General features: G+C 43.0%; 1 protein-coding gene across 1 annotated transcript; it reads right to left on the bottom strand.

Annotated features, from left to right (window-relative positions):
- Nucleotides 1–65,457: 65,457 nt before the first annotated feature.
- On the bottom strand, nt 65,458–70,176 carry LOC142658848 (uncharacterized). Its single transcript, XM_075834456.1, has 2 exons — nt 69,254–70,176; nt 65,458–66,011 (listed from the first exon to the last, which is right to left on the bottom strand). The coding sequence occupies exons 1-2, from the start codon at nt 70,071–70,073 to the stop codon at nt 65,548–65,550; spliced, it is 1,284 nt and encodes a 427-aa protein (XP_075690571.1). The 5' UTR covers nt 70,074–70,176; the 3' UTR covers nt 65,458–65,547.
- Nucleotides 70,177–72,089: the final 1,913 nt, after the last annotated feature.

The following is a 72,089-nucleotide window of genomic DNA, read 5'->3' as shown; positions in this document are numbered from 1 at the left end:
CTTAAGGGGGATTTACACTGGGCGATTATTGTGCAGACGAGCGTTCATAGAACACTTGTTGCCCATAATTGCCCTATGTAAACAGGACAGCGATCAGCAGATGAATGAGTAGACGCTCGATCATCTGCTGGTCGTATTGCATTAAAAACTTAAAATATTATCGTTGTCGGCAGCACATCTCCCGGTGTAAACAGGGAGACGCGCTGCCGACATAATAATAATGTATGGGGACGAGCGATCGGAGTAACGACCGCTCATCCCCATCCATAGCTCCATGTGACAGGAGCAAACGAGCGCTGATCAACGATGTCTCATTGATCGGCGCTCGCTGCACCGGCCAATTATCGGCCGGTGTAGAAGGGCCTTTAACCACTGCTAATAATATGAAATTTCTAAGCCTTTTCCCCTTCAACAAATCCCAAAACCTTTTTGGGAATTTGGAACCACTGTGGAGCAACAAGTTTCTCCACTATTTCTTCTAGGAACCATGGACCTATTCTGATCACCATCATGGTCATTACTCTCCATGCCCAACCTATCCTCCTTATTTGCAGTACATAAAACATGGTGTACTATCAAAAAACATACTGTATATTTGTACCTCTACTGTTCCTGCATCTAATAGTCTAAGTAAGGGTTCCTTCTATCTAAATGGGTGCATCATATTATTTAATGCACTCTAAAGTCCAAAAATATAGCAATAAGCACATGGCAACGGATTAAATTTGCTAAATGGATGGGATGGTGGAAGGCAACAAAATGTTGCTCAATGTTTTTGAGATCCACTTCTCCAAATCTTGGATAAGTTTCAATTCAGAATAATCCACAATGCTATACTCAATAGAACAAATAATTTCAAACCAACATGCAATGGAAAATGAGATTGCTACTTCCATATATAAGTTAGATAAATTTGGAACCATTAGAACTTCTTAATTCTGCTCAAAGAATCCCTAAAAGGACCCCATCCTTGTCAATTTGTCCAGCTCATAAATGAGCGGAAATATGAAATACATTTCCTAGTTTTTGGTTGGGGTCCCAGAATAGACGGATAGACTTCCTTATTATAAATAAGAGCTGCAATATCTGACAACTAATGGCGGAATCCTTGGTGCATTTAGAAGGTGCTGAGGCTGCAGTCGAATTCGGACCTTGGTATTTCGGTTTGGCGCAAAATCTAACAGTACTATAAATTTCATGCGATAATTGAGGACTCTAGATTTTAATGACGGGGAAGGGAGACAGACAGGTAAGCCCTAATCTACCCGCCACTCAGTCCCTGCCTACTTGCAACGGCGTACAACTGGGCGACGGTCCCAACGCTCAATAAGTGCATGACAGACAAACAGACAAGGGTACACAGAAGCTAAGGGAAATGGGGCAGTTGCCCACGGCAACACAGTGAGCAACAAGAGTAGTGAACAAGCCGAGTCAAACCAGGAGTGTACGAGGTACAAATCGCAGAGCAGGAGCGTAGTCAGTAAAGCCAGGGTCAAAAATGAAGCAAGGTCAATGATCATAGCAGGAGCAGCAGAGCCAGGAAACAGGAAAGAGTCACAGGCACTGGAGGAGCAGTAAATGCAGGTATAAATAGACAGAGGGCGGGAGCTAGCTCCATCTGGCCAGGCTGTGATAGGCTCTCCCACTCCTCAGCCTCCCAGCCTGACTGGTAGAAGATCGTGTCACTCTCTCAGACTTAGGAGCAGGTGCAGACTGATTACCCACGGGCGTCGACACAGAAGCTGTGTCTGGCAGATCCTTTACAGTACCCCCCCTTTTAAGAGGGGCCACTGGACCCTTTCTAGGTGGACCTGGCTTATTGGGGAAGCGAAGATGGAACCTCCTGAGCAATACCCCAGCGTGAACATCCCGGGCGGGTACCCAAGTCCTCTCCTCTGGCCCGTATCCTCTCCAATGGACCAGGTACTGGAGGGAGCCTTGGACCATCCTGCTGTCCACAATCTTGGCCACCTCGAATTCTACCCCTTCAGGGGTGAGAACAGGGACCGGAGGTCTCCTCGAGGGAGCCAAGGACGGGGAGCAGCGTTTAAGGAGGGAGGCATGAAACACGTCGTGTACTCGAAAAGATGGGGGTAACTCCAGTCGGAAGGAGACAGGGTTAAGGACTTCAATGGCCTTGTACAGCCCTATATATCGGAGAGAATTTTTTTGGGACGGGACTTTAAGGCGCAAATTTTTAGAAGATAACCACACCAGATCCCCGACCACAAACAAGGGGTTAGCAGAACGTCTTCTATCTGCCTGAGTCTTTTGTATGCTCTGGGACACCTCTAGGTTCTTCTGAACCTGGGCCCAGACTGTGCACAGTTCCTGATGAACGACATCTACCTCGGGATTGTTGGAACTACCAGGTGAAACGGAGGAGAACCGTGGATTAAACCCAAAATTACAGAAAAAGGGGGAGACCCCTGACGAGTTACTGACCCGGTTATTAAGGGAAAATTCGGTGAGGGGAATGAAGGAGACCCAATCATATTGACAGTCGGAGATAAAACACCTTAAATATTGTTCTATCGACTGATTAGTCCTCTCAGTTTGGCCATTAGTTTCAGGATGGAAGGCCGAGGAGAAGGACAGATCAATCTTCAACTTTTTACAGAAAGCTCTGCAAAACAATGAAACAAATTGTACCCCTCTGTCAGAAACAATATTGACAGGAACCCCATGGAGACGCAGGATGTGTTTGACAAACAAGGTAGCTAACGTCTTGGCATTGGGTTTCTTGAGGGGCACAAAGTGGCACATCTTACTGAAGCGGTCTACTACAACCCACACCGCCGACTTGCCTTGAGATGGAGGCAGATCGGTGATAAAATCCATGGAGATATGGGTCCAAGGTCTCTCGGGAATGGGCAAAGAACATAGTAAGCCCACTGGTTGGGACCTGGGAGTCTTGGACCTAGCCCAAATTTCACAAGCGGCGACGTAGGCCTTAACGTCTTTAGGCAACCCAGGCCACCAATAGTTTCTAGCAATGAGGTGCTTGGTACCCAGAATGCCTGGGTGGTGCAGAGTCATGATTTTCCCTGAGTACCCTTAGCCGGAATTGCAGGGGAACAAACAGCTTGTTCTCAGGAAGGTTCCCGGGAGCTGAACCTTGATGAGCCGCAATTTTGGAGACTAAGTCAGAATCAACAGAGGATATTATTATACCTGGGGCAAAACATAAGCAGGATCTTCCTCCGAAGGAGGGCTGGCCATAAAGCTACGCGACAGTGCATCAGCTTTAATATTTTTAGACCCAGCCCTATAGGTGACCACAAAGTTGAATCTAGTAAAAAACAACGCCCATCGAGCTTGTCTCGGGTTTAGCCTCCGGGCAGATTCTAGGAAGACCAGATTCTTGTCGTCGGTAAGGACCGTTACCTGGTGCCTAGCCCCCTCCAAGAAGTGGCACCACTCTTCAAATGCCCATTTAATGGCTAAGAGTTCGCGATTGCCCACGTCATAGTTACTCTCAGTGGGCGAGACGCAGGATGTGTTTGACAAACAAGGTAGCCAACGTCTTAGCATTGGGAAGTTTCTTGAGGGGCACAAAGTGGCACATTTTACTGAAACGGTCTACTACAACCCACACCACCGACTTGCCTTGAGATGGAGGCAAATCGGTGATAAAATCCATGGAGATATGGGTCCAAGGTGTCTGAGGAATTGGCAAAGAACATAGTAAGCCCGCTGGTCGGGACCTGGGAGTCTTGGAACTAGCACAAATTTCACAAGCGGCGACGTAGGCCTTAACGTCTTTAAGCAACCCAGGCCACCAATAGTTTCTGGCAATGAGATGCTTGGTACCCAGGATGCCTGGATGGCCAGATAGAGATGAGTCATGATTTTCCCTGAGTACCCTTAGCCGGAATTGCAGGGGAACAAACAGCTTGTTCTCAGGAAGGTTCCCGGGAGCTGAAACTTGATCAGCCGCAATTTCGGAGACTAAGTCAGAATCAACAGAGGAAATGATTATACCTGGAGGCAAAACACAAGCAGGATCTTCCTCCAAAGGAGGGCTGGCCATGAAGCTACGCGACAGTGCATCAGCCTTAATATTTTTAGACCCAGCCCTATAGGTGACCAAAAAGTTGAAACTAGTAAAAAATAACGCCCATCGAGCTTGTCTCGGGTTTAGCCTCCGGGCAGATTCTAAGAAAACCAGATTCTTGTGGTCGGTAAGGACCGTAACCTGGTGCCTAGCCCCCTCCAGGAAGTGGCGCCACTCTTCAAATGCCCATTTAATGCCTAAGAGTTCGCGGTTGCCAATATCATAGTTACTCTCAGTGGGCGAGAACTTCCTGGAGAAGTAGACACAGGGACGGAGATGGGTGAGGGACCTGGTACCCTGGGACAAGACAGCACCCACTCCCACCTCGGAGGCGTCAACCTCCACGATGAATGGCTCCATTTGGTTAGGCTGAATCAGCACAGGGGCCGAGATAAAGCACTTCTTAAGGACCTCAAAAGCCTGGACCGCCTCTGGAGGCCAGTGGAGGAGGTCAGCACCTTTGCGAGTAAGATCCGTAAGAGGCTTAGCGATGACCGAGAAGTTAGCAATAAATCTCCTGTAATAATTAGCAAACCCCAGGAAGCACTGTAACGCCTTCAGGGAGGCAGGTTGGACCCATTCAGCCACAGCCTGAACCTTGGCAGGGTCCATGCGGAATTCATGAGGAGTGAGGATTTGACCCAACAATTGTATCTCCTGCACCCCAAACACACATTTTTCGGTTTTAGCAAACACTTTGTTTTCCCGAAGGGCCTGGAGCACCTTCCTGACATGCTCAATACAATGTGGGAGGACCAGTCCTTGGAAAACACAAGTATGTCATCAAGGTACACTACAAGAAATACCCCCAGGTAGTCTCTTAAAATCTCATTTATGAAATTCTGGAAGACCACGGGAGCATTACACAACCCAAAGGGGATGACGAGGTATTCGAAATGACTTTCGGGCGTGTTAAATGCAGTCTTCCACTCATCCCCCTCTTTGATGCGGATAAGGTTATAAGCCCCCCGTAGATCAAACTTAGAGAACCATTGGGCCCCCTGAGCCTGATTGAAGAGATCAGGAATCAAAGGAAGGGGATACTGGTTCCTTACAGTGACCTTATTCAAGTTTCGGTAGTCAATGCATGGCCTAAGACCACCATCCTTCTTCCCTACGAAGAAGAAGCCAGCACCTACCAGAGAAGTAGAGGGGCGAATGTAACCCTTGGCCAGGCATTCCTGGATATACTCTCTCATGGCTTCACGTTCGGGACAAGAGAGATTAAATATCCTACCCTTAGGGAGCTTAGCTCCTGGTACCAAATCGATTGCGCAATCGAATTCTCTATGAGGAGGTAACACTTCGGAGGCCTTTTTAGAAAAAACATCAGCGAAGTCCTGAATAAACTCAGGTAGAGTGTTCACCTCCTCAGGGAGAGAGATAAAATTAACAGAAAAACATGACGTCATGCATTCATTACCCCATTTGGTAAGATCCCCAGTATTCCAGTTAAACGTGGGATTATGCATCTGCAACCAGGGAAGGCCTAAAACCAAATCGGACGATAATCCCTGCATCACCAGTACAGAGCACTGCTCTAAATGCATGGAGCCAACAAGGAGTTCAAAAACAGGGGTATGCTGTGTAAAATAACCATTAGCAAGAGGAGTGGAGTCGATACCCACTACCGGGACAGGTTTAGGCAAGTCAATCAATGGCATAGCTAGAGACATAGCAAATTCCACAGACATAATATTAGCAGAAGACCCTGAATCCACAAAGGCACTGCCAGTGGCAGACCTACCCTCAAAAGAGACCTGAAAGGGAAGCAAGATCTTATTAGGTTTCATATATACGGGAAATACCTGTGCGCCCAAATGACCTCCCCGATGGTCACTTAGGCGCGGAAGTTCTTCCGGCTGCTTATTCTTACGCCTAGGACAGTTGTTCACTTGATGCCTGTCATCCCCACAGTAGAAGCAGAGACCATTCTTCCTGCGGAACTCTCTGCGTTGTTGGGGAGACACGGAGGCCCCGAGTTGCATAGGTTCATCCGAGTTTTCCGTGGAAGAATGAAGCAACGGAACCTCGGGAGCCATCATGGGGGGGTCAGAGGGGAAGGCACAAAAACGTTCCAGTCGTCGTTCCCTGAGACGTCGGTCAAGACGTACCGCTAAAATCATAACCTGATCTAGGGAGTCAGAAGAGGGACAGCTAACTAACAGGTCTTTCAGGGCGTTCGACAGACCCAATCTAAACTGGCACCTCAAGGCAGGGTCATTCCACCGAGAAGCTACACACCACTTCCTAAAGTCAGAACAGTACTCCTCAACGGGTCTCTTACCCTGACATAAGGTCACCAGCTGACTCTCGGCAAAGGCAGTCTTATCAGTCTCGTCATATATGAGCCCGAGAGCAGAAAAGAAAAGATCAACAGAGGAAAGTTCAAGGGCGTCAGGAGCCAAGGAGAAGGCCCATTCTTGGGGCCCGCCCTGGAGCCGGGACATAATTATACCCACTCGCTGGCTCTCAGAACCTGAGGAGTGGGGCTTTAAACGGAAATAGAGCCTAAAACTCTCCCGAAAGGAGAAAAAAGTCTTCCGGTCCCCTGAGAACCGGTCAGGCAACTTGAGGTGGGGTTCAAGAGGTGAGGTGGGGGGCACTACCAGGGTAGAAATGCAGGTATAAATAGACAGAGGGCGGGAGCTAGCTCTGTCTGACCAGGCTGTGATAGGCTCTCCCACTCCTCAGCCTCCCAGCTTGACTGGTAGAAGATCGTGTCACTCTCTCAGACTTAGGAGCAGGTGCAGACTGATTACCCATGGGCGTCGACACAGAAGCTGTGTCTGGCAGATCCTTTACATAGATGCTTCAAGCTTCGACAAACTGAGAGCATGTGTCTACTTTCCAAGTAAATTATTCCATAGGTCCACCATCGTTTCTCCGAGTGAAGCAACCCAACTCCAGACCTAAAGGGTTTGTAAACATTAGACATTGTGTATGAGACCTGGATCTACCCATTGTAAAAACATTTCACAATATTTACTGTACCTCTCCGTCAATATATGAAGATAACATCATTTCCTTTGGTTGACTTCCCCGTGCTTGGTCTAACAATAGCTATGATTTTGTTAGGTTGTCTACCCTTTCACGTGGTATCAGCGGTTGAGTGTAAGCCGTCCGACAGAAAATATTGACTTTATACTACTGGTAAGAAACAAAAAATGAGATCCTTATCCGAGCTTCTGCTGCTGGGGCCTTTTAACAATGAATGTGTAATGTCTGCTCTACCCCATACTGTAGATTATTGGGATTATAGAAGTCACCAGAGGTTACAGGAGACTCAGAAACCAAAAGTGACATCAATTACTGTTCTTCTATAGGACAGGGACTGGGACTTGATATTAATCACTTTTATTGAATAGGGCTGAATGAATGATACTTATGTTTAAAGAATTGTCATGAATAGAGCTTAACTACATTCAGATTTTCTATAAGTGGTGCGGCACAAAGCCACAACATAAAAACAATAGCAAAACTAGAACTACTAGTTGCAAAAAGTTGGGTTTTCTGTTCTGCATTTTTCCCATTGAAGTTAAAGGGGGAAAAAAAAAGTTATGGGGAAAAAATACAACACACCCTAAAAATTGTGTTATCTTCATGAGTGACATAGAACATACTGGTAATTAATTAAAGGGGTTGTCTCATGAAGACAATTGCTATCCGTAAGCCCTGTTAGGGCATGTGGACTTCAAAGAGTAGGGTCCCCTGCTCAGAACCCCCATTTATGAGCCAGAATGGACCATAGCTCCGGCGGAATGGCCGCCATGACATTCTACATTTCCCCTGCAGCGTTTGGCTGGCGTGGTGTCCCCGACAAAATTAGCAGTATGCCGCACCGGGTCCCATAGGAAAGGGATAAGATGACCTCTTTCATTTTAAATTAGTCAACTGTTCAGATTGTTCTGATCATCTTATTTATGTGACACTTGATTATTGACAATGAGCTGATCCCACGAATATTTATTTTTTAAATTTTGTTTTTGGAAAAAAATCTGTTATCTTAACAACCAAATTTTTTAATTGCTAAATTTGTCTAAAAAACGTTGTAATAAAATGTGACTCTTTATGCAAAAAACGACATACGGGTATAACGAGTGAGGGTCCTCGTTGCCACATTATGCCCAAAGTAGCTTGAAACTCTTAGGGCCCTGATTTCCCAAACTGTTCTTGCCCCCACCCTCCAAAAATGACTTGCCATTTATAAAATGTATGCCTTCTTATGTGGCAGGGAAGTCTTGGCACCCCTTTCCTAGCTCGGGGACGACAGAAACCTCTGCTCCGCCTATAGCTATGTCACCGGCTACGCCACATCACCCCATTCTGGGTCCCTTGGCTTTGTAGATCCCCACTGTATATATCTGTGCTGTACAAATAAATAACCCTGGTTTCGCTTTGTACGGAGAATTCCAATTACTGGGACACTTCTCTTATCTACGGCCCCCCCGATGGCTCACACACTTGTTTCCTCAGTGTTAATTCCTGGGGAATATCAGTGTTTTTGTTTTAGCTTATTTTTCAGTTTCCCCGATTTGTCTTGTTTGTACAAAGTATTAGCCAAGGTCAGCCCAGGGTCAAGTAAGATCCTACACCTTCTTCCCATATCCCTTTCTGAATGAACATCTAGATCTTATCTGTGCCGAGGAGTAGGCGCTAGGACAACTCTGCTGCTGCCCACCTCTCCCCAGGAGGTATACACTGATGGCAGATAAGGCCACACATGGTCACATTACTCTCCATTTGTCTTGCACTCTTCAGCATTTGTTGTATCAGTCACATACAGGTGACACTGAATGACACAATAGATATAAATGTGTTTTCTCTAATTACTTGTTGTTTTCAAGCTTCTTTTTCTCTGTAGTCTCCGCTTATGAGGGTGGATAGTGCCTCTGGTGCTAGTGATCTCCGCTGGTAATAGGGATCAAATGTCTCTGTACCTGGCTGCGGAGCAGAGGTCACACATCTCTATTCTCACAAGAGTCACTTTCAGACTCAGTCACATAAACACAGTGAAATCACTGATAGAGTTGATATTTCCTGCCTACAGCCGGTCATGCACATAAGATAATGATCAGCCGCGAAAAACGGACTCCCTAGGGCTGGTCCAAAGTGGCGAAATTCGGCCGTTCATACCATACAAAAGTAGATTCGACCCGAATGGCCAAAATGTTTCAAGCTGGCCTTTCTGCAGACAGTCGACTGTTGGCCATCGCAAATGATCATTCGCTTAATTTTTTAAATGATGGTCAGCCGAAATTGGCAAAATCGTACATTTTATACGATTTTCATCTCTTGTGTATGGGCAGCTTTAGAATTGTTTCCCCCCCCCCCTTCCCTTATCCGGCCAGAGTTACTTTACACTATCAGGACTCTAGGTAAAAAGGGTATGCATGCAAAAATATTTGCAAATATGGGAATGATCTCCGATGTGGACAGTCATACTCAATGTGGTAAATATTATTCATGGTGCATTGCTGCATACATCTGCCAAAATGCTAATTTTTCATTTTCATGTTGTTATAGTTGGATCATTATAATTTTGGTTACCATTATTGCCACTTTAAAGGGGTTGTTTGATTTTGAAAACCCATTTTCAGATATCCTAATAAAATAGATGGGAGTTAATAGAGGGGAATTCAGGGTTCACAACCATCATCTCTTAGCCGGAGTGGACAGTGGCCGCAAAGAGTGTCTCTCACTCTGGAGGACCTAACATGTCTGTGCAGTACAAGGACAGTCCCTTAATTTCCATGATAACAGCGTAATGCTTTATTTCACCTGTGGTGGTGCTGCAGGGAAATTGAGCACTTGCTGCCGGTTGAATCCACAGGTAACAGCTGATTACTGGGGGTCCCAACATAGAGCTCCTTTAGGGTCCATTCACATTTTTCTGTTGGGGTGCGGTTGGAATCGCATCAAAATACTGCATCCGAAAACTGTGATTTGATGCGCTTTTCTGTGTGGTTGCAGTGAAAAATGCAACTGCATTTAAAATTGCATCAAATAGTAGTACAACTGAATGTGGTTTTCAGATGCAGTATTTCGATGCGGTTCTAACCGAACCTCAACTGCACATTTGAATGGACTCTTAAAGAGATGCAGATTCGAGGGGGGTGTAGAAACTTATGATAGTAGCAGGGGCGTAGTTATGGGGGGGGGCAGGTGGAACATGTGCCCCAGGCGCAACTAAGAGAGAAGGTAGGGGGCGCTGGGCCGGGCACAGATACAGTTGAATACTCCTCCTGGAGCAGAATCCCCCCTGACGTCACTATCTATATATGGGCAGTGATGTCAGGGGCTCCTCCAGGAGATGAATCATACCTCCCGCTGTCCCGGACAGCCAGGGGTAGGTCCCACAGTCAACTGTATCTGCGTCCTCAGGACACAGATACGGTTGAACTTGATGCTGAAGCAAGGAACCCTCAGCTCCCTGCTTCAACATTAGTTGAGCTACTTTAGTTGCGCTACTTTAAGCGCTGTGCCCGGGGAAGCCCTTGACATCACTGTCTATTTACAGACAATGACTTCAGTGGCATCCCTGAAGTGGAATCCCCGTTGCTGACTCTCCGGCAGGGGATTCCGCTCCAGGAGTAGCCCCTGACGTCAATATCAGTGACATCACTGTCCATAAATGAACAGTAGCATCTAGGAGCGGAATCCCTGGCCTATGCTCTGTCTGGGCATTCCGCTTCTAGATGGAGTCCCAATGGCGCTATCTACAAGGGGGGGTAGCGTTATCTATAGGGACGGTGGTGCTATCGTCAAAGGAGGTGTGGCACTATCTACATGTGCACCTTGGCACTATATAGGGGCACTATCTACAGGGGACACTGGTGCTATCTACATGGGTACTGTGGTCACTATCTACATAGGCACTGTGGCACTATCTATGTGGGCACTGGCACTAGGTGCATCTAAGGGGGCATTATACTGTATGGGGGCATCTAAGGTGGCATTATACTGTATGGGGGAATCTATAGGTGCATTATACTATATGGGGCAGCTGTGGGGGCATTATACTGTATGGTGGCAGCTAGGGGGGCATTATACTATATGGGGGCAGCTATGGTGGTATACTGTATGGGGCATCTACAGGGGCATTATACTGTATGGGGCAGCTATGGGGAAATTATGCTGTGTGGGGGCAGCCTTGGGCGTATTAAGCTGTATGGGGGCAGCTATGGGGCATTATACTGTATGTAGTGGTGGATTAAGTAGACCATAGACCCCCTTCTCCACCGCCATCCTGCCGCGCCGTAACTATTGCTAACACTACCTTTCAGTGCGCGCATTAACAAATGGGTGTTACGATTCCCCTTGTCACAGGGCTGTGTCCCTACATACTGACAGTATCACACTGTGCAGGGACACATCCTCATGACAAGGGGAATGGTAACACACATTTGTCTGTCAGTCTTGGACTGTACAAAGACTTTTTGTGAAATACAAGGATTTCTTATAATAAACATGTCAGGAGAGGTGACAGATTCCCTATAAATCTAGTGACTCACAGGTGACTACGTCTCAGATTCTAGTATTTTTTTTTCCTCTTTTCTTCGCCATCCGGTCCAGACTTTATGACGACTTCTCTCGGCCATGACCCATTTCTGCAGAATATGACACTCAGATATTTTCGACTTCTCACTTTTCCAACATTTCCACACCTATAAACGAAGATAAAATTATCATGGTGCCACACACAGTGCCCCCAAAATATAATAGCACCATACACTGCGCCCCTGAACAAAATTGTGTCAAACACTGTAAAGTAAAGCACCACACACACAGCCCCCTTTAGATAGTGTCACACACAGCCCCCTGTATATAGCGCCACACACAGCTGCTTGTAGATATCACCACACACAGCCCCCTGTAGATAGCATCACACTCCCCCCTGTAGATATCACACATCCCCCCATAGCTAGCACCACACACACCCCCCCCCCATAGAGAGTGTCACACACAGACCCAGTGTAGATAGTGCCAAAAAGCCCCCAGTAGAGAGCGGCACACACAGCCCCCTGTAGATAGTGCCACACAGCCTTCCCCCTCTTGTAAATAGTGCCACACTTCCCCCCTTGTATATAGGACCACACAGTGCTCCCCCTTGTATATAGGGCACACAGCCACCCCCCTGTATGTTGCCACACAGCGCTCCGCCTGTATATTGCCACACAGCGCTCCCCCCTGTATATTGTCACACAGCGCTCCCCCAGTATATTGCCACACAGCGCCCCCCTGTATATTGTCACACAGCGCCCCCCTCCCTGTATCTTGCCACACAGTGCTCCCCCTGTATATTGCCACACAGCGCTCCCCCCTGTATATTGCTACACATCGCTCCCCCCCTGTATATTGCCACACAGCGCTTCCCCCCTGTATATTGACACACAGCGCTCCCCACTAAAAAAATAAAAATATATTGTACTCACCTTGCCCTGTTCCCGCGACGCTCTGCGTATCCTCCAGGCCGGACGCATGCGCAGACCAGCGTGATGCATTACGTCATCACGCCGGCCTGCGCAGGGAGTCTTCCTAGCGTCTTGAGTCCTCCGGTGCTAGCAACACCACCGGGCATGAGGGGGCCCGTGCGGTCATGTGCGATTCGGATGGCCATGGCCCCCTGAGAGCATTGGGCCCTGGGCGGCCGCCCGAACCACCCTAATGATGATCCGCTACTGACTGTATGAGGCAGCTATGGGGGCATTATACTGTTTGGGGCATTATACTGTATGGGAACAGCTATAGGAGCATTATGCTGTATAGGGGAATTTGAATGGGCATTATACTGCATGGGGGCATCTGTGTGGGCGTTATAGTGTATGGGGAATCTGTGTGGGAATTATACTGCATGGGAGAATTTGTGTGGCATTATACTGTATGGGGGCATCTGTGTGGGCATTATACTGTATGGGGGCATATGTGTTAGCTTTATACTGTATGGGTGCACCTATGGGGGCATTATACTGTATGGTCACAGCTATGGCGGCATTTTACTGTATGGTGGCAGCTATGGGAGTATTATACTGTGTGGTGGTAGTTAGAGGGCATTATACTGTGTTGCTACACGCGCCACATCGGTTGCCCCTCTTTGCGATACTTGGAAGTTGGGAGGTATGGTGGAATCCCCGGTCAAAGCGTTGCCGACGCTCTTCCCGGGGATTCTGCTCCTGGAGAAGCCCCTGACATCACTATTCATTATATGGCCCCAATGGCGCTATGTAAAGGGAAGGGTGTGTAGTGCTATCTACAGGTGTGTGTGTGTGTGTGTGTGTGTGTGTGTGTGTGTGTGTGTGTGTGGGGCACTATCTACAAGGGCGGGAGAGTGGCAATATCAACAAGGGGGGCTGTGTGGTGCTATCTAGAGTGGGCTGGCAGTTCCTACAAGGGGGTGTGTGTGGTATTATCTACAAGGGGGCGTGTGTGGCACTATATCCTGGGGTGGGATGTGTGGCACTATCTATAGGGGGCTGTGTGTGGCACTATCTACAGGGGTCTGTGAGTGGCACTATCGAAGTGACGCATGGGCCTTGATAAAGCGCTTGTAGCGTGAAACGGTCGTAGGCTTCTTCCACATCAGACAGACCAAGATCAATTTCAATAAATCCTTTTATTGGCACATACGATGAGTGCCTCGTACTTTCTACCTTCTACATTCAAGTTTTATACGTGCTGTTTTCTTTCGATGAGCACACCGTAGGCAACAGCAAGCGACCGCTGATCAACGATGTCTCGTTGATCGGCGCTCGCTGCACCGGCCGAGTGTCAGCGGGTGTAAAAGGTCCTTTATACAATTTGTTTACGGTTTTGGTCACATCTGCGTCGGGACTCCGTTCATGGGTTCCATCGGAGCTTTCCGTCAGGAACGGAATCCAAACTGAAACAAACAGAAACCATTGCATCACCATTGATTTTAATGGTGACGGATCCAGTGCAAATGGTTTCCGTTTGTCACCGTGGTTTAAGGGTTCTATCGTTTTGATGGAATAAATAGCGCAGTCGACTACGGTATTCAATCCGTCAAAACGACTGAACCCTTAAACAACGGTGATAAACTGAAACCATTTGCACCGGATCCGTCACCATTAAAATCAATGGTGATGCAAACGGAAACCTATGGTTTCTGTTTGTTTCAGTTTGGTTTCCGTTCATGGGTTCCCCTGACAGAAAACTCAGACGGAACCCATGAACGGAGTCCCGACGCAGATGTGAACGAAACCTAAGTCAGGCACTGACCTCTTTATTTATTTTCTTTTAATTTACTGTTATGTTAACTACTTTATATATCTATATTGCTTGTAAAATCTACAAATGGTTTTATGTTCGAGTTACATTAAAAAAAAAAAAATTACATCTCATTGATTGGTAGAGAAAGCAAACATGCTGGTGGTGGTGGGGCGCCAAACTGAATCTTTGCCCCTGGTGCTGGAGAACCTAGCTACCTCTCTGGATAGTAGCACAACAATAGTCACTGTGAGTTATCTGAATTTTAGGACTGGTAAAACAGTTCTCCATTACATTGTCACCGTATTCACAGAGATTAACACTTTTCTCTGCAGAATCATCTTCTTGTCTACGTCCACCATGACCGATTCTTAGGGTCCTATTAGACGGGCAGATATTCTTTAATAAACGAGCGACGAGTGATGATCTAGCGAGTCGTTTGCGTTTGAAAGACGGTCTATTACACGTGACAATATTTGCTATTGATTTTCGCTGTTCAGTCGTTACTGCGATCGTTGGTCATTCACCCGCACCTCATCTCTGAACTCAGGTAGATGTGACCGATTCACGGAAACCTAACGACTTATCGTTCGTCATTCGATTGATGCTATTACACGTGGCGATTATCATTCGAATGATTATACATAAATGTGTATGATAATGGCTCCGTCTAATAGGGCCTTTAGTTATATCTGTATCTGAAAAAGCTTTGTGAGAATCAAAATGACCACCATGACAGCTCCTACTGATGGCACATCCACCTAGTTGTGTAGCGTATAGTCTTAGGGATCCATTTTTGTATACACTACCGTTCAAAAGTTTGGGGTCACCCAGATAATTTTGTGTTTTCCATGAAAACTCACACTTATATTTATCAAATGAGTTGCAAAATGACTAGAAAATGTAGTCAAGACATTGACAAGTTTAGAAATAATGATTTTTGGCCACTCCATTACAGATAGAATACCAGCTGCCTGCTTCTTCCCTAAATAGTTCTTGCATAATTTGGAGGTGTGCTTTGGGTCATTGTCCTGTTGTAGGATGAAATTGGCTCCAATCAAGCACTGTCCACAGGGTATGGCATGGCGTTGCAAAATGGAGTGATAGCCTTCCTTATTCAAAATCCCTTTTACCTTGTACAAATCTCCCACTTTACCAGCACCAAAGCAACCCCAGACCATTACATTACCTCCACCATACTTGACAGATGGCGTCAGGCACTCTTCCAGCATCTTTTCAGCTGTTCTGCGTCTCACAAATGTTCTTCTGTGTGATCCAAACACCTCAAACTTCGATTTGTCTGTCCATAACACTTTTTTCCAATCTTCCTCTGTCCAATATCTGTGTGCTTTTGCCCATATTAATCTTTTCCTTTTATTAGCCAGTCTCAGATAGGGCTTTTTCTTTGCCACCCTGCCCTGAAGGCCAGCATCCCGGAGTCGCCTCTTCACTGTAGGCGTTGACACTAGCGTTTTGTGGGTACTATTTAATGAAGCTGCCAGTTGAGGACCTGTGAGGCGTCTATTTCTCAAACTAGAGACTCTAATGTACTTGTCTTGTTGCTCAGTTGTGCAGCGGGGCCTCCCACTTCTCTTTCTACTCTGGTTAGAGCCTGTTTGTGCTGTCCTCTGAAGGGAGTAGTACACACCGTTGTAGGAAATCTTCAGTTTCTTGGCAATTTCTCGCATGGAATAGCCTTCATTTCTAGGAACAAGAATAGACTGTCGAGTTTCACATGAAAGCTCTCTTTTTCTATCCATTTGGAGAGTTTAATCGAACCCACAAATGTAATGCTCCAGATTCTCAACTAGCTCAAAGGAAGGTCAGTTTTATAGCTCCTCTAAACAGCAAAACTGTTTACAGCGGTGCTAACATAATTGCACAAGGGTTTTCAAGTGTTTTCTAATCATCCATTAGCCTTCTAACACAGTTAGCAAACACAATGTACCATTAGAACACTGGAGTGATGGTTGCTGGAAATGGGCCTCTATACACCTATGTAGATATTGCATTCAAAACCAGACGTTTGCAGCTAGAATAGTCATTTACCACATAACAATGTATAGAGTGTATTTTTGATTAATTTAATGTTATCTTCATTGAAAAAAATAAGGAAATTTCTAAGTGACCCTAAACTTTTGAACGGTAGTGTAGGTAAGCAGATTTAACATTCAGGACCCTGGAAAGTTGGATGACAGCTCTTGCAGGAGCCATCATGTTGGCCATATTCATTTTCAACTAGTTTTCCAAGAAAGAGATTTAACTAAGAAGCAGCAGTATAGAATTTGACAAATTTACTAATCCTGTTTAAGGCTTCATGCACACGACCGTGCCCGTAATTACGAACCGTAATTACGGGCACGGGCGGCCACGGACAACTGGCCGTTTTTACGGGCCGTGCTCCCATTATAAAGTATAGGAGAACGGTCCGTAAAATCAAAAAATAGGACATGTCCTATTTTTTCTGGCAGGCTTCTACGGCACGGACACCCTCCCATAGACATACGGGAAAGTCTCCGTCGGCCATAGAAAAGAATGGGCCGGTAGTAACGGACTGTAATTACTGTCAGTAATTACAGGCGATTTTACAGTCGTGTGCATGGGGCCTAAGAGTTAGACAGCGTAAACTTAGACAAGGCGGTCAGAAGTGGTGCACGCTGTATGATAAATAGATATGTTAGACACCTTTCCCTACCTTATCCCACGTCTTGGTTTGCTTAAATTCTGCAAAGTTATTGCACCAAAATTTTTGTGCAATTTTGATGCACAGCAGAGCATTTTAAACTACACTTTTTCTGTTAAACCCCACCCCTTTGTCTAGGACATGCGCCCTTGTCGAACAAGGCGCAGAATTCTGTCTCAATTTGAATAGTTAGGATAAGTTCACACGTAGCGTACACACTGCGGATTTTACGCCATGTGGAATATCTGCAGCGTATTACAGTAGCAGCAGAGTGGATGACATTTTAACACATTTCACCCAGACGCTGCGTAAAAATATGCAGAAAAAACGTTCATAAATGAACCTGCGTTGCGTTTTTTTAATCTGCAACACGTAAATTTATACTTCAAAATCGCTGGTTTTCTGTTGCAGGTTTTTCCTTTTTAATTCAATGGGGAAGTAAAACCCACAACAAAGAGCAGATGTTGCGATTTTTGCGCCGGAAAAGCTGTGATTCCACCACAAAAATCGCAAATCAGAAAAAATAAAATTATACTTATCGAGATCCTTCTGCTTCTGCGTCCAGCCCAGCCTCCTAGGATGACGTTTCATCCCATGTGACTGCTACAGCCAATCACAGGCTACAGAGGTCACATGGGATGAAAAGTCATCTCAGGAGCCCGGCGCTGCAGGACGTCAGACGGACATATCATCATGTCTACGGGTAAGTATACTTTTTTTTTTTTCCTGCTGTTTTGCGCAACTGACATTCTAGACGATAAACTGCACCACGATTTGGCGCAGTTTTTTGGTTGGAATTCCCTGCGGGGACCATAGAGGTTACTCTGTGTACTTTTACGCAGCGTATCCGCCCTGTGTGAACATAGCCTAAATTTGCTCCTTTGCATTTAGTGATTTTTTTTATTTTTTTTTATTTCAGGGGGAAATCCTCAGAGTTAGGCCCCATGCACATGACCGTGCCCGCAATCACGGCCCGCGATTGCGGGCACGGCCGGCCGCTGACTGACAGCCGCATTTTCGGCCCGTGCTCCCATACAAAGTATGGGAGCACGGCCCGAAAAATGCGAAAGAACGGACATGTTCCATAATTCCCGGAACATTTCCACGGCACTGACACCCTTCCGTAGTGCTACGGAAAGGTGTCAGTGTTCAATGAAAGTGAATGGCTCCGTTTTTGCGGACCGCAATTGCGGTCCGCAAAAACGGAGGTTTTTTGCTGTCGTGTGCATGGGGCCTTAGACTGTAAGCTCTTTGGCAGCATCAATCTGGTATAAATTCCGTAAAGTCAAATCACTTAACTATAAGCCTCTTAATTAAGGATCCCTATTGAATCACAAGAGTGAAATGAGAATCCCTCAATAAAATTGTTACATTATCAACCTCTGGATCAAGGGCTTAAGCTGCTCCATTAAAAGCTCGGCATGAGATCCCATTCTTTTCCTATTCTGCACGAATCTTAGAGTCGTATCATACAATATGACCACACTGGGAAAATTGGCAAACGTGGTGACTACGAGGGTATAATTACAGACATAAGAAAACCTCGTGCTGGGACGTTGAGAGTGGAAAACCCTATAACCTCGTCACTCCTTCAAGTTACTGGCAGCTGTTAAGCAGCATACAAACATATAACTATGGTGCTGTATATGAGCCAGAGCCAGCAAAGAAGCTCGAAGCCCCTAGTGGACACATCATATCCCAAAAAATGTGTAATTTTTTTTTTTTTTTTAAAGAAATGGAAATTTTCTGGTTGCATAAGAAAATGAATAATTAGTTCTGATATACTACAGTGAGTTTTGTTATATGCCCAGACAGTAGCAGTCACTTAATCTTCAGTAGCAGTCACTTCATCTAATTTTGTATTAACAATAGGCTCAATACAAGAGTGACTGATCATTGGTGTGAAATTTCCAGAATTGACTGAAAAAGTTCCAACTTCCAATATCTAATGACCCTAGGCCCCTTTAGTGGTAACAATCTTGTAAAATTTATTGGATGAGTTGGAAAATGTTTCTGCACTGATGGTTGTTATTGGGAGCCTTTAAGGGTATGTTCACACGCAGTGACCAGAAACGTCTGAAAATACGTAGCTGTTTTCAGGTGAAAACAGCTTCTGATTTTCAGACGTTTTTTTATCAACGTTTTTCGCAGCGTTTTTTACGGCCGTTTTTGGAGCTGTTTTTCAAGGGAGTCAATGAAAAACACCTCCAAAAATGTTGCAAGAAGTGTTCTTTTGACGAGCCGTCATTTTATGTGCTGTATTTTGACAGCAACGCGTAAAATAAAAGTTTGTTGGAACGGAACATCGTAAATCCCATTGCAAGCAATGGGCAGATGTTTGTAGGCGTAATGGAGCCTTCTTTTCAGGCGTAATTCGAGGCGTAAAATTCCCGAATTACGTCTGAAAACATTGCGTGTGAACATACCCTTATATGTAAATTGGAATCAGGCCCATAACGACCCATTTGGACAATGCAAGTTGTATGGCTCAAATTGTTTTTGTGGGATCAATAAATATTTTTTTTTTTTAAATACAAAATCTTGGTGTCCATGTAGTAGGCCAATAGAGAATACTGGAGGAAGCTACCAGCCAAGTGACCCTAATGCAGGGGCGTGAATATAGGGGGTGCAGACGTTGTAGTTACAGCCAGGTACTAGAGCCTGTATAGGTCCAAACAGTTCCTCTGCGCTATATGACAAATGATGTGTAATAGTTGGGCCTGATTTTGTGTTTGGGCTCAGGAGCTTCAAGTTACACCTCTGCCCTAAGGCCTAGTCTTTGATTCTGGCCACTGATTTGTATGCCTACAAAATTGGATATTAACTGTGCTGGGCAGCAAAGTGTACTCATGCTGAACCAGCTTTATATATGTGTAATATCTGATAATAGTCCTGGTTTATGAGGCTGTAAAAACACCAATAAAGGGATTCTACACATTTAAACAATTAGGGTTTAACTAAAATTGACCATACACATCAGATATTTGTTAGCAGAACCTCCTGTTTCTATGGGGTCAGCCCAAATATTCCCTGTCATATCTGGTTTGGAGGAATGATGGCGGGCCTTAGTTTCTCCCAGTGATAAGCGGTGACAGGAGTGCACAAAAGCCACCTATCTCCATTTTTTTAAATTGAAATAACATGTCCACTTACCTGAACCAAACATACTTGTTTATGGGGGAGTAGGGAAACATTTCTGCGGTCTTATTATTGCATCGCAATAGGGGTAGTGATTCAGATAATAATTTTATATTAAAGAACTGCTATAGATGCAATACCCATATATATTTAGGATAGCTACATACTGGAGTATTTTTTCACTTAGCACCACTCTCAATAAGGGTTTTCCAGTTTGGACAACCCACTTCTAACATTAAGGCCACTTTCAGATGAGCGTATTTGTAAATGTCCGTAATTACTGATCTGTGGTGCTGACATATTAGAGATGATATTGCATCAGTATGTCGTCAGTATTTCATGAGTATTGCATCAGTGTTACAGATCCAATTGAATGACATAAGACAGCCTCTTTGAAAAACTGAAGCAATACGGATGACATACAGACCAAATACGGATGCATTCGTATTTTAATCACTCTCCATAGACTTTAATGGGCATTTTCCATCCGCAATACAGATTAAAGTAGTGCATGCTGCGTTTTTAAAATACGTATGTGAATGGCCTCATTGAATAACATTAGCTCCGTATTATGGAACCGCAAAAAACGAATGGTATATGGATGCAAAATACGCTGGTTTGAAAGAGGTCTTAAAGGGGTTGTCCACTACTAAACAACTGACGATGTATCCACAGGATAGGTGATCAGTATATCATCGGTGCGGGTCCGACACCCGGACCGCGCACTTTTAAGCCACTTCGGCTGCCTACAGGCACCGGATGTTATGGCACATAATACGATGTACGGAGATGGAAGCAGTTGGCTCCGTACATAGCATAGCGGCCGTGCTGCTGAACTGCAGCTCTGCTCCTATTCACTTGAATAGAAGTGCCAAACTGCAGCTCGGCTGCTATTCAGTGGCCGGAGCCAACTGCTTCCGGCATGTACGTCCGGTGCTCAGAGGCAGCCAGAGAAGCTTAACGGTGTGGGGTCCGGGTGTCGGACCCCCACAGATCATGTACTGATGACCTGTCTGGTGGATAGGTCATCAGTTGTCCAGAAGTGGACAAGCCCTTTAAGATTCTGATGCTAGACTTCATTTGAAATCAATGGGCCGTCCATATTATGCACAGACTTACAGGTTCCTTAAAGGGAACCTGTCATGTTGTACATGCTGTCTGATCTTCGAGCACCATATTATAGACCAGGAGGATAAGAGCAAAATTATATATATATAGCTTTGTGGGAAAAGATTCAGGATTTCGTGAACTTTATTGTATAAACCACTGCTAACACTGGGCTTAAGAGTCCAGTGGGCGGTCACAACCATTGATTGACACCCTTCCCTGTATGAGTATGCATACAGGGATAGTTGTCAATCAAAGAGTAGAACCGCCCACTGGACTCTAAAACCCAGAGTTAGCAGGGGTTTATATCAATAAAGTACAGGTTATCCATAATCTTTTCCCTGAAAGTTACATATTAAAGAGTCTCTGTCACCACATTATAAGTGCCCTATATTGTACATAATGTGATCGGCGCTGTAATGTAGATCACAGCAGTGTTTTTTTTATTTAGAAAAACTATCATTTTTGACGGAGTTATGACCTATATTAGCTTTATACTAATGAGTTTCTCAATGGACAACTGGGCGTGTTTTACTATATGGCCAAGTGGGCGTTGTACAGAGGAGTGTATGACGCTGACCAATCAGTGACCAATCAGTGACCAATCAGCGTCATACACTTCTCTCCATTCATTTACACAGCACATAGCGATATAGCTATATCGCTATGTGCAGCCAGATAAACACACTATAACATTACTGCAGTGTCCTGACAATGAATATACATTACCTCCAGCCAGGACGGGATGTGTATTCAGAATCCTGACCACTTCTCTGCACTTCTCTGTGATTTACAGCACAGCACAGCGAGATCTCGCTGTAAATGACAGCTTACAGCGTAATCTCGTGAGACTACGCCTGCTATGCTGTAACTCACAGAGACGTGCAGTGAGTGGTCAGGATTCTGAATACACATCACTTCCCGGCTGGAGGTAATGTATATTCATTATCAGGACACTGCAGTAACGTTATGGTGTGTTTATGTGGCTGCACACCGTGATATAGCTATATCGCTATGTGCTGTGTAAATGAATGGAGAGAAGTGTATGACGCTGATTGGTCACTGATTGGTCAGCGTCATACACTACTCTCCACAACGCTCACTTGGCCATATAGTAAAACACGCCCAGTTGTCCATTGAGAAACTCATTAGCATAAATCTAATATAGGTCATAACTCCGTCAAAAATGATCGTTTTTCTAAATAAAAAACACTGCTGTAATCTACATTACAGCGCCGATCACATCATGTGCAATATAGGCCACTTATAAGGTGGTGACAGAGCCTCTTTAATCTGCTGCCTGAAGATTGGACCGCATGTACAATATAACAGGTTCCCTTTAAGAAGAGACGCTCTTCGTAATGCTCTTCTATTTAACTGATATTCCCTAATAATGTATATGGAAAAGAGCTTGTGTAAAGCAGACAACCCTTTAAGGGCCATTTACACTTAGTTTAAAGATCTAAATAATTCTGCATAATAATTATAACTGCCCAATGTAATAAACCATGAAAATATTGGAAATTCTAACATGTAAATTACATACAACCCCCTGCACCAAAAATGTGTAGAGCAAAGATTCAATGACTATGCTACCCCTGTATCTAAAAACAGAGGCCGAGGCAAAAGAACGTGTCTCGTTTTGGCTACCACAAATGTCAGAATAAAGATAACTACTGAATATTTATCGATATGACTGCATGAGTTTTTCCTCCAAACTTTATCCTGTCACCGCCACGGCACCAAGTGGATATATATATACCCTACTAATTCTTGGCTTGCTTTCCTTTTTCTTAATTACCCACGCCTTCGCCCCCCTCCCCTCCTATCTCCCCCTATCTCCCTCTAGTTTATTCCACTTTTCCCCTTTCTTTGGCGAATCTGTCACCACCTCTCCCCCCCCACACACACTGCAACCCACTCCCTCGCTCCCCCTATCTCTGTTCTGTACAATCTCAGATAACTCACGCATAATTGCCAGTACAAAGCAATTAGCTTGGATTCCCTTCCATTCATCACAAGGTTCTGGCCTGGTTCTTGAAAGATAAAAATACATTAGCACTCAATTAATTCCTTACATGTTAGTGACAGGGGCTGAATAACACTTCGCCTGCTGGAAAGTAGAGGGGAGTAAAAGAAAACGGGGGGTAAAAAAGACTGCAATTTTTTTGCGCTGTCGAGCAACCTGCCTTTGTTGTGGAATGTTATTGCTCGTGATATAACACAAGAAAGAGACATTATTGGTCATTCACACTCATAGACAAAGAGACAAATACAATAAGAAGGCGTTAATATCAAAACAAAACAATTCCTAAAAACTATTCTAAACTCCCTTAGTACCAATAGATACATCTTATAAATTACAAGCGACATAAAGAGAGAAAAATCTAGGTAGACATAGAAATATCAACCCGGTCTTCTCTGTTATAATTTGTACTACATATACAATACATAGTGAAAATAAAAAATAATAATTAGAATATTTATTATTATTATTATTATTATTATTATTAGCATTAAGGCACACTGCAGTGCTACAAAATGCCAAAAAAAAACATAAAAAATAATACATATACAAAAAAATAATAATATAAGTTTATTTGTAAATTTTAGCCACTGTATAGTAGCATTAGTAAAATTACATTTATTATAATTCAGCACCAAACATAATGTGGCACAATTTTTTTTTAGGTATCACATCTAAATATGTATTGTTAATACTCTGCACACACTGGGGCTATTTTAGCTGATAATATTTTTTTCCCCATCAATTATACAATCCTTCATGTATACGCATTAAGGTAAATTTAATTATTCTTTTTTTTTTTTTTAAACTGAATACAGGAATCTTATATTTTTTTATTTTCTTTTTTATATTTTCCTACTCCAAAAATTTTTGACAAAATTCTCAAACAGCCATTAAATAAACAAACTATAAAAATAACAATAAAAACAATAATAAATTTGAAGATTACAGAACTGAACAGATAAGTCCAGAGTCCTCTTATGCTAAGACAAGTGTTATCCATATTCGAGAAGACACATTTGATTATTAAACAGATATTTTCCCAAAAAGTTGAAATGATCTTTAATTCCGAGCCACCATTTGGATGTTCTATTCTTATTTTGCTCTAGGAATTTCTTTCTCGAATCTTTATACGATGCACCAATACAATATACAGTCTGCTCCATCTCCGCCTTCATGCCAAGTAAACAAACAGCCAGATGCAGAGCTCCAGGAATATAATTGCAGACATTTTTTTTTTCAGTTATTTTGCTATTCTTCCTTACAGACATTCGCTAATTTCCCGCACAGTTGTAAAATTTGCATAAAAAAACAATGTATTGAAATATAATTTTTCAGTTTCAAAATACAAATAGCAATTCAGTCAATAATTTTAGACATAATATATCGGCTTGATGTTTTCATGGGGGAAATAAATTTGTAGGCAAAATATTTATTTGAACCTGCCCTCAAAGTTATTAAGGTCGGCAAAATGATTGGGTTCTATTAAAAGGTAAACAATGACAAGGTGAATATTACATTACATTAAAACTAAATGCATGTACTATATGATGAACTGTATGCAAATCTTCTAGGACAAATGTTAAAATCCATTTTTGTTGCTAAATAATTTTTTTCCATGCTTAAAACCATCACGCTCTGCTATTATATTTTTATGTTTTAACAATATTTTTTAGGACATAAAAAATAAAAAAAATTTATTGTCTCTAATTTAATATTCCAATATTAAATTATACTCTTTTTTTAAATAAAAAAAATATTTTTGCAATGCATGATAAAACAGAATTAGGGACGCTTTTTTGCAAACGGTGTGATATATATTTAGCAGTAAAAATAAAGGGTGCTTAAAAACCAGCCTCTGTGAAAACAAAACTCACGATATAATGGAGGGTCAAGATTTATTGATCATAAAAAAGGAATTTGACAGAATGTTGGCGAAAGCAAACGAGTCTGCAGCTCCCTATTTTATTTTAGGAAATAAAGGCTTGTTGGCCTGCTGGAATTTTTTAATTTATAATTTGGCATTTTTTTTAAGCTGTAGAAAGTGCAAAATATTTTTTTTTAAATATTTTAAAAAATATTTCATGTCATTTTATGGAATGATTTTCTTTTTCAAATATATTTTCTGCCATTTTTTTTAAATTGTTTTTTTGTTCATATTATTCAGATTTTTTTGAAAACCAAAAATTCAAAAATGAGAGTTTTTTCAAATTGATGCTATCCTAATTCCATATTTTTTATTTTTTATTTTTATTTTTTATTTTGCCCCCTTCCATAGTAGATGCTGTGCTCTCAGGCACAGATAAGATCTCAATTGCAGATGCTCAGTGTTTTGTGGAGCAGAGACAATAAGCCGCGGTGGGTCATGGGCTGGTCCAAAGGGTTAATGGGTAGGAGCCTTTATTTATATGGACATGATCTCTGCACCATGTGCTAAGGAGGGGGTGTAGAAGATTTAGTTTATTTTCCTCTTTCTGTCTCTCCTTTCAGCTGATCTTCTTTCAGAACAAACTGTTAAACATTTAACTGATTAGTTTATTTGCAAAGGCAATTAGTGTCAGGCTGCTCTGGAAAAATAAACTCTTATGAAGATGGATAGAGGGGAGAGGAGGGGAGGAAAATCGACATCCCAAACATGGGATTTGTACAAATCCTACACATTAATACACCCAAATAATCTTTTAATCCACCTCCTTGTGTTTTCATTTCCTTATTCAGAAGAGAGCAGACTTTCTTTTTAAATTCCCGTAATTAAAGAGTTAAGGTGCGATATCCTCTGCATAAGGGCTGGGTGCCAGTAATCACTCGTAATGCAGATTTAATCTGGTTTGCAGTTAGAATTTGCAATGGGAATGCCTTGTACTATAAAATAAAATGGGTACAATAATACTGCGCCATTTATAGGTGCAAAAATTACGTGCTCCTATTTATTCATGCCAAGCACTTTTTGCTATGAAAATTCTATCTGTACTGATGTAGCAGAGCTGAATAGGTCATTCAACACATTGTTTGTGCAGCGTGATAAGGATCTAGTCGCAGTCCTGTATAAAACCCTCAGATAACACATTGTGATATCACAATGATCAGTCATTAAAATCCCGGTTGACATGCTACTTTTTGTTCCTCGAGGTAATTTTTGAAATTTTTTGAAATTTTTTACTGAACTGTAGCATTTGTTTGGGTTCACACATCATCTTATAGTAGCAGTTTACCATTTATTTTTCTGGTTCCCAGATAGAGAGGAAGGATAAATATTCCCTTTGGGAAGCTTTATTCTTTTTTTGGTATTCATTTCTAATTCCCACCCAAAAAGTAAGGGGACAATCCCTCAAAATGGGTCATGTGAATCGGGCCTATAGGTCATATATAGGTATGTGCCAATATGTGATGTAAGGAGGAAAGTATATTTTTTATAAAGTGTATTGTAGAAGCAGGGTAAGAGCCAGTGCTTGAGGATAGATCATATCTTAAGAATATCTCAACCTCTAGGGGTCAGCCAAAAAGGTGAACTCCTCTCTATATAGGAGCTGGGGAGGTGACAGCCTTGTTTGTGTACCTATAACCAGACAAAAGGTGAGGACTGAATTGTGAGTCAACCTTCACTGTTCTGAGGTTCACAGGTAGCTGGTCCAGGGCACTGGAGATACAAAACCTGGGTCAAGGCCCATTTTCCCAATGGGCATTTGTATACAACCATTAGAGATTGTTATAAGTAAGTACTAAGAATTTTTTTTATGTTCGATATAGTACAGGAGCTAAGTATCGGTTATATACGGTGAATTATTGGGGCATCTATGAACGGCTTTACCTCCGCTGTTGTCCACAGACTTGTTGCTTAATGTAATGAATCCAGACGACGCAGAGCGGTGATTCTCATTTTGTTGTCCAGATCTGAGTTGAAGGGAACATTTTTAAAGCTGCTTGGAAATTGGAATCATTAATTCAGTTTAACCCATAAAGATGATTTATACTACGACGGGAGACAGCAAGAGCATCTTGTACACAGTCTGCATGGTGCGGTATTAACCCTGCACTTGTCCCGGGCCTCTACTTTCCTGCGTTCACTATCTACGCTATACAGCCATAAACTCTGGTACTACTTCACATCATCCAGAATAGAACATTTCATAAAAGGGTGCTCAGTCCGGGAACCAAATATTTTTATTTTTTGACAAAAAGTTGAACTTTGGAAAATACAATGTTAAAAAGAAAAAAGGATATGGTTAGAAGAATTTAATAATAACTCGGACCTAAGGGGTACTCCTTCAGACTCTTCTCCCCCTCTCTAAATGTTCCCATAATCGTTTGCATAGACACTCAAAATGGCGCTTTATTTTAAATATTTTGCAAAATATCCAGTCTGTCTTGGCTGAGATTACACATGTTTGGGTGAATGACGCAAAGCCTGCCCATCACAAAAAATATTCAAAATGGCAGCATCAGCAATTATCAACGTAAGTAGTGGAATATTTTAACAATTTATAGGTCAGACACACGCATTTTTATTTTGTACATTTTGACACCCCAAAAATTTTCAAAAAACAAATAATTCAGTCCATGATATAACAACTTGACAATAGGTTTTCTTTAAAATTTGCCATGGATTTTTACAGTGGATGTCAACATCTGCAACGCATTTTCCACTGATTTTTCAGCATATTTGTGGCACAATCTGTGGCGGTAAAAATCGCTTCAGTACTCTCCCTAACTATTGCAGAGCCATACGCTATCATACATATTGCATATCAGTATTCTAAACCATAGGATAAATACGTGTATCATATGGGTACCATTTATGTCGCGTTTGGCCACTGCAGTAATTTACCACAAAGGTCAGCTGGTACAATATTGTGACTGGAATTTTTTTCCCATGTTCACCCACTGTGGACGAAAACCGTGCGTTTTGTAAACAAAATAAAAACCGCAGCATGCCCTATCCGTCTCGAATTTGTCGCACATTTGCTCCATTGAATTTTTGCAGTGCAGAAGTAGTGCGGGACACGTCTGGTTCATGTGTACAGGCCCTAATGGGAGGTTATGGTAAGGTCACAGTCAATTTCTGATATTACTCTATACCTGTATGTTCCTATACGGCTCCATTGTAAATAACAGATGTTTTCTGGCTTCCTTACAACACCAAATGAATATAATTGACATATGAAAATAAATATAATCTGAAAAAAAAAAAACAATGTTACACAACACACCTACACATGTATATAGTGCGGAATGAATATACGCGGCGGTGCGGCAGGTCACATCTGTCGCCCTATACTGTCATTACTCACTCAAGGCTGGAGTCAGCATTTAATCACATGTAATGTCACTCTATCCATAAGAAAAGGTAAAGGGGGGTTACCATGTTTTACCAACCCCCTCCATGTCAGATTTCATACATTAACCCTTTGTCCCCCCCATCCCAGTCCATGATGCTATCCAGACATGTGGTGGTCAGACCCAGGGTAACTTTCCCCCTCCCCATACAGGATCCTTTTACACAGAAGAAGCTGCATTTTTCTGTAAAGAGTGAACTTTTTGTGACCCTCTCAGTACCCCACCCCCCCCCCCTCATTTCTCACTGACACAGTCATGTACTCAATGTCTTTCATGGGGGAGAGAAGCAGGAATGGGGAGGGGGCTGCGTTCTATCACTTCTTCCAGAACACTGGAGATATATATCTCTCTTTCTCTAGGATTCTGGAGATGCTCAGGAACTTCACTTATCATTTTATACCAGATCCTGAGGATAAATTCAGGTTACGCAGCGATTAGAGTCATCGTGTTAAAGGCTCTTGACACCTTCTCAGCAAGGAAGAAAACAAACAATAAAAACTCTGTTCACACTACCGTTCTGGCTTCCCTTCTTAGTGGGGCCATGTCCGGTATGACAGATCCATTTTCATACGGATCCCAATGAATCCTGATGGATCTTGTTGACTTATAATGGGGTCTGTCAGGTTTCCATTGAGGTTCCGGTGTTTTTTAACGCAATTCTTGATAGAAAATATGCCGGAACCATGACGGTAATGACCAGTTTGACAGATCCATTTTCATACGGATCCCAAGGAATACTGATGGATCTTGTTGACTTATAATGGGGTCTGTCAGGTTTCCATTGAGGTTCCGGTGTTTTTTAACGCAATTCTTGATATAAAATATGCTGGAACCATGACGATAATGACCGGTTTGACAGATCCATTTTAATACAGACCCCAATGAATCCCGATGGATCCCATTGACTTATAATGGGGTCTGTCAGGTTTCCATTGAGGTTCCAGTGTTTTTTAACGCAATTCTTGATATAAAATATGCCGGAACCATGACGGTAATGACCGGTTTGACAGATCCATTTTCATACGAATCCCAATGAATCCTGATGGATCTTGTTGACTTATAATGGGGTCTCTCAGGTTTCCATTGAGGTTCCGGGTTTTTTTTAACGCAATTCTTGATATAAAATATGCCGGAACCATGACGGTAATGACCGGTTTGACAGATCCATTTTCATACGGATCCCAATGAATCCTGATGGATCTTGTAGACTTATTATGGGGTCTGTCAGGTTTCCATTGAGGTTCCGATGTTTTTTAACGCAATTCTTGATATAAAATATGCCGGAACCATGACGGTAATGACCGGTTTGACAGATCCATTTTCATACGGATCCCAATGAATCCTGATGGATCCTGTTGACTTATAATGAGGCCTATCAGATTTCCATTGATGTCCCGGTGTTTTTGACCACAATTCTTTATATAGAACATCAGAAGAGTATACGGTGCTACACTTAGTAAACACATAGTAAGGAGTGGTCTTAAGAGCTAACAATCTAGTCAATAAGTGGAACTGTCCCCTACACACATTGAGGATGCCATGAGTGCATTAAGTCATAAGGAAGGACCTAAAGTCACTAGCTCTGATGAACTGATTTACATGAATATATTTATACATACATACAGTAATGCATATATTCCTCAGTATATTCTATTTAGTATAAATATAGAGAAATTATCGAGGCACTTACCGGACTTGCAACACAATTTCTTTATTGGAAAGATCTCGGTCAGGATGTGGAATTGCCTACGGCCGTTTCACGTGCGTATAAGCTTTCTCAATTGTGTTGCAAGTCCGGTGAGTGCCTCGATTTCTCTATATTTATATCAAGTTGGTTGTGCTATACCATTCGATGAGCAACTCCGGGGCAACCTGTCTGCAAAAATCCATTAAGGAAACAAGCCATCTGACATACTCCTATTCCAATTGGTGCTGGTTCAGCAGTGCCAGCCTTTTCCCTCTTCCTATTTATATTCTATTTAGTGTAGGGTCACTTCTAGATAATTTGTTAGGGAATTTCTCAAATAATGATTGCTTAAGCAGCAACCTGAACAGTAAGGAACGCAACTAAAAAATGATTCATTAGAGAGTGACAAAGTTACCGTAATGAATAATTACAATGGGAAACTCCAGTTCCCACAAGGCGTTAGATATTTGTCAGCAGATCCTGATGTTTGATGTTGGATGGAAAAATAGATTGGACAGATTGGATGTTTCTTTCTCAATTCTATCACCTCCCAGAGATAAGCAGCGCCTGAAATGTCTGGCACACAAGCTTCTCTGTCTTTGCCATTGAACTAACAGTCTTGACCTTCTAAATCTACGGTACATCGGTCATCAACAGAAAGGTCTTTCGGCTGACATTTATTTCATGTCTATGGCGGGCATAAGATTATCTTAAACTGATCATTGAGGTCACAGACATAAGTAATGGAATACCTATTAATTACAAATATCTTATTTTTTCTCCCCTTGAATGCAGTTTATGGTTTTTTTCCCTGTGGATCCATATCTATGTTGGCACCGTTTTTAATGAGTAGACCGTCTATCCGTGTTCACAAGAATATTAGTTGACATGGATGATAATGTTTGAAGGTTCCTGCCAGGCTCATAGAGATCAGCAATTAATATTTGACACATATTGTTAAGTAAGGGCAGCCGAGCAGGCATAATAGACAGGTCGCTGGCACCTTACACAATCTCAGTGGCTGATCTATGACTTTTTAACGACTCTGCCTCATTCCATTGTGTTCTCAAAAAACAAAAGCATCTTGCAATTGAATCAACCAATGAGTGGGTCCATAAAACCATCCCAGCCAGGAATGAGAGGTGATAATTACAGCTTAACGGCCAGTCATACAATTCAGGATACCCCAAAGGCTTCTGGATTGCCTGTCTTGATTGATGAGGCAGGTCAGAGATTTATACCCAGTGCCTGTCGCTGTATTGTAATGGCCTACAACTTGAAGCTGGTTTAAAACTACAACTCCCAGCATGCCGTAAGAACCATACATTGCAAGGGCATGCTGGTAGTTGTAGTTTCATAATAGACATGGGTTGAAAACCACTCCTATTCATGTGGTCAATTGGAGGGCCAGTATAATGTTACCATGTGGAGAAAGCTTGGCCAGCAAGAATAATCACTGAATGCCACTGGGGAACGGGATGTTTTCTGTAGGGGTTTTCCAGGATATTTAACTAAGTTATAATATGGCTAAAAGCAAAATGTACTTAAATATGTAATTTCCGTACTGCCGATATCCGGCGTCCTTTCTGTTTTTCATCCATACACAATGACGCCTATGACATGACGGCCATATGACCTAAGCCGGCTGCCACAATCATGTGTCGTCTCATGGATGCCATGTCATTGCTTATAGACGATAAACAGGTCGGACCGAGGACAATAATAAGGGCTAGTACAAAATGGTGTATCCATGACAACAAAGCAGTCATTTCTCTATAGAAATCTAGGTCACTAGTCGTTATCAAACAAAGACTGGCCTAGAATTTTCACCAAATGATCCACCACAATGGGGGAGATTTATCAAAAGTGGTGCAAAGGAAAAGTGGAGCAGTTGTTCATGGCAACCAATCAGGTTGCAGCTGTCATTTTTCACAGGCACTTTTTTAAATGAAAGCTGCAATTGGATTGGGCAACAGCTCCACTTTTCTTTTGTTCAAGTTTTGGTTATGACAAATTTCTATGGGACAATCAGACTTTTAGGATTGAGGCTAAACGTGTCTATCATATCAAATATGAGTGAATATAACCCGCAGGATCTAAGGGAGAAACTCTACTAATAAATGCTCATGAGTCTTTACACATTGCACAGAAGAAGTATAACAAATATATTAAAATCCAAACCCCTCCATGAAATCCATGTAATAACCGAAAATCAGAAGTTCACTGCAACTAAAGAAACTATTCGCCATGCCTAAAATGGGGCTACGATGGGTCATGTCAGTAAATCAGGTTTTTCTTCATTTTACAGTAAATATTAGTCCTAGAGTCGTTCTTTTACTGCCAAGTTGTTAAAAACTTAATTTCTTATATTTATCCGTTTTGGGGGGAAGCTGGGTACACTGTTGTCACACAGATTTTCGAAACCTAAAAATGCAATTCTGCCAACTCAAAAGGGACTATAACAGTGCTGATCTCCGGGACCCCCGCTGAGCAGCACAATGAAGGTGCTGTGGCACTCCTACCGTATTAAAGGGGTTGTCCACTACTGAACAACTGATGACCTATCTACCAGATAGGTCATTAGTATATGATCGGTGCGGGTCCGACACCTGCCCTCCCCCACCGTTAAGCCACTTCGGCTATTTCCGAGCACCGGATGTTATGGCCCATTATGCTATGTACAGAGCTGGAAGCAGTTGGCTCCGTACATAGCATAGCGGCCACGCTGCCGAACTGCAGCCCTGCTCCTATTCACTTGAATGGGAGCACAGCTGTAGTACGGCAGCTCGTCGCTATTTAGTGGCCAGAGCGAACTGTTTCTGGCATGTACATCCAATGCTCGGAAGTAGCAGGAGCGACTTAACGGTACGGGGTCCGGGTGTTGGACCCCCACATATCATGTACTGATGACCTATACGGTGGATAGGTCATCAGTTGTCCAGTAGTAGACAACCCCTCGAGGCACAGCAGCCCATTTATAGAAGCAGCTATACCTGCTACTGCATCTCATCCCATAGGTCATAAAATGTAAAATTTCCGTAAAACCCCTTTAACACTACATCATTAAGTAGGTATGCCATTCAAGGTTATGGAAAAGCTGGATTGCAGTGACTCTGAATGCATATCGCTCATCTCTTACCATCAAGAATGCTAACCTTTGGTTCTCAAGATCGTTGGGGGTCCCCCACTAATTCGACTTTAATGATATGTTATGATCAGGCATGATATGACTGGCATGTCATAAAATTATATTCTTGGGTAACCCAACATGAACAACTTGACTCAATTTGAATTTAAATGGGTATTCTCAGCTTAGACAATTTCGGTATATCGACGGGATATGCCATGAATGTCTGATTGATGCGGGTTCCAGCTCTGGGACCTGCACCTATGTCAAGAATGTTTGCCATAGAACAGAATGGAGAGCGCTGCCCACATGCGATGCCACCGCTCCATTCATTCTCCGCTTGGTACCCGCATCTATCAGACATTTATGACATATCCCGTAGATATGCCATAAATGTCTAAAGAGAGAATACTTTTAGGTCTAATTCCTTCTTCGTCTACAAGATAGAACAATATTCCGGTCCGTTGACATAATACTAACATATGGAAGCTGAAATAGGTGCTATTAATTATTTTTTTCTAAAACTGTCTTGCTGCCCACCCAGTGTTGCCCACACTATCAGAGCGCGCTGGGCACATATATGATTATATTTTATCCTAATCTGGATGTCATGAAGTCTTTTAAAGTTAAAATGTCAAGTAATTTGTAGCTTGTTTTATTTTTGGTGATTACCCCAAATGTGTTTCCAAGATAGGGTTGTATGGTGTGCCAATGACTGTAGTTCCCCCCCCCCCCAGTGTGGACACTGAACCCCTGCCTGGGCACTGACCTCTCCTTACCTCTACTCATGAGGGGCCAATGTGTGGGAATTGCAAAGGGGCTTTTCATCCCTCTCCACAGGGCTGGGGGCAGAATGCACATATCAAGGCAGGGAAAAAAACACCAACACAAACAGGGGGTGAAAACACTTTTGTGTGTATTGAAAATCCCCCGCAGGTCTACCCCCTCTTCTGGAAGTCCAGCACATGGAGATCTGGCAGAGAGCAGGAGGAATCCATAGTCCCTTTTGTTTTCCCTGCATCTAATCTGTGTGTCCAGCATCCAACTGTGAGAGAGGTGGAAGGGTGGGGGGGGGGGGGGGCAGCAACAAGACAATATAAAAGAGGAATGACAAAAAAATATATAAATGGGATCAAAGTGCACAGCAGCCAGAGGGACCAATGGGATCAAACACATTAAAGGGATGCAGGCAACTGCTACCTCATTGTGGCACAGCAGGACTTGGGCACTTGTCCTTACCAGTCCCCCTAGGAAAGTCACCCACCAAAATGTTACATTCACATTGTTTTGTCACTATCAGAGAATTGGGTCACTGTGGCCAGCACTTTATATGACTGGGCTCTGGATTTAGGCTAGAGCTCCACAGACGATCTCTGCCTTGCAATGCCCAGATAAGTCATGTCTATTATACCACTTGTGTGTCATTTGAGGTGTGAGTCCCCTTTTACCCAACTTTTAATGGAAATTGTGTACGACAATGACAGTTATACATGATTTTTAATTATCTACTATGGAATATGGCTGTTGCTGGGACAACATAGTAGAGGAAGTATAGTATTCCTAGCATCCATTGCATTACAGCATTGGCATAAAAAATAAAAATAAAGGATATATAGAGCTGAAAGAATAGCTTTGAATTTTTTTTTATTATAAGTTCACCCAAATGACCACTGCGCCACTGTACTGTGTTGTATGAAGTCCAGGAGTTCACTTAGGAAAAGTATATAATTCAGGGTATCGCACGATGGGTTACTTCTAAGAACAATGCAATACAATGGATACACCAGGGGATGGTATGATACAATGCCTCATGTATAGTATGACATATGGAAATAGTATAGTACTGTATGACAGATACACTGTTACCTCTAGGATCAGTATGATTCAGTATAACAATCACTGGATTACCTCTAGGAATAGTGTGATACAGTCTGACATGTACTGTGTTACCCCTAGGGTTAGTAAAATATAGTGTGACAAATACAATGTAACTTCAAGGAACAGTATGATACAATATGACAAGTACACCGTTACAATACTGTATGATGTAGTATAAGTACAATGCTACCCCAAGGAACAGTACAGGGTGGGCCATTTATATGGATACACCTAAATAAAATGGGAATGGTTGGTGATATTAACTTCCTGTTTGTGGCACATTAGTATATGGGAGGGGGGAAACTTTTCAAGCTGGGTGTTGACCATGGCGGCCATTTTGAAGTCGGCCATTTTGTATCGAACTTTAGTTTTTTCAATGGGAAAAGGGTCATGGGACACATCAAACTTATCGAGAATTTCACAAGAAAAACAATGGTGCACTTGGTTTTAACGTTACTTTATTCTTTCATGAGTTATTTACAAGTTTCTGACCACTTATAAAATGTGTTCAAAGTGCTGCCCATTGTGTTGGATTGTCAATGCAACCCTCTTCTCCCACTCTTCACACACTGATAGCAACACCGCAGAAGAAATGCTAGCACAGGCTTCCAGTATCCGTAGTTTCAGTTGCTGCACATCTCGTATCTTCACAGCATAGACAATTGCCTTCAGATGACCCCAAAGATAAAAGTCTAAGGGGGTCAGATCGGGAGACCTAGGGGGCCATTCAACTGGCCCACGATGACCAATCCACTTTCCAGGAAACTGTTCATCTAGGAATGCTCGGACCTGACACCCATAATGTGGTGGTGCACCATCTTGCTGGAAAAACTCAGGGAACGTGCCAGCTTCAGTGCATAAAGAGGGAAACACATCATCATGTAGCAATTTCAGATATCCCGTGGCCTTGAGGTTTCCATTGATGAAGAATGGCCCCACTATCTTTATCAGAAGCTTGTAAATAACTCATGAAAGAATAAAGTAACGTTAAAACCAAGCACACCATTGTTTTTCTTGTGAAATTCTCGATAAGTTTAATGTGTCACATGACCCTCTTCCCATTGAAAAAACGAAAGTTGTATACAAAATGGCCGACTTTAAAATGACCGCCATGGTCAACACCCAGCTTGAAAAGTTTCCCCCCTCCCATATACTAATGTGCCACAAACAGGAAGTTAATATCACCAACCATTCCCATTTTATTTAGGTGTATCCATATAAATGGCCCACCCTGTATAATACAATGTGACAAGTACAGAGTTAAAATATTGTATGATGTAGTATAAGTACAATGCTACTCCAAGGAAGAGTATCATACAATGTGAAAAGTACAGCGTTACAGTATTGTATGATGTAGTATAAGTACAATGCTACCGCAAGGAACAGTATGATACAATGTGACAAGTACAGTGTTACAATACTGTATGATGTAGTATAAGTACAATGCTACCCCAAGGAACAGTATGATACAATCTGACAAGTCCGGGGTTATAATAATGTATGATGTAGTATAAGTACAATGCTACCCCAAGGAACAGTATGATACAATATGTCAAGTACATACTGAATGATGTAGTATAAGTACAATGCTACCCCAAGGAACAGTATAATACAATGTGACAAGTACAGAGTTACAATATTGTATGATGTAGTATAAGTACAATGCTACCCCAAGGAATAGTATGATACAATGTGACAAGTACAGCGTTACAATATAGTATGATGTAGTATAAGTACAATGCTACCCCAAGGCATAGTATGATACAATGTGACAAATACATCATTATAATACTGTATGATGTAGTATAAGTACAATGCTACCCCAAGGAATAGTATGATACAATGTGACAAATACATCATTATAATACTGTATCATGTAGTATAAGTACAATGCTACCCCAAGGAACAGTATGATACAATCTGACAAGTCTGAGGTTATAATAATGTATGATGTAGTATAAGTACAATGCTATCCCAAGGAACAGTATAATACAATGTGACAAGTACAGAGTTAAAATATCGTATGATGTAGTATGAGTACAATGCTACTCCAAGGAAGAGTATCATACTATGTGAGAAGTACAGCGTTACAGTATTGTATGATGTAGTATAAGTACAATGCTACCCCAAGGAACAGCATGATACAATGTGACAAGTACAGGGTTATAATTCTGTATAATGTAGTGTAAATACAATGCTACCCCAAGGAATAGTATGATACAATGTGACAAGTACACCATTATACTACTGTATAATGTAGTGTAAGTACAACACTACCACAAGGAATAGTATGATACAATGTGACAAGTACAGAGTTACAATATTGTATGATGTAGTATAAGTACAATGCTACCGCAAGGAATAGTATGATACAATGTGACAAATACACCATTATAATACTGTATGATGTAGTATAAGTACAATGCTACCCCAAGGAATAGTATGATACAATGTGACAAATACACCATTATAATACTGTATGATGTAGTATAAGTACAATGCTACCCCAAGGAATAGTATGATACAATGTGACAAATACACCATTATAATACTGTATGATGTAGTATAAGTACAATGCTACCCCAAGGAATAGTATGATACAATGTGACAAATACACCATTATAATACTGTATGATGTAGTATAAGTACAATGCTACCCCAAGGAATAGTATGATACAATGTGACAAATACACCATTATAATACTGTATGATGTAGTATAAGTACAATGCTACCCCAAGGAATAGTATGATACAATGTGACAAATACACCATTATAATACTGTATGATGTAGTATAAGTACAATGCTACCCCAAGGAATAGTATGATACAATGTGACAAATACACCATTATAATACTGTATGATGTAGTATAAGTACAATGCTACCCCAAGGAACAGTATGATACAATGTGACAAGTACAGCGTTACAATACTGTATGATGTAGTATAAGTACAATGCTACCCCAAGGAACAGTATGATACAATGTGACAAGTACAGCGTTACAATACTGTATGATGTAGTATTAGTACAATGCTACCCCAAGGAACAGTATGATACAATCTGACAATTCTGGGGTTATAATACTGTATGATGTAGTATAAGTACAATGCTATCCCAAGGAACAGTATAATACAATGTGGCAAGTCCAGAGTTAAAATATCGTATGATGTAGTATGAGTACAATGCTACCCCAAGGAAGAGTATCATACAATGTGACAAGTACAGCGTTACAATATTGTATGATGTAGTATAAGTACAATGCTACCCTAAGGAATAGTATGATACAATGTGACAAGTACAGGGTTACAATATTGTATGATGTAGTATAAGTACAATGCTACCCCAAGGAAGAGTATCATACAATGTGACAAGTACAGCGGTACAATATTGTATGATGTAGTATAAGTACAATGCTACCCCAAGGAAGAGTATCATACAATGTGACAAGTACAGCGGTACAATATTGTATGATGTAGTATAAGTACAATGCTACCCCAAGGAAGAGTATGATACAATGTGACAAGTACACCATTATAATACTGTATGATGTAGTATGAGTACAATGCTACTCCAAGGAACATTATGATACAATGTGACATGTACACGGTTACATTTGGAAAAAGTACAATACTTTATAACACATACATTGTTACTGCTAAGGGTAAGTTCACATGGTTTTAAGTTGAGGCTGAAAAATTAGCTGGATGCTGATTTCAAAATATACGCAGACACGGACACTGATTCTACCCTCGTTTTTGAGCCTTTTTATTTTTTTAAAAAAACAGCTTACTGCAGGTTTAGATTTTTAACTGTAACATGAGCGTGCATTGTTTGGCCCCTTTTACCGCAGAAAATAGATCACAAAACGGTGCCAAACGCATTTGGCGCCGTTTTTTCTGCTTATTGATTTTAATGGGACTTTTCAGGGAGGATTCTACGCAGATAGGTCAGGAAACCTGATCTCAATTAAGCATGTAGGAAATTCAGCACCATATGAAGTACTGCACTGAACTCCATTAAAAACAATGTGAAGCAAAATGGAGGCGTTTTTCCACTCTAATTCCGACACAGAAAATGCGTCAGAATCAACATGCAAAAATACAAAATGCTGTATGAACATACCCTAAGATTAGTATGATAAAGGATATGTACAATGTCACATCTAGGTTGAGTATAAAAAAGTGTGACAAGTGCTGTATTACATGAACTATTAGTATGCTACGGTGTGAATAGTCCAGAGCAACATTGAGATAGTACAATATTGTATGATAAATTCACTGTTACTTTTAAGCTAGTATGACATCTATGAATCGTGTGATACAGTGTGACATGTACTGTGTTACCTCTAGGATTGGTATAATACACTGTGACAAGTACACGTTAGTACTGTAGTCATACTGTATAATATAATCCTAGTAGTATAATGTTACTCCTAGTACACAAACAGATACAGTGTGCTAAGTACACCGCTACTTCTAGGATAAAATAATACAGCATGACAAGAACAAGTTTACATCTAGGAATAAAATGATACAGTAAAGCATATACTGTTAGCTCTAGGGTTAGTATAATGCAGTGTGACATGTACAATGTTACATCTAAGAATAGTATGATACAGTGCAAAAAGTACAATGTTATCAGTATTTTTTCAAATGACATAATACTAATTCTAGAGGTGTAATGTTACTTTTAGGAATAATATGTTACAGTGTAACAAGTACATTGCTACCTCCTTGATTAGAATAATACAGCATGACAAGTACAATGTTACATCTAGGAATAGTATGATACAGTGTGACAAGTACACCCTTACTTCTAAGATCAGTATGATACAGTGTGACAAGTACAATGCTACATCTTGGGATAGTCTGATACAGTGTGGCACATACATTTCTACCTCTAGGATCAGAATGATACAGTGTAACAATTATATCGCTATCTCCAGGATCAGAATGATACAGTGTAGCAATTACATTGCTACCTCCAGGATAAGAATGACACAGTTAACAAGTACATTGCTACCTCCAGGATTAGAATAATACAGCATGGCAACTACAATGTTAGATCTAGGAATAGTCTGATACAGTGTGACAAATACCCCTTCCTTCTAAGATCAGTAAAATACAGTGTGATAAGTACACCCTTCTAAGATTAGTAAAATACAGTGTGACAAGTAAACCCTTCTAAAATGAGTAAAATACAGTGTGATAAGTACACCCTTAGGGTATGTTCACACGGCCTATTTACGGACGTAATTCGGGCGTTTTTGCCCCGAATTACGTCTGAAAATAGCGCCTCAATAACGCTGACAAACATCTGCCCATTGAAAGCAATGGGCAGACGTTTGTCTGTTCACACGAGGCGTATATTTACGCGCCGCTGTCAAATGACGGCGCGTAAATAGACGCCCGCGTAGAAGAAGTGACCTGTCACTTCTTTGGCCGTAATTGAAGCCGCTATTCATTGACTCCAATGAATAGCAGCGCTAATTACGGCCGTAATTGACGCGCCGTTCAAGCGCCTGCACATGCCGGTACGGCTGAAATTACGGGGATGTTTTCAGGCTGAAACATCCCCGTAATTTCAGCCGTTACGGAGCCCCGCCGTGTGAACATACCCTTACTCTAAGATTAGTAAAATACAATGTGACAAGTACACCCTTACCTTTAAGATTAGTAAAATACATTGTGACAAGTACACCCTTACTCTAAGATTAGTAAAATACAGTGTGACAAGTACACACTTCTAAAATTAGTATTGTACAGTGTGACAAGTACACCCTTACTTCTAAGGTTAGTATGATACAATGTGACAAGTACACTCTTACTTCTATGTTTAGTATAATACAATGCGACAAGTACGCCCTTACCTCTAAGATTAATAAAATACTGTGTGACAAGTACACCCTTACCTCTAGGATTAGTCAAATACAGTGTGACAAGTACACATTTCCAAGATTAGTAAAATACAGTGTGACAAGTACACCCTTATAAGATTAATATGATACAATGTGACAAGTACACCCTCCTAAGATTAGTATGATACAATGTAACAAGTACACCCTTACCTCTAAGATTAGTAAAATACAGTGTGACAAGTACACCCTTACCTCTAAGATTAGTAAAATACAGTGTGACAAGTACACCCTTACCTCTGAGATTAGTAAAATACTTTGTGACAAGTACACCCTTACCTCTGAGATTAGTAAAATACATTGTGACAAGTACACCCCTATCTCTAATATTAGTAAGATACAGTGTGATAAGTACACCCTTCTAAGAGTAGTATGATACAGTGTGACAAGTATATAGCTACCACTATTAATATCTGGATTCAGTATATACCTTGCCGTGATACCTCTAAGGGATCAATCACATGTGTTTTCCTTATATAATCCCTATAGTTAACCTCACCATACAAAATTATGGTCCGACAATTGGTCATGACTACAGGTACAGAATACTTCTGGGTATTAAGAATGCTCAGACCATACAGTCCATGAGGAAAGACTGGTTGATATATACCCCACAATCATTGGAATCAAGGACAAATCAGGAACAATTCCAGGTTTGGACTGACCCACCATAGTACAGAGGACCCACTGGTGTGTCTGGGCCATGCAACAATAATGGACCCCTAATGCAAGCAGGCCCATAATGTTCAGAACAAGACAACCCCATTTGGGGAAGTAGACATGCACGTGCTCTGAATAGGTGGTAGGTGGGCCACTGACCACAGTCTGACACTGGACACAGAAATCAACCAAAATTGCCATTTTTGGTTGGTATGTGCATGGCGTCATTGGCTAATCACTTATGATCATTTATTGGCTCATGCACTTACATTGTTTTTTTAATGTTGGGTGTGATTGTTTGATGTGGCTTATCAGCCCCATTCTGCCCCCTTTGTATTGTATGGCCTAGAATGATTCAACACAGTGTATTCTTAGCAGAGATAGCACAAGGAATGGTAGAGAAGAGATGAAAATGTGTTCTGTACCGAGAAGGTGTCACTTCTAGGCCTTAACTGCGGACAATGTAGATGCATATTACGTGGCAGTGAAGTGGTTAATAAGGGGCTTTAATCAAAGGCTGCAAATGATTCCCCAGGCTGGTATTAGTGAGTGGAGGGGGTTTTAGTCACTTGGCTGATTTCTCCTGGGACCCAGGACTGCAGCAATAGCAAGAACCTGACAGAGTCATAAATCTTCATTTACTGCAAACATTGAACAGCGCACAGCGCCGCAGCATAGGTTGGTGCTGCCTGCAATTAATTCTCTGTGTACACCAGAACCAATTCTTTGAGTATCGAAATGCCAAGATCTGACTAACTACACAATGCAACTGAGCCAATACTAGATTTAGGGTGAGAGGTATAGGGTATATAATGTAATAATAGATAGAATTATCAGACTACCATTTTTTATATCTATCTATCTATCTATCTATCTATCTATCTATCTATCTATCTATCTATCTATCTATCTATCTATCTATCTATCTATCTATCTATCTATCTGTCTTTTCCGATAATTCCACATCTCATCTATTTATAGTGGTAACAAATAAGACTGTGGAACTATGCACAGGTGTAGCAGAGCTGAGATTGTCAGATATTTGTATAGTGCTAGATGAGTACATTCGGAGTCATACAATATGTGTCATGTTACAGCAAGTTGTTTTATTCTAGTATCTGTCATTTGCCTTCCTAAAGACATCTTCAAGAAGCTCTGTCACAATTCAATTAGTTTGTCCAAATGTATTCTCTTTTAAACCAAGGCACTCTCTCCAGTGATGGGGACTGGTGGTCATCTTCATAGGAGAAATCTTGGGGTTAAAAGTGCTTGTGGCACATCATTTATAAAAGACACCAACGTTTTTCTGGTCTTCAGGGGGCATGGAGATTCATAGTAGTCACCCAACTAATGCAGCACCCGTTGCTAGGCAACAGCCCATACTTATTTGGATACTGCCCAGCAAACTCAGTGTGTGAAAAACGTTTTTAATAGGGAGAATAAAGGGCTCCCTCATGAGTAATTATAAATGGGAAACTCCAGAGATTGCCTTCCAGGCTATAGTTAAATGTATAATATGTGATTGCAAAGTAGTTCTAAAATAGAATAATAGTAGAAATAACGTTTCCAGGGGCAGAATTAATAATTTTATGACACTAAATATTTAATAAAATTAGATGGGTGGTAGTGTTTAACAGATCCTTTGGGGTGATAGTATCCAGTTGATAGCCTTTTGCTTTAAGGAAGAATCAAAAAGTCCAAAAATGCATAAGTAGTGATGTTCACAACAAGTCCTGACTCCCTAATACTAGAGTAAAATATAGTCTTGCCAACAGGTTTTCGTTCAGGGCCTTGGATGTTCTCCACTTTGAATAATGTCATTTTGTTAGAAGGGTCCCCCCGATGATAAGCTGATCATAGGGTGTCCCACTGCTGTGACCCCCAGCGATCAGCTGTAATCTGTAGGGCATCACTACAGTAAGTGTTCAATAAGGGTATGTTCACACGGCAGCCTCCGTTACGGCTGAAATTCCGGAGCTGTTTTCAGGAGAAAACAGCTCCGGAATTTCAGACGTAATGGCAAGTCCAGGCGCTTTTCGCTGCGTCCAATACGGACGTAAATGGAGCTGTTTTTCCATGGAGTCAATGGAAAACGGCTCCAATTACGTCTCAAGAAGTGACAGGCACTTCTTTGACGCGGGCGTCTTTTTTACGCGCCGTCTTTTGACAGCGGCGCGTAAAAAAAATGACCGTCGGCACAGAACATCGTAAAGCCCATTCAAATGAATGGGCAGATGTTTGCCGACGCTTTGGAGCCGTATTTTCGGACGTAATTCGGGGCTAAAACGCCCGAATTACGTCCGTAAATAGGGTGTGTGAACCCAGCCTTATTCTGTAGTGCCACCACAGGAGAAATTAAGCATTACACGGTTTCCTTTTAAAATCAATGGGCTGTCCATATAATGCATGAACATGATGAGTCCCCCAGAGCAAGAGTCGATCTTTTAAGCCACTCTTCACTCTGGCTAATAGATGAGGGCCCTGAATAGGAGATCCCTTCTATTAAGTCGGAATTCCCTGACAGTATTTTTGAAAAAAGATTTTCTAAAACAGGCAACTCCTTTATGGAGCCAAGTCCCCTCAAGTTTATTCTGATCACCAGCTGTAAATTTGTATTGAATAGTCTTTTATTATTTCCTATAAGTTGTCACTAGTACTTACTGTCAAAAGTCTATACAGTTTTATTTTCTGAGCTGTGGTGGTATTCTGGTCTATGGCTCACCAGAACGTGTCTCAATGTAGAATCCCAAATGATGTAGCATTAGTAGAGTCTGAATCCTTGATTCACTGCCTTGTCTGAGAGGGGTCTGTAACCTTGAAGTTGCAAAACCATGAATATTCTTATGGACCGGGAACTGGCGGCAGCCACATGGACACAGGCGTATATGCTACTGCATCGTATTGAGGTTCTCGAAAGTAATGCCATATTCATAATAATATCTTCATTTCTTACTTCAGTTTATTACCATCCAACCGGTAATAATACATGTATTGATTTGGTTAATTGCATTCACACTCACCCTTTACTTCCCATCTCGCACATGTGCACACCAGATTCCCAAGTGATACTCCAGTATGTCTATGTATTCCCAATACCAGTAATGAAATTACTGAGACGGCCTTCACACGAGTACTACAACTAATAATAATAAACCGTATTATTCACCTCACTGATCTAAGACTCCCAGAGTCTAAAGTATTTTCAGAGAAAATCATAAACGATCCGATATTTTGTTGATCTGCTCAATAATAAATAGTACAACTAAGGGTATGTTCAGACGTTGCAGATCCACATTGAGAATCCATGACAATTTACAGTACAATATATGTAGATGGGATTTTTAAAGTCCCATTCACATGTAGCAGGGAAAAAATTATGCTGAAATCGGGGCATACTGCAGATTTTCAAATTCGCAGCATGCCCATTCTGTCAGAGGCTAAAATTTGCGGCAGATTTAGACTTTTTTTTTTGAAAGATATTAGAAATTTTCAACATACTCAATCACTATGCCTCAAAGGGAATTATCATTAATGACCCGCAGATACATACAGGGCTGGACTGGCCCACCAGCGAACCAGAGGATCACTTAGTGGGCCCAGGTCCTGTCATGATAAAGGGGCACTGCCGCTTCAACGATGCCCATAAGGTCCATAAGAAGACACTTTTTGGAAATAAATTTGTCAATACTCTAGTAGACATTATTTGTGATTTGGCTTGAACATGTTATTTCTAATTCTAGGTAAACCTAAAAAAACCAACATTTCGTTTAGTGGACCTTATTTACCCCAGCCCAACAATGAATGCATGCAACAATTATAACACAACAATGCAATCGAAACTTGTGACATTTTTGGCAACATAGACGGTACAATTATTACGTCACCCATGGTCAGCCCTAGGTTCTCATTAGACATAACTGTTTGGAGACATGACTCCATTGCCACTCACCTTGGGGCTAAACCGCTGAAAGTATCCAACATGGTAGGGTCTAATGGACACCATGAAAAATAGATTGGGATCTGTTGACAAACATTTAATATTTATGGTCAGCTCTAGACTTGAATGAATGTCGCTCCTCACCACATTTGATCCTAGTACTGACAACGTCACATCTTCTCTCCCCCTTTTACCTGCTGTCTTGATCACAGCTCCTCACATTTCTTCTGCTCTGATTCGTCATTGAACAGAAATCTTTAACCTCTCTCATCTGGAAATTCTCTTTCCTCTTGTAAGAAAGCATTGATTACTCCTATTCTAAAGAACTGTCTCCTGATCCACCGTCTCCCTCAAGCTAGAACGCAGTCTCTAACCTTCCTTTTGTTTCTAAACTACTTGAATGCCTGGTGGGTTTCCACCTAATCCGCTAACTCTCTCGACAAACTTTCTGATGGAGCATTTCAATCGGTCTTTCCTTTACTCACGGAAACAGCTCTTACTAAGGTTTCTATAGATCCTTCATCTGCTAGGTCTAAGGGTCATTGCTCAGTATTAACCTCATTATTCTTCTCTCTTACATTTACTTGTAAAAACACTTTGCTTTCGTGACTTTAACAAAATTGTTCTCTCCCGTTTCGCATGCACTTACTAACCATTCTTCCATTATTTTATTGGGTATGTCTTGCGGATTTCACCTCATCTACTCTTCCTTTCTCAGTTTACTCTCCCATTATCTCTTTAAAGCGGGTTGTCTGCTATGGAAAATGCCTTTTTGTTAAAAGGACCCCCGAAAAGAATCTAATCAGAGAATGTCTCAGAGTGATCAGCTGTAACCCGTGGGAGGAACCTACAACAGGTGTTCAATTCCTCGAAAGTGCCACCAAAGGAGAAATTAAGAATTACATGATGTCCGTTGAATTTAATGGGCTATCTGTATTCTGCTCGGACATGCTGGGTCCTCCAGAGCAAGCGAGCACTGTTCCAACTCCACAATTGGCTCGTAACATTTGTGATGGTAGAGACATTTCTTGAATTTTAACTATTGAGTGAAAGCTGTTGTCCACATTCATTGGCCACTGTGGTAAATCGCCACAAAACCACTGCGCGTGAATATGGTCATATAGACACAAAGAGGCAGTAAGAGTGATTTGGGGCAATTTTTTTTAAAGGCACACACCTCTTATTAAATATGGTGCATTTTTAACTCTCTGATAGGCAGTAAAAACCTACACCTGCTATGAGCAATTGTGGATTTGCACAATTTTCACTTTGGTTACTAATGCGGCCCAAACGATGTCTCCTTGGAACCACAACCACTTTTCTTATCACTCTTCAAATTGAGCAAATGATAAGAAAAGTAAAACATTTTACCGCTAATTTTTTGCCACAGTTTGCATCAAAACCTGGCGTAAACTGTCTGATAAATGTGGCCATAGTGTTATTGATCAGGTGCAACTGAATAGACTGACTACAGGTAGAAAAATATGCCCTACACCGAGAGCACCAGGCTGCACAGTACCTTATACATAAAGAATAGCACATACTGGCAACGACATCCAGAAAATGTCATAACATATAGAAATAAGGAAAATATCAATGAGCAGTTCTCCATATCCTCAAAAAATGGAATCTGTCGCCAGGACAGGAAACCGTTAAATTTGGACCATATCAGAGGTATAACCTGAATCTCCAGGATGGCGATGTAAATTCAGTAACAAGGCCCCTCAACCATCATGTGCTACATATAATACTTGTTCTTCTTATGTGGCAGAAGGGCCTTTGGGCCCTCTCAGACTACATTGCACCCTATATAGCTATGCCCCTGGGACCTATATTGCTAGAGTGCAACTGTATCTACTTAAATGCCTCACCCAAGTGTTGATTGGGGGCCTTATGGGCATATGTGGCAGCTCCATTCCCCTTAGTAGGCCCTTTAGGCAGGTGGAGATACAGAGGGTGGAGGAAAAAGCAGAGACCATGCATTTGTGTGAAGCCATACTGACACTGTGACTAGATGATAACTTTATGACTGTTAAAAATTGCTCCTGAAACGTTGCTATTTCCTGAATCCAGCTACAAAAAGGTCGGGATAAATCCTCAAATTACAAAGGTAACTGTACTTTTTACAGAGAATATGTAAAGTTTCTGGGAACATAAAATACTAGAAAAAAAATATATAAATTATCTTAACACCCAATGCTGCTCGTACTTTTTATCCAAGACAAATATTTCAATATTCTAACCCAACTTCTGGCTGTTATAATGAGTAGGGGAGCTCCTTTCTGGGGAAAGAGACAGGTGACTGTATGGCATGTAATGGCACTGTATGACTCTATGTAGGCGCCAGTTGGCACTGTGTTGACAGAATTTGACCATATGTAGAAATATTATGGCTTTGTATAGGCAAAGTATGGCACCAACCTAGTTTGTGATTGTGGTGCTTCTCACAAATGGTTGTCTCTAATTTTCCGTCAATGGCACCATTTTATCATGAGCTATTCAGGATTTGGAATGGTAAAAACCAGCAATGAACATTACAAACGTGGAAAAAAAAGTTGTTTTGCCAATGAAAACCCCCAATTCGTCCATTAATATGTACTTTGGTTTGATCAAACAGGCATTTGGTGCGTCCCTATAAAAGTGGAACATGATTGACTTCTGATGGCCAGATGCTTCTGATGGTGTTTATCTGTACAGCAAAGACTAATTTCACTGTCCGAGATAGGGGAAGAGTGAATATGTTTGGCCGTTCTGGGCCGCTCCAAATAGGGTAACGACAGCGGGGAGTTGGTATGTTCTCCTTATGCTCGTGAAGGTTTCCTTCCAGATTAAAAAAAAACACACTGATTTATCAGTGGACTGCAGCCTTTGAGGTAAGGGTATGTTCACACGTAGTCAACAAAAACGTCTGAAAATCCAGAGCTGTTTTCAAGGGAAAACAGACCCTGCTTTTCAGACGTTTTTTTACCAACTCACATTTTTCGCGGCGTTTTCACTCCGTTTTCGTGGCGTTTTTTACGTCCGTTTTTGGAGCTGTTTTCATTGGAGTCTATGAGAAAACAGCTCCAAAAACGTCCAAAGAAGTGTCCTGCACTTCTTTTGACGAGGCTGTATTTTTACGCGTCGTCGTTTGACAGCTGTCAAACGACGACGCGTAAATAACAGGTCGTCTGCACAGTACGTCGGCAAACCCATTCAAATGAATGGGCAGATGTTTGCCGACGTATTTGAGACGTATTTCCAGACGTAAAACGAGGCAAAATACACCTCGTATACGTCTGAAATTTGGCCGTGTGAACATACTACCCTTAAACTACAAATCATAGCATGCCCTAACAGACTGCAGCTGGGAGTTGTAGTTTAACCACAGCTGGAGAGCTACAGGTTGGAGACCATTGCGACTGAGAAAATTTGTGAGGGAAATTACATTTGTGAACTCCTCTGGGGACAAAGAGTGATGAGAGCGATTCCAATGTCTGTACAGTGCTGTGGAATATGTTGGTGCTATATAAACAAATGAAAACAAATTGACAACAATCTCAGTTGTGTGGGCAACAGAACACTTCAGGATTAATAATGGTCCATAGATGTCTGTATGTCTCATGCTATAATTGGGGAGACATAAATATATATATATACAGAAGCGTAGCTTGAAGCTTCTGGGCCGCAATGCAAAATCTGTAACAGGACCCCCACCTGTTATGTGCCATTTATAAAAATGGCATCTTCTTCTGTAGCAGAGGGGCCACTTCAAGCACGAGGCCTCACGCGCGACTGCACCCCCAATAGCTTTCTAATAGGTATTTTATATATATATATATATATATATATATATATATATATATAGTTGCAAGAGAAATTAAGTGAACCCTTTGGAATTACCTGCATTAAAGACTAATAGAACGTGGTCTGATTGTTACCTAAGGCCTTATTCAGACGTACGAGTATAAACTCAGACGTTAAAAACTGCCATTTTTCACGTCCCAGTTGTACCGATGCGGGACCCGTTTTGACGGATCCCTCATAGACTTAAGTCTATTGAGGTATCCGTTAAAACATACACAAATAGGACATGTCCTATTTTTTCTACGGGCCCTTCATACAGTCTGTTAAAATCAACGGCCGTGTGAACAGCCCCATAGAAATACATGCAGCCGTGTGATGGCCGTTAAAAAACAGCCGTCACACGGACTACATTTACGTTAATCTGAATATGCCCTATGTCACAATTATAGACAAAACAATCTAACAAAACTAATAATACAGTAACAGTTGTACTGCTCATGTTTTTTTTAAGCCCATTGGGGAAACATCAGGAGAAAAACCTGTCCCTCCCCTTTAGCAGCAATCACCTCCACCAAATGTTTCCTGTAGCTGCAAATAAGGTTTTGCACAAAGTTGAGGAGAAATTTTAGACCATTTCTTCCTGCAAATGTGGTTCAGCTCATCAATATCTCTGGGATGCCTTGCGTGCGCAGTCCTCTTCAGGTCATGTCACAGCTTCTCAATAGGATTAAGGTCAGGACTCTGATGTGGCCATTCCGAAACACTAATTTTCAACCATTCTTTAACTGATTACCTTGTGTGCTTTTGGTCATTGTCTTGTTAGATCACCCAACGTCTCTTCAACTTGAGGCCATGGACTGCTGCCCTTACATTCTCCTGTAAAATATTTTGATACCCCTTTGAATTCATTGTTCCCCCAATGATCGCAAAGCATCCTGGCTCTGAGGGAACAAAGTAGCCCCAAACCATGATGCTTCCTCCACCATGCTTCACAGTTAGGATGACATTTTGGTGTTGGTGTGCAGCCTTCTTTCCTCCAAACACACAGTAGCATTGCACATTTGTGCTAAAAAGTTCCACATTTGTCTCATCTGTCCATGGAACATTTTCCCAGAAGGATTGTGGAACGTCCAGGTGACCTCAGGCAAACTTATGATTCTTTTGAACAGCGGCAGCTTCCTTCGTGGTGTCCTTCCATGAACATCATTCTTGTTCAGTGTTTTTATAATATTGGAGACATGAATAGAGTTTTTTGCACTTTGTAAGGTTCTTTCTCACCTCTTTCAGGATTGCTCGTCTTGCTCTCAGAGTTATCTTAACAGGACACCTTCTCCTAGGGAGAGTAATATCCATCCTGAATCTTCTCAATTTGTAGACAATTTGTCTAACCAGGGATTGATGTTTTTGTCAATACTTTTGCAGCCTTTTCCAGTTTCATGGTCAAAAGCTGCTTGCCTCAAGACATGTTTCACACTAACCAATCTTTCTTGAGAAGAACGGATATGTCAGTATTCAGGCTTTGTGTGCCTCTATTTTTTTGGAAAAGCACCTGTGATACCCACACTTCCAATCTCTCTTAATTGAACACCTTCTGACAATCAGCTCTTGGAGAAGTCATTAACACAGAGGTTCGAAGCCTCATGGCATAGATTACGCTAGATGTTGAAATTGTTCTGCAGGAATATTGGTCCATGTAGACAGTAAAGCTTCTCGCAGTTGCTGCTAAAGTCCATCAGTCCTTCTGCCATAGGGTGAACAGCTGCCATGAAGGGATGAACTTGGTCTGCCATTCTTAGGTAAGTCCTTCTGTTCAAATGTCCATCAACAGGTATCAGAGGACCCAGGGTGTGGCAAAAAAACATTCCTTACACCATTACTCCACCTTCATCACCCTGAACTATTGACACCTGACAGGAAGGGTTCATCGATTCATGCTGCTTGTGCCAAATTCTGACACTCCCATCAACATGGTGGAAGAGCAATCTGGATTCATCTGACCAGGATGTTTTTCTACTGCTCAGTGATCTAATTTTGAACACTAGAGTCTTGTCTTTCTCTTTCCACTTAGACAGCAATGGCACTGGAACTGGTCATCTGCTGTTATAGGTGATCCTACTAATTACCACTAAGTTGTGCATTTGGACACGTTAGTTGAAGCACCAGCGTTGTATTCATCATTAATTTGCTTGACTGTGCACCGCAAATTCGTCACAACAATTCTTGACATCCTCCTCCGACCCCGTTCATCGATGAGTTGCTGATGTTCACAGGTTTCCCTTTCAATTGATGTTTTTTCTCCATCACACCATTCTCGGTATACTCTTGGCACCGCTGCCTGAGAAAATCCCACAAGATTGAAATACTGTTCCCAGCTACTCTAGCACGGATGACCATGACTCCTTCGAAGTCGCTCAGATCGCTCGAATTTCCTATTCACATGGCAACTGATCCACGAAAAACTTGATTTTTTGCTGCACTCTGAGGTCACGTGTCAAGGAAGGTCCAATTGTGAAAGGGCAGGTGTTTCTAATGTAGCCATTCAGTATATATATCACCATCGCTCTTATTTTCCTTTTGATACAGGATTAACAAAGAAATAGCAACCTATTTTCTTGTTTCACGCAGACTTCCTGGTCGGTTGCCACGGCCTGCCACAAAGGGAGAATAGGTTGTAAGTCTAATATTTTCATCCATACCTAAGGAGTTAAAATAATTAGTGCCAGTAGCATATACTTTAATGTCTTGCCAGCCCCACACCCCGTGTATTCCGACAGCCTCCAATCTATTAGGATTAAATATAAACTGTATCACAATAGGGGCCGCGTCAGAGCTCAGAAAGCAACCATTACGTTCCTATCTCCCCCCTCCATTTCTTCACCTAACTAGGGCCGCTAAATACTGGGGCCATTAAGGAATTAGCTCGAGAAACTGTCAGGGGCTGAAAGGCTCTCTTAACAAGATCACTCAATTAACAGCTGGGGTGAACCCAAGCATGAAACACTTCTCAATTCCTCTGTCTCTCCTGAATACATAATTACCAGTTTCTCCCCTCTATCATTTCGGCTCATGGATTAACAAGCATCGGAGGAGTGTAATAGTTGGAGCGGTTTTGGGGGGGGGGGGGATTGTTACGTTTGCTCGCAGCCTACATTGTGATGCAGAAATGGGTAACTTAACGTCCAAAGTGGCCCCATTCAGATGGCCAAATGTACTCAACACCCCTCCAGTCAGTCCTCACCTGCCCAAAGCTCTCACCAGTCTAAAGGAGCACTTACAAAAGCAAAGTCCAAGGTTCTGGGTCGTTCGCCTATTCTATCTTTGAATAAAGCTATGCATACAAGTGTAGACATGTCTTAGTGATATACCACACTGAACTTGGCGAAAACCAATAACTTGTTGATCTCTGACAAAATATAATGTCTTTTCCCACCATCTGCTCTATAAGGTGTAGACTTCAAATTTAATGTGAACGGTTTAAGGCGGCCATGGACAGTAGACATTTGTTGGAAGACTTTGATAGTGTCTGGAGGATCCGGCTATCATGGTGCCCAAGGCAGAGGTTTCAGGATGTGCCCCTCACCACCACCACCCTCACTCTCTTTTTTTCTATCGCCCAATTCCCTCTACAGGGAAGAGATAATTGTTTAAATACAGAAATCATCTGGTGAGACAAGACTACACAGCTATTGAAACATCTATTCCAAATCAATACATTAACTATACTCTGTATTTATTGGAACAATGATTGCAGGATCCGGCATCTTTTTAACACCAAAAAAGACATTGAACACATTTTTTATGACTTCACCTACTGAGTTATATTAGGAGAAACAGGGAGTATATGGGGCAATAAAAAGAGTTATAGGGAATGCTTGCAGAGTTACAGCAGGAGTTACAAATCCTACAACACAAGACATTTTATTTGCAACCACATTGTCTGCTTCCAGACTTCCCGATGAAAGGGTAAGTTGTTGTGTAATACCTAATGACTTCAATAATGAAGACAACTGCATATACCATGCTATGCCAATGGCCACATCATGTCAAAAAGTTAATATGGCCAGATTATAGGAAGGGCAAAAGAGTAGAAAGCTCTTGGTCCTCTACCACTTCCATAAACTGTCCAGGGCATTCAGTCATGTTTGCTTCCTGGGTTGTGTCTAGGTCAGGAAAGCAGATTCACCCATTTCCAAGGGCGTACATACCATAGAGAAAGACCAAGGAGCCTCTGAGTCCTTTTGAAAAAGGGGGCCCAGCCCTGGTTATTTCCATCTACTTTGATACTGGGTGGCAAGAACCTGTGGGACTCCAAATGGAACAGTCACAGAGGTGGAAAATTGGCACAACATACCCCTGCATATGTCTCCTGTATTGGTTTAGAAGTTCTCATGCATGTAATCTAACTTTTTAATTTTCCTCTTTTTAAAGATTACTAATTCGTAAAAAACAAAACCATGAAAAAACAATAGAAAAATTCTACAGTCTCCCATAATCCCTCAAAGTCTAACAAGGCTAAACATAAAATATTCAATATTTACCAACTTTTATTATTCTATAACTATCAAGTGTTTGTGTCCTTTAGACAACCCTTTATCTTGGGCCTTTTTGGGGATGTTGAGGACACTTAGGCCCTGTTCACATTGAGTTTTTTTGCAAGCGGAAAAATCTGTCACAAAATTCCTTCCTGCCAGCACTCTCTTTGCAGCGTTTTTTTGCGGCGTTTTTTGGCCATAGCCATTGAGCGCCGTGGGCAAAAACGCTGCGAAAACCGCTTTCTCTGCCTCCCATTGATTTCAATGGTAGGTCAGAGACAGAAACACCAGAAGAAAGGGCATGACGCTTCTTTTTCCCGTGAGTGTTTTTTTCCGCTCGCGGGAAAAACGCCTCCGTCTCCCAGTGAAATTAATGCGAGGCATTTTCGGATGTTTTGTGGCGCAGTTTCCAACTCGGTTTCCGCATCAAAAACAGTGCCAAAAAACTCAGTGTGAATAGGGCCAGTGGTTCTTCCACTTAGGAACCCAGTCTATTAGCTAAAGCAGATGGACTCATACACATCTGTTGATTTCAAAGGGCTCCAATAATAGTGCATTTTGAATGAGCATTCACGTTGTAGTGCTTTTGAAGATAACACGCCCCATTTTGCTATTTTCTTGTAGAAAAAAAAATTTTGTAAATGTTTTCAATACATACATACTGTACTGTATGTGCTATAGACTCTTTGCTTTATATGTTCTGATGAAGGTGTTAAAGTGAAAGAAAAGAAGATGGGATAGATCTCTTAGCGCTGCCCTGTATTCTTTCAAAGTAGTAACTTACAACACTGGTAAACTAATATAATCAACAAAAAAACGACATTATACTAGTTTACCAGTGTTGTAAGTTACTACTTTGAAGGAATACTGTATCTGGCAGTAGCAGTATAATTTTTCCCTACAACACCCACCATTACCCCATAAAAAAAATCTTCCTGCGATTTTAGATATTACCATTGAAAAATATATGAAGAATTGATGACTGAGGCTATAGGCATACATAAGGACTTGAGCCATATCCACGGAGCTTGAATGGAGGTCCACAATACTCTACAGCTCCGTACTACAGAGCCATAGACACTCCATGTGCCACCATATAGTGCCGCCATAAAGCACCGTATTATGGCGTTATTCTCCCATAGAAGAAAGTCTTTTAGTGGAGAACAGCTCCATAATACGGCATCTAATAGAGTAGACACAATTGTTTTTTGTCAGATTTCGTAACAAAAACCTCTGTCTGCCTCAGTATGAAATTGGAGGCATATGGAAGTAGGGCCCTATAGACATCTATGAGCATTGTATTGTGATTGGAGGTTATATGCAGCTATAATACGGTCATGTGAATGAATCCTAAGAGTTGTGGGAGAGAATAACAGAGATATTCATGGGATGAAATTTATGGTTTAATACATTGTATATAAATAAGGACCTATATGGAGAATCCGGAATATATGATTTGATGTTTTACAGGAAGGTGCTATATAGAGGAACATCAGGGGTGCCGTATACAGAGGAACCCGAGAAGAATCTCTAGAGGGTAAATTAGTTATAGAGCGGGGCTATATAACACAATATAGGAGATGTTATCCATTAACAGGAGGCTGTGGATATATAATGCTGTATTCTCTGTAGAAAGGTCTCCGGCAGGGAAGCGGCTGCTGTGAATTACAGACAGAGGATTTACACGTCTCATGCAGCAAAATGAAGTGCCCCTCTTTCTCATCCATCTTCTCCCCGGCTCTGTTCCTGTGAGCTATGAGGGTTTGCTGGGAACAGTCCGATAATTGAAATCCCTTCTCGGCCAGTGCCGGCACAAGGCTGGTCAACGAAGAAAACATTTTTCTTTCCCTCCAGTCCCCCGACTGCTCTCCCTCCGCCTCCAGAGCAACTGTACTCCACATATTGCTCCATTTCCCTTCGGCACGCACTCCAAGCATTGATTACCCGCCTGCGCCATCTATCACCTTGGATAGCCGGCAAATTACTCTGCTCCCAACATTCATTTTTCACCATCCTGCCTCCCTCCTAATCACTTTTTGTGCTTCTAAGGCTGTTTATATCCAGTCTCCTACTGTCGCACCTGCATAACACAGCGTTCATTAAACTGCTCTAACATATAAGGTGGTGCAGCACGGCTAAGAACAGAACTGGACCCATATTATAAAAATATTGATCCTAAAGATGCACCCATCTAGAGCTGTGTGCAAATATACCATAGAAGACCCCTAACCCTATAAAGGTTGATTATTTTTTATCTAGTCAATCACAGACAATGGTATGTCCTCTAGTTGCCCTTATATACAGAAGAAACCAGTGTTCTCTATTCTAAAGCCAATATAACACAGACCAGAGAAAAAACACAAAATTTGAACTTAAAGAGTAAAGAAAATTAAATATTTTTACTGCCTTGCTGTAGTGTTCAAGGGTCAACGCCAGACTGGGGCTCTATGGGCCTACCAGAAGCAATGATTCTGAGCAGTCCACCCTCCAACTATACAGAACATGTCAGGCAATGTTCATATCTACGTTTGAGGCTCCATTAGGGGCCCTACGTTGCAGATCCGGTAAAGCCACAGACAGCCTGACGGGAATCAGACAGAACCCATTAAAGTCAATGGGTTCTGTTGGTTGCCGATGGTGTGCGTGGTTCAACGGAACCATTGCTTCCGGTTTTCCGTTATTCTGCTCCTCTGACGGATCAGAACAATGGAAAGCCCCAATGCAGGTGTGAACAGAGCCTCACATCCTTTGTAATTTCATCATAATCCTTGTAATCATTGTACACACAAGACATACTGGACCATCAATAAGATCTAATAGGTTATTTGTGAATCATCTCATAAGAAATTGTCCTTAGTGGCAAGTGACTGGCTCCAAAGTCACCTCCAAATGGAGTTGTCGTCTGAGGGACCTTTGGGGCTGTGATATTTTACTGTGTCAAAGCCTGAGCCCACCAAAGGATCCTCTGGTACTTTGGTGAAGCAGTCTGGCCCTGTATGGGATCTTATCACTTGATCTGTAACCCAACAACTAAATTGTTGGTTTCTCAATGACTAATGATCCTAATATTTGACTATTAAATATTACTTTGACAACTACACAGCCCATACTAACCATACAGCCCATACTAACCATGAGTATACTAGTGCCATCAGGCCAAGAAATCTAGCATGATACTGATCATATACTATAAAGGGGTTGTTTGCTTCAGGCAATCCATTTTTGTTAGAAGGATCCCTAGACAATAAGTTGATCACAGGGTGTCCCACTGCTGCAACCCCCATCGTTAAACTATAGTCTATGGGAAAAACACGGCAACTAGTGTTTAGATCCACTGCAAAGCCATCGCAGGAAAGATGAAGTATTACATGTGCCCATTTAAATCCGTGGGCTGTCAGTGTAATGGACAGGCTGGGTCCTCCAGAGGGAAAAAGACACTCTTTGTAGCAGCTCACTTAATCCCAAATGAGGGATTAAGATATTTGACAAAGGGGTTTTCTAAACCACAAAACCCCTTTAACTTTTCCTACCTAAATTAGGTTGGATTCAATCCTGGGATCATGAGTTAGAGCAATAATGGTTAATTTCCATCATCAGAAGCCCTATGTGGCCTAATTATTGACTTAGCGGACAATTCAGGATGTTTATGGCCAAGTTAAGGCTACAACTACATGAAAACTTTTGTCTTTACTATCCCAAGTCCAAGCGCATAACAAGAGCATGTAATGCTACTGAGATTATGCCACATAAGAAGGACAGTCAGTGATGGATTATAGGGAGGTGAAAAGGGGCAATTACCCCATGGCCTCCACCATCTAGGAGATTCCTCCACTATGCCCTTGATTCACAGCAGGATCTGACTACAATTCTCTGATGCTTGGCTTGAAAACAGAGCTAAGGACTTATCTGGGTATTGCATATCACTATTGTTCAGGCACTGTACAGTATGGTGGTATTATTAGGGTACTGTATGACCTCATTATTTGAGCATTAGGTAGCTCTGGTATTGTGCACTGTGATGGTATTATTTGGACACTGTATGGTACTATTACTTTCTCCATTTATGGTAGTTTTGGAAAGACCATTTTTGTGATTGTCCTGCTGTTTGTAATGTTTTAAGATTTTTTGGGGGCTGCTCACATCTGCGTTAGGGGTCCCTTTCGAGGCCTCTGGCACAGATTACAGAAACCATGAAGGAGACCTGACAGAACCCATTAAAGTCAATGGGTTCCGTCTGGCGCCATTGGTTTTCTGTCAAGCAACGGCCCCCTATCTTCCGGTATTCTCTGTGTTCTGCTTCTATGACGGAACAGAACGACGGAATCCGGAACGCAGATGTGAACGAGCCCTTTAGTTGTAAAATGTTCATCTTTCACCTAGTTTGTCTCAGCTATTCTGCCTAGCCTTGGTTGTAGAAAAGGAGACACACAATGCATTGCCTATCATCCTAGTATAGCCACCATTACAGTGGGTTGTTTCTTAAGTAAGTATTAAAAGAAATCCGGCAATGTTGGATATCTTACAAATAAGATCGCAGATCTTAATGCATTTAAGTGGGTTGTGAACTCACATCATGCTCAATATCCATGTAGCCCGTGAGTGGGGCAAAATTAAGAATATCCTAGCATAATAGCAATTTGTCTTGAGCAATGTATTAGGTAAAGTTGGCCAAGACCATAAAGATATTATTCCAATCAGACGAATGTTCCAATGTGTATTCCTTATGGGGACATTTATCCAAGGCCAGTTTTACACAAAGTGGGGCCCAAAATGCTGTATTACTGTATCAATAATGCAGTCAATTCAGAAGTCAATGTGCAGAGTACTGCATTGCTGATTTCTACCACGTCCAGGAGTGTTGCAAGCCGCAAAGGATATGTTCCCCCTCTCACACAAAAACATCATCTATATACATATACAGTTATTATATCATACCACTATACCAGATTAAATATTACCTGCATACTGTTACGGAACACAACTCACTATTATAAGACCAATATTACCAATAATAATACAATATAAGGACCAAATAATACCACCATACCATAACAACATAGTGACTGAATAATATCCCCATACTGTTACTGAAAATACCTCCGCACCATAACCACATAGTGACTGAATAATATCCCCATACTGTTACTGAATAATACCTCCACACCATAACCACATAGTGACTGAATAATACCCCCATACTATTACTGAATAATACCACCACACCATAACCACAGTGACTAAATAATACCCCCATGCTGTTACTGAATAATACCGCCACACCATAACCACATAGTAACTGAATAATATCCCCATACTGTTACTGAATGATACGCCACACTATAACCACATAGTGACTGAATAATACTCCCATACTTTTACTGAATAAAAACTGCTATACAAAGACCAATATTACCACCATATAGTGCCCATATAGTGATAGATGCCAGTTATACACAAGAGTCCTGCAGATTACAGTGATTACATTATTCAGTGACTCACAGGTGATGTTTTCTCTGATTAGAGTCGTTCACTTTCCCTTTTTTTCTCCCTCCATCCCAGACCACTGTGACGAGTTGTTCCAGCCACGACTCGTCTCCGCAGAATTTGACCCACAGACATGTTGGTTTTTCGCTTTTCCAGCATCATCCCCACTTATACCCCATCCTCTAAACAAACTCGTAATCCACAGTTCACCTATATGGTAATAATGATCCCTTAGTGCTCGACACAATAAAAGTGCCCCATCAGTAACCGTGCCCCCTTTGTGCCCCCACACAGTAATAATGCCCCCTTTGTGCCCCCTGTAGATAGCGCCCCACAGCTCCCTGTAGACAGCACCACACACAGCCCCCTGTAGATAGTGCCACACACAACCCCCTGTAGATAGCGCCACACACAGCCCTCTGTAGGTAGCACCACACACAACACCCCCTTGTAGTTAGTGCCACACACAGCGCCCCTCTTGTAGATAGTGCCGCACAGCCACCCTCTTGTAGATAGTGCCACCCAGCCCCCCTCTTGTTGATAGTGCCACATAGCCCCCGTCTTGTAGACAATGCCACACACCCCCTCTTGTAGATAGTGACACACACCCCCTAGTAAAGTGCCACACAGCCCTCCCCCCCTGTAGATAGAGCCACACAATTTTACTTACCTAGCCCCGTTCCCGCGACAGACGGAGCTGCTCCACACAGCCGCCAGACAGGACCCTTGCGTTGGCCGGCGTGATCCAGTGACGTAATCATGCTGGCCAACACAGGGATTCTGTCCCAGCGTCTTATAGGCTGCAGGCCTGCTTGAGGACGCAGATACAATTGAATCTGGCAGTCGCTAGCACCAGGCATGAGGGGGCCCGTACCGCCCATCCTATAAATCTTATGTGCCAGGCGGCGTGGGCCCCCTCATGGCCCCCTGCTATGGCTGCTATAGTAGGCAGGGGGCCCTAGGCAATTGCCCAGTTTGCCCCCACTAACGCCGGCCCTGCCTATTTTCTTAAATAATATACACATGTTTAGATATTGTCCTACAATCTTTCCATATTGGTCATCTGTTGTTCAAAGCTTTGATAAGACCACGAACAAGACAATTCTCAAAGCAAGTTTGATAAATTTTCAGCAGTCGTAACCAATCGTTGTATTACCATAGACACATAGATTATTAGTATGAGCGCTTATAATCGGTGGAATTTTCATTGCGTATTTGGTCAATTTTAGGCTGTCGCTGCTACACGGTATCGCACTTTCTGTATATTCTAACTTTTTTTTTATTGTTTTCGCTGCCTCTGTCTCTCCCTTGAAATGCAGTTTCCCTCACTCCCCCGTCTTCCTCTCTCTATCATCCATCTCCCCTTCTCTCCCTCTCTCGCCTCCCCCCCTTTTAATTTTCCAGGCTGTGCTCGGCTGTGGGGTAGGAGCTAACATTTTTCTTCCCTTATTGTCAGGCGGATCGCTGTGCTCTCGGCTCCCAGAGATGGCAAAAGCCAATCAGCTCGTCTATGGATTAAAGATTGTTGTTTACTGCTGGGGGACCATTGATCAAGTAAATGAGTTTATGTTAATGAAGGAAAGAGCTGCACTCATTACTCTTCGCTGGCCTCTGACAGGTCCTGCTACAGATGCAATTTTCAGTCCCCCTTTCTTTGCTGGTATAGAAACACAGGAGACTGGGGATACCTGCAGATCCACCCATCTTCTTCTCCTTCTCCCCGTCTCAACCTAATCCAGTTGTCCCTGTTTCAACACTCATTTTCTGAACCCCACCATATGTCACAGAAGGTGGAAGCCCATGGTTTCTTTGAGTAGACAACGCCGTTTTGTCCTTATAACCTTATTTATAGCTCAGTTTTCTTCTTATAACATTCATTCATTTCTGCTCATGTCAACATAATCTTGCTTGTTATCCATTTTTGGGTAGTCGTAGACTGGTAAATATCTCATCATGACCAATGGATTCTTAGAAACGAAGAAGGAAGGATTGTGTCCATATCAGGTTGTGAATAGGTATGGCTGTATGATGTCTCAGTGGTTACCACTACTGCTCAACAGCACTGGGGTCCAAATCTGGACAAGGCACCATCTATATGCTGCTTTTATGTTTTTGTGGATTTCCTCTGGGCACTCTTCTTCCTTCACACTTCAAAAACATAGTCATAGATCATCTGACATAGCTCATACAGGCTCAACTGTGGGTTTAAGATATGGAAACATCTAATGCGAGTGGTAAAATGTGTGTACAGTGCTAATGAATATGTTGACTTTTTTTTTTTTTTTTTTTTTAATCATTGAAATTTTTATTGAGCTTTTTCAACACATTACATAGGAAAAATACCTCCAAGCTTCAGCACCCAAGGTTCTCAACATGAGAAGTCCTACAAAGGAGTGCACAAAACAATATAACAGAAAATCAACTAAACAGAAAACAAAAGAAATTAAAAAAAAGACATTCATATACATACTGTGACTCTGTTCAGACATATTCATGACTTATTTATAATATTTTGAGCTTTTCCATAAATCCCACGCTTTTACAAGGATGCAGAGTCGGCCTTGTTTGATGGTGCCCAGTGCGGTACCTTCCTTCCAATATGGTGTTCTGTCATACACTGTACATATACCATATCACGGCCTAAATTTCTATTGGGGCCAAAAAACTGTGCTTTACACTGGCCGAATAAAACCTCTATACAGATATCTAAATAACAATCCTATACAGTCAAACCACCAAACAGTGCAAAAATAATATCCTAAGTAGTAGTGCCACACATTGCCCAGTAAATATGGAGCCCTTGGAGAGGGGGGCCCATTCCTGGTTGGTCAGATCAGAACTCCTTTGCTATTAAGTGACGAGAACCTGTGCAGACTTACCTCTCAAGAGAAAGAACGTTTTTAGCAAACAAAAGAGAGAGGAATTGGCCGAAAGGTAATGGAAAGGGGATTGAGGGGGAAATAAACACCAGGCCCTTTAGGCCTGATTGGCAAAATCCGGCACCACACTGGAGACCCAGTATGATATGGGGTCCCCTTTCTTCTCTATGTGCCACTAACAATATATAATAAATGTTAAGAAACTTTTTTTTTATCTGGATGCTAGGGGCCTAGCTATAGAAGGATCAGAGCTATCAGTCGCACCTTGGCCCTCATGCCTGAGGGGGCCCAAAGGCCTCTCTGTCACATTAGAAGACACCAGTATTATAAATGACACATGGTAGGTGGGGAGCTCTGTTACAGATTTTGCACTGTGGCCCAGAAACTTTAAATAACTCTTCTGCTGGGCCCATTCTTTCCGCCATCTTGTTTTTTAAGGTATTGATAAGTTTTTGTGATATAAAACGGCCATATTCGCAATGGACATCCATCTTTTCCTGCAACAAACAATGTTTTATTACTGACCTTGAGCCTGTAGCATGAGGAATTATTTTCTCCTTATTTATTCTTTTTTTCTCCCTGCTAAAAATCCTTTTTTTTACCATCATATTCGTCGTCAAAGAGATTTTTTGTATGTGTTACAAAAAAAAAAAGAGTTAAAGTGTTAACAATTTAGGAGATTTAGTGCATAAGCCCTAAAAGAATGAAAATAAATCACTGATTAACATTGACTCTGTAAAATCTTCAGCTTTAATTTTTTTTTTCTGTATTTCCGTTTTTATTCTGTGCAGTGTGGAGACAAAATCTTTTGTGGCTACATGGAATCAGTCAACAAGTAGGCTGGCTTCTGTTGACAGATCTTATGATTACTAGTATTGTTGTGAGTCTCGATTTAGCACTTTCAGTTCGCAAGGTTATCCTGCCGTGAATTGGATGATTAACACCTTAATATCCAGAGTAGCCAGGCTCATTAGTATTTATGACAGCGTGGCTTATTAATACATGAATACCCGATGAAGGTATTAGATTTTCATACAGTTATATATGAGGAGACCTAAAGACCCCCTAACACATGGAAGTACACACACACACACATATATACAATCCAACAGAGATGAACACAGCACTCCAATCAAACTGAATATCAGACCAGAGGAAAAAATCAGTTCCCCAACTTGAATAAACACGAAAGCATGGAAGGAACGGCACCAAGACTTCATGACCTGCCTAGGTAGAGTCGTGTGTTAACCTTAAACCATACTATCCCCCATCCCCATTTAGTAACGACACATGACACCGAGGTTGGATGTGAAATGGCCACAGCAGCCGTTTATTAATTTCACAGTTTTATAAAAACAATTTAAATCCGAAACATTCGGATAACTAGTTAGGAATCCACCAGAGAATTCCTCCTAATAATTCACATGACCCAACATGGGTCATAACATTAACCCGAGCAGAGGAAGTCCTTGAAGCCCCCTCAGATAGTCCTTTTTAAAGAACACACCGAATTAGCCATCTGCAAACCACCAATTACCTCCAGCCGTAAACCAGCTCGGAAGCACCGTTCACCTCTGCAGATGGCTCCAACCACTAGAAGTCCACTTCAAGGGGATAACACCCGATGAAGCCCTCCAGTGATATACCGACCACTAGAAGTCCACTTCAAGGGGATAACACCCGATGAAGCCCTCAAGTGATATACCGACCACTAGAAGTCCACTTCAAAGGGATAACACCCGATGAAGCCTTCAAGTGATATACCTTCTACCAGAAGACCACTTCAAAGGGATACCACCCGATGAAGTCTTCAACCATGTACCTTTTTTGGGGGACGCATACCCCCGATGCGACCCCCCCACCATTTTGTACTGACTGGCCTCAAGGACTCCCCCCGCCAGCTGCCATGACAACAGAACCTACTCCGGAAAAAAGAAAAACATGTTAAATAAGCACACAAAATAAAAACACAACGCTCATAGCCAGACGTACATAAGACCTAAAGAGTAACAAAACAAGGGTGGGAGGGTGGGAGCTTTGCTTACTGTGTGTTACTCCTCCCGCTGCTTCCGGCTCAATGCCGAGAAACAGCGGGAAGCACAGCAACGGCCCCCCCCGCCCCCCTTAACTCCTCCCCGTCCCTCCTTCAGCTCCTTCAACTTTCCCTGACCTCGTAACATTAACCCTTTCCCTACCAGGACGGTCATGTCGGCTTCCCTTAAGCCTGCAGCTGCGTCCAGCCTCTTCTTGACCTGCCTAGGTAGAGTCGTGTGTTAACCTTAAACCATACTATCCCCCATCCCCATTTAGTAACGACACATGACACCGAGGTTGGATGTGAAATGGCCACAGCAGCCGTTTATTAATTTCACAGTTTTATAAAAACAATTTAAATCCGAAACATTCGGATAACTAGTTAGGAATCCACCAGAGAATTCCTCCTAATAATTCACATGACCCAACATGGGTCATAACATTAACCCGAGCAGAGGAAGTCCTTGAAGCCCCCTCAGATAGTCCTTTTTAAAGAACACACCGAATTAGCCATCTGCAAACCACCAATTACCTCCAGCCGTAAACCAGCTCGGAAGCACCGTTCACCTCTGCAGATGGCTCCAACCACTAGAAGTCCACTTCAAGGGGATAACACCCGATGAAGCCCTCCAGTGATATACCGACCACTAGAAGTCCACTTCAAGGGGATAACACCCGATGAAGCCCTCAAGTGATATACCGACCACTAGAAGTCCACTTCAAAGGGATAACACCCGATGAAGCCTTCAAGTGATATACCTTCTACCAGAAGACCACTTCAAAGGGATACCACCCGATGAAGTCTTCAACCATGTACCTTTTTTGGGGGACGCATACCCCCGATGCGACCCCCCCACCATTTTGTACTGACTGGCCTCAAGGACTCCCCCCGCCACAGCGAAACAGGCCTTGACCACCTTAAGCCTGTGAGTTCCTCCACACCACCACCGCCCTTTCTATTCCTTCTGCTATCGCCAAGCTCCAAAGATCAATGCCAACCTCGGTCAGATGAACCCCGTCACTCCTCCAGAAATTCCCCACTCCTGACTCCAAATCCCTATGCCTCACGCAAATGCCCCCGTTTTTTTGCCACAAAACGGGACACCGCCCGATTAACTTTAATGCGAGCCTTATTGACTCTCTCCACAGATCTAGCTAACCGCCAATGCTTTCTTGGGACTATGTCCGACCACACTATCACCAACTTGGGATAAGATACCCACAAACACAACATATCATGTTTGGTATCCCGCACCAACTCACGAAAGGGGCGGACTCCTAAGTCATTCCCACCCACGTGCAACACTAAGACCTCCGGAACCCTATCAAGCCGAGCATATGTCTGGAATTCCGCCAACACCCTGCTCCACGACATACCTCTAAAACCCAGCCAATGCACAACCGCATCCTGTCGCGGAATGCGCAACTGGCGACCATTCGGGCGGACGTCCGCCCTCAAAGCCCCCCAGTGCACGTAAGAATGACCCATCAACCACACCAAACACGGAGGCGACTCTGAAACTGAAAAAACAATTAGGCACCACCATATAACATTTGTAAAGCGTTAACAGCAAAATTCATAACATATGGGGGCGGACATAGGACTTAAACCTGTTGGACTCCCAACGACCAATACGCCTCACCCCCTCATCATCCAACCCCCAGCGCCCCGCTTCTGTTGCTGCGCCAATCCTGAAGGAATGAGATGAATATGAGCCTGCCGCGACACCAACCGCCGTCAAACATTTTTTAAATACAGCTCCAAACTGAAACCTGGACAAAAACGACCCGTCCACCTGACGTAACAAAGGCAAATCTGGAGACCCCCTGTTTGGCGTAAAACCCCGCATGCACTCTACTGGGCACATAACCGACCCCGGGGCGCAACCCCTTCAAAGCCTGCGATACCAGAAATTCCTTCGATACATCCTGAAAGCCCCGCAACTTAAACCCAAACGCCACCGCAGACATGAACCGGTTCACCTTCGCCACTGAAAACCCCGCCTCCCAGGCGTCCCCTAACCAGTACAAAAGTGCCACCAACCTGTCTCTATCCGTATTGACGTCACCCAACTCTCTTACCCACTCCTCCCACTGCCTCCAACAAGCAGCATAAGCACTCCACGTCGTGCGCGCCAAAGACCTTTGTACCAATTGTTCTACAGGACCGAGACCAGATCCCAAAGATGCTGCGGACAAGCCAAACCGAGACGTTCCGCTCCCGGTGCCAATTGCCGAAACCGGTCCCACTGCGAGCGAGAAAGAGCATCAGCGATACAATTCCGTACACCCGGGACATGCACCGCCACCACCCACGCGTTCAACGACAAACATACCAACACTAAATGTCGCAACAATTGAACTACCGGAGGAAAGGACGCCGTGATGTTATTAATGGCAAGCACCACCCCCATGTTGTCGCAGTAAAAAACGGACCTTCTTATCCCTGAGCCTGTCCCCCCAAATGGTAGCCGCCACCCCGATGGGAAACAGCTCGAGCAGGGCCAGATTCCGCGTGAGTCCACTGGACACCCAGCTAGCCGGCCATTGACCTGCGCACCACGGACCTCCCCCGTAAGCTCCAAAACCACCCGCCCCAGCCGCATCCGTGAAAATATTCAAAACACTCGTATCCTGCGCTGGGGCCATCCATAGCGAGCGACCATTGAACTGGCCCAAGAAGTCATTCCAAACCTGAAGATCAGCACGGTACTCCTCCTTGAGCCGCACAAAATGATGCGGCGCACGCACTCCCACCGTTGCCGCCGCCAACCTCCTACCAAACACCCTCCCCATCGGCATAATCCGGCAGGCGAAATTCAACTTCCCCAGCAGCGACTGAAGCTCCCTCAGCGTCACTTTCTTCATTCTACAAGCCCGTTGAACCTCCAGCCTCAAAGCACCCAACTTATCCGCCGGGAGACGACACTCCATTGCCACCGAGTCTATTTCGATTCCCAAAAAACAAATCGTCGCTACCGGGCCCTCCGTTTTTTTTCGGCGCCAAAGGAATCCCAAAATCCCTCGCCACCTTCTGTAGAGCATGAAGCAAATTACCGCAAACCGGCGAACCCCCCGGGCCAACGCATAACAAATCATCTAAGTAATGGATCAACGAGTCGACCCCGGATACTCCCCTCTTTACCCACTCCACGAAGCTACTAAACGCCTCGAAGTATGCACAAGAAAGGGAACACCCCATCGGAAGGCACTGATCCACGTAAAAGGCCCCATTCCAAAAACAACCCAACAGCCGTTGCTTTCTGTATGGACCGGCAACAACCTGAACGCCGCCTCGATGTCAGTTTTTGCTAGCAGCGCCCCAGGACCCGCAGCCCGCACTAACCCCACCGCCTTATCGAATGAGGTATAAACTACGGAGCACAACTCGTGATCAATCCCGTCATTTACCGACGAACCTTTGGGATACGATAAATGTTGAATCAAACTAAACTTTCCGGGCTCGCGTTTAGGGACAATACCCAAAGGGGACACAACTAAATCTTTCACCGGCGACTCCACAAATGGCCCCGACATGCGCCCCAACGAAACTTCTTTTAACAACTTTTCCGACACGACTTCCACATGCAAGTAAGCCGATTTTAAATTTCTCCCCGTAACCGGAACCTCATAAGGAGGCGGAGGAATAACAAAACCAACACTAAACCCTTCATAAAGCAACCTAGCTGCCGCCCTATCCGGATACTCATTTAGATAAAGGGCCATCCTTTCCACCCTCACCGGCGACACCCCCTTGACCAGCCCCGTGCTGGTTCCCGGACCTCTTTTTTCGCAGACATTTTGCCGCCCCGTGTGATGCACCATTACACTCGGAGCACACGTGCTTGAACTTGCACGTGGCCCCAAACTTGCACTGGCCTTCATTGAATTGCCAGCAAAACCCCGCCTTTCCCCCGCCGCTTGGTCCACTCTGACTAGACTGGCCTCCCTGGCCACCGCTCCCGGGAACGGGCTGCCTAACCGGAGCCGTAACCCGTAACCAGAGAGCAATATCCTTCTGGTCCCACCGAATCGCCGGCCGAACCGCCTTCCGCTGACGGAATTGCTCATCATATCGCAGCCACGCCTGACCCCCATACGCCCTATGAGCCTCCCCAATAGCATCAAAATAACAAAATAACGCCGAACAATTTTCCGGCGCCTTTTCCCCTATCACACTAGCCAATATGGCGAACGCCTGCGACCAATTAACGAACGTCTGCGGGATAAGCCTATACCGCCGCCGTTCCTCCTCGTCCTTTTTACTCTCATCCCGCTTGCCCTTATCCAAATTGAATTTAGCCAGCGGCAAGAGAGAAAAAAAAAAAAATTTCAACGTATTCATCTTTCCAGATCCGATCACGCACCTCCTGCTTTAAATGCGCCCCCAACGGACCCTCAAAACAAACATACACCTCCCCCCGAGCACGATCGTCCATGCGCACTCGATCGCCGTCCTTCTGTGCCTCAGTCTGCACCGACACCGCGACCGCCTCTCTAACCGCCACCACAGGACGCGCCTGCAACGATCCCACGTCCCTGGGGCCTTCCCAAACTACCGCAGGGGACACTTCCGTTACTACCGGCGCCGCGGCCCTATCAAGGCGCCCCACCAGCCCGTAAGCAACCCACTAAATCTGCCAAACCCGCTCCGTCGCGTCCGCCCGCGCCACTACCGGCCCCCGATGCTATGCTAGCAGCCCCCCCGCCGACACCCGACATAAAAATCGCTGGATAAGACAATAATGGAGTTATACACTCACCGGGCTGCACAGGCGCTGTGTTCCCGTCAGCCGGACCATCCTGACCTCGACGATAGACGTCCAGTTCACCTTCCTCCAGTTCTTCTCTCGCCGACGACTGTCCCTCCCAACGACATCTTCGGAAAGGGGATGAGGACGCGCTGACCGATGGGCCGGCAACCTGCCGCCCGACCGCCGGGACCCAGACTTCCGACCGGACCTGTTGCCTCGATGTCGCTGCAGATCTAGTCGTCCGTCTAGACGATCCTGACGAAGCCTGCCCCCTGGCCGGAACATCACCATGCGGGGCGGCCGTACCTTGCTCTCGACATCTTCCATCTGATGGGGGAGGGGTGACAGGGAGCCCAGCCTGCGACTCCCTGCTTACCGCCGGACCCCGTCGCGGCCTGGGATTCCTGCCAGGACGCAGGGCCTGGGAAGGGGCGGTCCTCCCAGCTGCCTGGCCTGCAGCGTCCGGGATCGGGCTCCCTCTGCGACGCCGTGTCCGCGGGACTACCTCCGGACTAAGGCGCTCTGGAGGTCGGGACCGCCGAGAGGGACGGGTCGACACAGCCCGCATCGCCGTCACCCCTGGCACCGCTCTCTGCCTGCCCAGCGCAGGAGCGGTTGTTGCCGACTCCCCCCCCGCCGCCATAGCCATGCTCGTAAGGGGGCCGGGGGAGGGGAGCCTGTCCCTTACAACAGACCCCGAACGCCGTGCCCGGCGTGGCGAAACGGCGTCCGGGATCCGCGTTAATGCAGCCACGGTCTCCTCCAGCCATCCGGGACCGTGGTGCACAGCAGCGGCACGCAGCCGCTCTAAAATCAGGGCCTCTGCCATTACTAAAGAGCCAGGCAACGGGGAGCTTTGCTTACTGTGTGTTACTCCTCCCGCTGCTTCCGGCTCAATGCCGAGAAACAGCGGGAAGCACAGCAACGGCCCCCCCCGCCCCCCTTAACTCCTCCCCGTCCCTCCTTCAGCTCCTTCAACTTTCCCTGACCTCGTAACATTAACCCTTTCCCTACCAGGACGGTCATGTCGGCTTCCCTTAAGCCTGCAGCTGCGTCCAGCCTCTTCTGTATAGATGAACACAAGGTTGTTTATTCCACCTCAAGTGAGCGACATTTCGGTCCAACACAGAACCTTTCTCAAGCCGAAATAATAAAAATGTATGGGGACGAGTGACCAGAGTAATGCGCGCTCGTTCCCATACTAGCTCCTTGTGAAAGGAGAAAACGAGCGTCCATCAAATCGGCGCTCGTTTACATAGCCCACGTCGGGCCGTGTAATATCACCTTAAGAATCTGACCACTGGGAACACCATAATCTGTAGAATGAAGGGCCCGAGGCCCCTTTGGGTTTTTCTCTGCTCAGCAATGCTCCCTATTAGGGTATGTTCACACGCAGAGTCAAAAACGTCTAAAATTTTTTCGCTGCGTTTTTTACAGCCATTTTTGGAGCGTTTTTCAATAGAGTCTATGAAAAACGGCTCCAAAAATGTCCCAAGAAGGGTCCTGTACGCCGTTTTCCCATTGATATCAATGGGCAGATGTTTGAAGGCGTTCTGCTTCTGATTTTTCGGGCATTTACGGGCCAAAAAACTGCAGAAAATAGGCCATGTGAACATACCCTTAGGTGCTGTGCAGTTGACTTGAATGGAACCAGATCGGGAATAGTCCTGTTCAAAATAAAATCTAAAGGCACAGTTGCCCCTTAATTTTAGGGATCAATGGGACTCACAGAGGTCACTTACTATCGCTTGCTTACCCCTTTATGTGACATAGCATAGAACATGTAACTTACTACAGTAACATTACATTTTGTTGTGTCCAAAGCATCGCATCACGTTCACCTGCAAATATGAGCGGCAATGTGCCATTAGCTGTGCTTCAATACTCCATGGTACCAAGATGATACAACCGGGTAATGTGTCAAAAAAAGCCAACATCATACAGTCACAATCGATCGTTTTGGCCAGCGAAGGCACCAGGTGTATGTAGGCCATTAGCCTCCTCCGTCTTCACTGCTTGTTTGGCGCTTCTGCCAAACGCTACCCTGTAACGTTATATGCTGCGTCAACCTTCCTGTGCTCCCATTACTTGTCAAATGGGAGTGTCTCTGCACAGTCTCACTCTGTCAGCACTGATTGGACAGTATCACTCTGTGTAGGGACACGCCCCCCACTGGTAACACCCAGTTATCAATTCATTCATAAATTTCTAGGAGGAATAGGGGTGCGCTCACACGTGGCGTACTTGCATTGTATTTCTGCAGTGTACAAATACCCTGCAGAAACTTCAATAAATGCCTATAGGAAAAATATTCTGCAATGCAGACAGATTTCCCTAGTTCTTGCGTTGCAGAATATTTTTGACTATAGGCGTATATTGTAAAGTTTTCTGCAGCGTAGGTTTCTTGATTCACACACAGCGTTTTGCTGTGTTTTTGTGGTATTTTTTAAAATTGAATTTTTGAATGCGTTTTTTTAAGTGCGTTTTGGTTTGTGGCATTTTTGAAGCAATATTGTCGTTAGTGGCAAACATAACATGCTCTGGTTGTGGCTTTTTTTCATGTGTTTTTCCCATAGGCTTCCCTATAGGACTTCAAAAACGCCATAAAAATTCTGCACCGCAGGTCACTTTATTAACGTTTTCGCTGCATTTTTTTCCGCAGCATAGACATGAGATTTTCAAAATCTCATCCCCTTTCCTGCTACTGTTAATGATGCAGAATTTCCGCACAGAATTCTGTTGCTGGAATTCCGCCGCATTTACGCTATGTGGGAACCCGACCTAAATCAGACATTTGCTAATTGGTTCTCTCTGCTCAGTCCTCTACTTCTGCTGTTATGAAATT

This window comes from Rhinoderma darwinii, chromosome 8 (genome assembly GCF_050947455.1).
Source record: "Rhinoderma darwinii isolate aRhiDar2 chromosome 8, aRhiDar2.hap1, whole genome shotgun sequence".
NCBI lineage: Eukaryota > Metazoa > Chordata > Amphibia > Anura > Rhinodermatidae > Rhinoderma > Rhinoderma darwinii.
The sequence above is the reverse complement of the archived record's forward strand: the minus strand, read 5'-3'. Positions and strand labels throughout refer to the sequence as shown.

Bases quoted from the DNA above. Each gene is read 5' to 3' on its own strand.
- LOC142658848 (XM_075834456.1), bottom strand. From the start codon at position 70,073: ATGGCAGAGGCCCTGATTTTAGAGCGGCTGCGTGCCGCTGCTGTGCAC. The intron at 66,012-69,253 runs GTGAGTGTATAA...TTGTTTTTTCAG, and splicing joins CACAGCGCCTGTGCAGCCCG to TTTCAGAGTCGCCTCCGTGT.